The following is a 55399-nucleotide window of genomic DNA, read 5'->3' as shown; positions in this document are numbered from 1 at the left end:
GATTCAGAGCTACGTCCATACAGATTCAGATATACATGCATACAGATTCAGAGATACATCCATACAGATTCAGAGATACATGCATACAGATTCAGAGTTACAAGAAATTGTCCACATGACTGTATGAAAAAAAGTGATAACATCAAACCCCTAATAGTAAAATTGGAACTTGTGCCATGTTCACATGTTCATTCCCACTACATGTTAGTGATTGTGATGTACAAATAGTTTTTAAAGAAGGAAAATCATAGTTATCTGTCCATAAACAACGAAACTACACATACCATATCACCATTTATTTTCATATAATAATAAAATATAAAACAGATAAAATAACAGTTCACACATTATCATCATCATAATCGGAGAAATAGAACCATGATATGGTTATAATAAACATCCTGTGATGCAGAATACCATTAATACAAGGACATCTTTGCCCTTTGCTGATGTGCACACAAATTATCCATCATGTCCCCCGTCCTTGACCCTTGTCAACTACAACCCTGTCATCTGTCATGATAATTCAGTCCTTAGAGAACATTTTGACACAGATAAATACCTTATAATAATAATAATAATAAATAAATAAATAAATAAATAAATAAATAAATAAATAAATAAATAAATAAATAAATAAATAAATAAATAAATAAATAAATACTACTAATAATAATAAAGATTAATAATAATAATTATAATTCAGACTCTGGTTTCTTGATCTACCAGAGTAAAGGGTTTTTGATGTACAGATATACTTTTCAAACAACGACTGCCACTAACAGTCAAGCACGTTTTGATTATTGGTAAATTGAAGACATACATGTACACAAAGAATGTAAGAAATGCTGAGGGTATATTCTGTTATATGTGTATCTGATTGACCTCAACAGCAAGGGTAAATACTACCAATGTCAAAAGACTTGCTCCAGATTTCATAAAAAATGTTATTGCACAAATGACTGACTTCAGCAATACTTCAGCACACTACAGCAAGGTAGATACATCTTGAATCACTGAAAACTTCATCTCTCAGTGTAGGATGTAGACAATGTAAATGGCACACTTCTTGCATACATCATATTGGCAAGAAAATAGTGGCAGTATGTACATTCATATACCACACAGAAGTAACAGGTAAAATTACCATTCAATAATAAATTACTTTCATGTCAAAGACAAATAGTGTAATATACAGAGTAAAAAAGAAATACTAGAATATATGATATAGAGAAAAGTTAAAACACTGAATACTTATAATACAAATACATGTACAAATACAAAAACAGAAAATAATTTAGAAAGAAAATATTAGGGCTATTTGCCTGTAATACAAATGCAACATATACATATTTACTATATATTCACTGATAAAATAGAATGATTTGAAGTAATGTTAATATGTCACCTGGTTAACAAAGTATAGTAGTAGTAGTAATAGTAGTAGTAGTTGTAGTAGTAGTTGTAGTAGTAGTAGTAGTGGTGGCGGTGGTAGTGGTAGTAGTAGTAGTCGTCATGGTAGTAGTAGTAGTAGTAGTTGAAGTGGTGGTGGTGGTGGTAGTAACAGTAGTAGTAGTAGTTGTGGTAGTCGTAGTAGTAGAAGTAGTAGTAGTAGTAGTAGTAGTAGTAGTTGAAGTGGTGGTGGTAGTAAGAGTAGTAGTAGTAGTAGTCGTCATGGTAGTAGTAGTAGTAGTAGTTGAAGTGGTAGTAGTAGTAGTAGTAGTAGTAGTAGTAGTAGTTGAAGTGGTGGTGGTGGTAGTAACAGTAGTAGTAGTAGTCGTGGTAGTAGTAGTAGTAGTAGTAGCAGTCATCATGGTAGTAGTAGTAGTAGTAGTTGAAGTGGTGGTGGTGGTAGTAACGGTAGTAGTAGTCACGGTAGTAGTAGTATAAGTAGTAGTAGTAGTAGTTGAAGTGGTGGTGGTAGTAACAGTAGAAGTAGTAGTTGAAGTGGTGTTGGTAGTAACAGTAGTAGTAGTAGTAGTCGTGGTAGTAGTAGTAGTAGTAGTCGTCATGGTAGTAGTAGTAGTAGTAGTTGAAGTGGTGGTCAGGGTAGTAACAGTAGTAGTAGTAGTAGTAGTTGTCGTGGTAGTAGTAGTAGTAGTAGAAGCAGTAGTAGTAGTAGTAGTAGTAGTAGTTGAAGTGGTGGTGGTAGTAACAGTAGTAGTAGTAGTTGAAGTGGTGGTAGTAGTAAAAGAAGTAGTAGTAGTAGTAGTCATGGTAGTAGTAGTAGGAGTAGTTGAAGTAGTAGTACCCACACTATCACATAAAACATTAAACAAATTCAGGTCACCATTTCGTCACACGTGAGACCATCAACAGATTATATATACCTCCCCAGGTGGAGATAAGAAATACATGCCTCAATCATCAAGACATCCACAAAGCAAGAAAACCATCAAACTGTTTCATTAAGTCTTGATGACAAGAAAACTTTCCAACAAACTGTTTGAACTAGATAATGTGGTCAGCACAACATCACTGTAACCTGAAGCCTGACCTGTAGTAGTTTGAAGTGACCTCTATCAACTACATGTGATTATCTGTTTGATAAAGATTCTTCCACCGCTTAGGAAGAACTTATTTCCCCATTTCTATCATAGAGCAACCAACAGAAAAAATATTTCATTGGAATTCACTGAAAACTGACACTAAAATACAATTAAAACATATTTTAAAAACAAATGTTGAAATGTTAATTTGTTATGAATAAATTTATAATAAATTATTACAAAGACTCTGTCAAATAGTAACAGTGCCCACATTTTCAATACTATGTAATACGAAACTATCCCTATGTATAAAATTGAAAAAGTGAATCTGTATTGTGTATATCTTTACACTACAAGCATTGCAAGAACAGCTCTACACAAAGAAACAAACTTTGATCATGTCAGATGTTATAAGGACATCACTAGATCACTACAATACTAAAACAATACTGTTGACAGTTACAGGATTTCTCAATGAAAACATTAATACTTTACCACAGTAAAAATACAGGTGGTCTTGAAATAATACACTTTAAAAAAAACTATTTCTAAAACAATTGGTTCTGTATATTTAGAAAATATAACAAAAGTGATTTGCTCTTGTAACCAAGAAATGAAGTATGAAATAATATAGAATGACTCTAGGATTGCATGAAAATTCTACATTGTCAGCAGATGTGTCTTTAGAAATTCTGATAAATAATTGCTATGATTAATTTACCACTGCAGTCATATGGGTGAATGTCGACACAATAAATATTCTAAATAGTCTATCCGAGACGTTGCCTCAAATTGTCGTATCAAATTGATATAACATATACCAGGCACACAGTCCATTTTAACCAAAACATACAAACATAAAGTCGATCCTTAAAAAAATGGTTTTCAGACCATTCGCCGATATATTTATTTTCCCCACACAACCTGATTTATGTATGGAACATTGAAGAATTATCAATGCTTTCGGCTAAGACAATTCACATGGTAATCTTAATCTCTGCATATAAAAAAATTCCAAGCAGAACAGGAAATACAATTTAACCGGTATATCATCATGTCTAGTGATGTTTTATCTAAAATTTCAAATGTGTATTGACCAAGTTTAATAGTTATGATCTGTTCATTTCCCTGAATTTGCTGAAGGGATACGATGTAATTTCTTTCTGCGGAAGACAGACACGTTTTTATGGCAAATGTATGTGCGGGTGACGTGCTTCATTCTGATTCGCTTTACAGATGGGGTGTATACATTAGCATCGATTTTGAAGTCTTGTACAGAGGGGTCGCCTTATACGTGGGATTAGCTTTACAGAGGGTCATATGCGGTATACTATAAAATTTGCAGAAATCAGGCTGTTGAGTATGTAGAATTTTGATGCAAAACATTCTGGGACTATGTTCCTTACAACTAGTAAAGGAGGTAATACTTCTTCATCTACTTCAACATGGTCAGATAATAAATTATTCATATGAGGTTATTAAGGCCAGACATCTTTTTGTTTGTTCAAAGATTGATACTGAAAAATTTGGACGGTAGGTCGAAAATAAATAAATAAATAAAATTCATGATTTTTTTAATCATCTTAAAGTTTAATTTTGATTGGAAGGTGAAAAAAACAATAAAAATTCTTGGCCTGGTTTGGGTCCTTATTAAAATAAAAAATAAAAAATATGATAGCAGCATTTCATTGTAAGTTTTATCATCAAAGCAATCCTTACTGTAAGCAGCACAAAACTAAACCCTTGTCACTCTTTTATATTTTGTACCAACTTTTGCTTTTAATGGTTGGTGGATCCGTAAACAAAAAAATAAAATATAAGGTTTCAGTTAAATATTGTTACATATTTTGAAGATTCTTTTCTAGGTTATCACAGAATAAGAAAAAACTTACTTGTTCCGTTTCTTTTGATAGTTAGCATAAACTGTTAAAACCATAAGTCATATATAACATTCATGACTAAAATATATACACACTACAAATAAACATACTGAATGGAAGATCAATGATGTTGATACCTAAAAATACTGGAGCATAATACGAGCAAATATTAAAAATACTATTTTCTGTTACTCAGGAAACATTCAACAGTATTCCTTAAGATAAAATTCTTCCTGAAAAGGATTTTAAAATTCAGAATGACCTTCTGTATATGGCACATGTGTAATGAGCATCATCATCACTTATAATTCACCATGACAACCACCGAGAGGTGATGAAATCATTGACAGGTAAATACACCTCTCTTTTTAACATCAAACAAATCATACAAAAATATTAACAATGATATCTTGATATCATCTTGTGACCAAACAACTTCTTACAAACAAAGTGTGTTTTAAGTATGAAATCTTAATAATATGACCTGAAGTTTCAAATGTAAATAAATCAGGTTTAATCACCTTAACTTTTATGTACATAGCTGTCACATTTAGGCATACACTACAGTTAAGACAACACCAAATAAGAAAAGTGGAGAAAAATAATAATCTGAAAATTTGCATTATTTCTGACAAATGCAAAAACCTATATATTGGTCTTTATATATAGTCTTTGGATAAATACTTGAAAAAAAAGAAAAAACATCTGTTATTAACTTTCATGAAACTCATTTACCGCCCCACCCCCCTCCCGAACCGCATTTTCCACTATCCCATGAAGAAAAACACATAGTTTTACCATGCTTACAGTACAATTTATGTGTATTTTTCTTTCGAACCAACATTACTACAGTGACAACTTGCATTTGAAGAAAGGGATCTGTTAACACATCATCTTACCAAAAATATTGACTGTAAACCCTAAGCTGGTCCAATAATGCATAGGAAATTTTATTTTCTCAGGATACTAACTTTCTATCGTCAAAAGTGATACATCTAGTTACTTAAGTTGGAACCATTCCCTGTAACGTAAATGTCTAATATGTTGTAATTAAATGACAAGCAAGTTACCTTTGCCAGAAGCCTGTCTCTTGGCAAAGTAAAAACATGTGCGTAACATAACGAGAAAAATATTTCTCATAAAATAACATGCAAGATACTTTTGCTGGAAGCTTATGTCTTGGCAATGTGAGAATGTGAGAACAAGGAGCTTGCCATGATGAGAAATATTCTCATAAAAAATACATGCAAGTTGCCATTCTGGAAGCCTGAGTTTGCATCTTGAGCAATATAGTGTAGACATCATCAACTCATCCATCAACAATACTCAACAGGAATGTCACGGACTGATCCTGAGATATCACATTCATAATCCGACACAACCACAGTTGCATTTCTCATATCAATATTACAATATCATATGTTTCAATTTTTTAGGGTGGCATCGAGCAATCATAAGATTATTGTAAATTTCATCAGTTTCCAAAGGAATGTACTATTTATCTTGAGATGACATATTTTCACCAGCTGCATGATCTTCACACACAGTCCATCGTTACTGGTTTCAAGGAGATCCTAGCAGAGCAGCAAAATTCATTTACCATGGCATACTTCCTTTAACTTCATCTGCATCCTGACTCATAGAACCATCAACATCATTTTGATTTTCATGAAACCTTAATCTATATTCTTAGTCATTCGTGAAACCACCCTTACCCTTAGATTCTCATGAAACATTCATGTCTAGATCTTTTGTTATTTGTAAAACCACCCTTACCCTTAGATTCTCATGAAACATTCATCTGTCTAGATCTTTAGTTATTTGTAAAACCACCCTTACCCTTAGATTCTCATGAAACATTCATCTGTCTAGATCTTTAGTTATTTGTAAAACCACCCTTACCCTTAGATTCTCATGAAATATTCATCTGTCTAGATCTTGAGTCATTCGTGAAACCACCCTTACCCTTAGATTCTCATGAAATCATACATACCCTTAGATTCTCATGAAACATTCATCTGTCTAGATCTTTATTTATTTGTAAAACCACCCATTCCCTTAGATTTTCATGAAAGATTCATCTGTCCAGATCTTTAGATATTTGTAAAACCACCCACTCCCTTAGATTCTCATGAAAGATTCATCTGTCTAGATCTTTAGATTCTCATGAAACCAAACATACTCTAAGATTCTCATGAAACCAAACATACTCTTAGATTCTCATGAAACCAAACATACTCTAAGATTCTCATGAAACTTTCATCTGTATCTTTATATAATCATGAAACCTTCCAAATCCTTAGATTAGCATTAAACCCTCATCCATGTGTTCAGATACTCATTGAAGTCTCGCCCTTGTAAATGGGAATTAGAAGAGAAGATTCTGGTTCCTCTCACAAAGATGTCATGTGTGGAGCTAGGGTCATGCTCGGGACACAGATGATCGTTCATCCAACTTGATATGATGATACACTACATGGATGGTCTTGACAAATTCTGTATATTCTGAGATCACACAGTCACGTCCATTGTCTTTGAAATATACACAATGTTGGCAGTATCAGGAAAACATGGCACGACAAATGAATGAACCGTAGCATCAGTATTCAGTGCAATGCTGCAGCAACGAGGGGCGCACAGGATAAATAAACAGAGCCATCTACACAAAGTCAGCATTCACTTCTTGAGCAGTCCACATGACAGTGACTATCAAACTGCTCCAAGGAACAATGGGCCTTGCATAAACACCATACACGCCGATTCTCCTGCAACAGCCACCCGATCCTGATCTTATTCCAGAAGGATGATACACAGAGGATCAGTCAGAGAAGTAGCTCAGTGATGACGAGTTCATACAAAGTTCTCGTCGCTATGGGAACACATCAGGAAGGAGTCCATGAGCCTGGGCTGGATGAGCTGCTGATGGTCCTGAGCTGACATCCGGTGATCTTCGACAGTCGTGCAGATCTTACGTAGTGAGGCCTGCAATGACGATCATGTATATCAGTATTAGCTGGGTTAGATGATAAACTGCTGCCCTAGATTCAAGCCTTTATCATGATGAGTGAGTGAGTGAATGTTGCCTAACATAAATGTCAGCATTATCAAGCCAAGTCACAGATCCTTGCCAAGCACACACTTAATCAACTCTTAAGACAAGCATATGTTATGGGGTATCTATTCTTACCCTGGTCCACAAGTGGCCAACAAAGACTTTGCACCCAGGTGAGAATAGGTCTGCAGCAACCCATGCTTGTCGCAAGAGGCATCTATGCCTGTCATAAGAGGCGACTAAAGGGATCAAATGGTCAGGCTCACTGACTTGGTTGATGAATGTCATTGTATCCCAATTGCGGGGATCAATGCTCATGACATCAATCACCGCACTGTGGTCCTGACTCGACTATTTACAGACCATTGTCATATAGATGGAAAATTGCTGAGTGTGGCTTAAAAAACAAACAAACCAAGACTTGATCTAGGAATGAGGATTCTGGGGGGACCTATTCTAACCAAGGTCCACAAGGAGCCTACAAAGACTTGGCCAAGGAAGTGGATTCAGGGGGACCTCTTCTAACCAAGGTCCACAAGGAGCCTACAAAGACTTGGCCAAGGAAGTGGATTCAGGGGGACCTCTTCTAACCAAGGTCCACAAGGAGCCTTCAAAGACTTGGCCAAGGAAGTGGATTCAGGGGGACCTATTCTAACCAAGGTCCACAAGGAGCCTACAAAAACTTGGCCAAGGAAGTGGATTCAGGGGGACCTATTCAAACCAAGGTCCACAAGGAGCCTACAAAAACTTGGCCAAGGGATGTGGATTTAGGAGGCCATAATCTTCCAAAGGCAAGGGAGTAAACTCACTATAACAGTCCAATTTCAACTCTTGCAAAACTAGGCTGGATTTATGGAGTTATATTTTGGCTGGACTAACAAGTCCATGCAAAGTCCAATCAAAATCACAATGAAAATCTTTTCATCTTTTTAATCAACGTGCTCACGTGATTTGATGCACTTCGCTAAGTAAGACCTGTTTTATCACAAAATAGATCTTGATTATCTATCAGATCATCTTCACTGGGCACTCCCATTTTGTATGAAACAAAAACAAGTGATATCAGAGGTGGCATAAAATTGGTCAGTAGAAGGAACATAGAAGGGACATAACTTTTTCTGAACAGAACTTGATCATGCGAATGCACTTGTGACAATATGAATGAAGCCAGTATACCACTTATTCAGTTATTATGCTGTATGTGAGTGAGTGAGTGAGCTTGATTTTACGCCGCTTTTAGCATTATTCCAGCAATATCACGGCAGGGGACACCAGAAATGGGCTTCACACATTGTACCCATGTCGGGAATCGAACCCGGGTCTTCGGCGTGACGAGCGAACGCTTTAACCACTAGGCTACCCGACCGCCCCTTATACTGTATGTAGGAACCATTCTGTCAGGGATAAAGTGTGTATATGTCTCTGATATTTTCATATTGTTAGACATGGAAGACTTCCATGAAATGAATCTACTCACAAGGCAGGCCACAAGTACAGCATCACTGTTGTTTCTCTCCTTGACAAAGCGACACAGCTGAACTAGTCGAGGGACACCTGGATACATAAAACATGTTCACTAATAAAAGCAGATTCACAAAATGCACACCCAATCTTCCCCAAAAGCTGTATCCATGCTTCACACTGTGAGGGAGTGAATTTGATTTTAGTGACGGATCTAGGGGTGGTCACAACTCCCCTTTTTAGCATCTGATGACATTTTTTATACGCATTTCCTACATGTTGATTTGATTGTTTAAGTAAAAATATTATATAAAACTCAGCTAACAGACATCCATTAAACTGCCCAAGTGGAGCCCATCCCACTTCTTAAAATCCTGGGCCCTGTTCCACAAAGCGATCTTAGTGCTATGTTGATCGTAAGCCAATGGTAAAGTATGGGAGTTACGACCAACTTAGCACTAAGATCGCTTTGTGGAACAGGGTCCTGGATCCGCCCCTGGATTTAATACCCCTTTGACCAGTACTTCAATATCATATGTCATGGTGGTGCAGCTTATGTGGGAGGGATGAACAAACAGATGCAGGTACTAGACATGCTGCATTCAAAATTCACGCCAGTCTGCTAGCCCAAGACTACTAAATTGTGCTGTGGACAAGAATACCAATGATGGTAGTCCTCATAGACCAGCGGTATTTAAGGGCTATAATTTTGAAGCAGTTCGCAATGCTTCAGGCTGTAAGAAGTCTTTATAAGTAACCCCTACAAAGACCAAAAATTTAGGACAGTCCATATTTTTTCTTGTGTATATTACAGTTTTTAGTGAAAACAGCCACGGAGAGGAGCTATGCAATTGCCTTGTGCATATTATCAAATATGTTTTAGTTTCATTGATTTGAATTGAGTTTGTTCACTATCCCTCGAATTCTGAAAACAAAATAATTCATTCTGGGCGGGTTTAAGACGCATCCATCTTTATTCATTTTCTAAATATGGGTTCTTATAACGACAAATACGGTACATCGGTTACCATGCCTCACCATTCAGCTTGACAATACTGCGAGCATATCTCTCCTCTCTACACAGTCGAGTCAGGGCGATGGCAGCTTTCTGTTGGACACGCTCGCACGCGGCGACCTCCGCTGTGTTTCTGTACGATGATGGTCTCTCATGAAGAAACTGAACCAGAAGTTCTATCCCGGAATTCTCTGCAATCCCTGACTGACAAGTGTTGACAGCAGCCATATTGGCTAACACTGTGGCAATCTGGAAAGATAATCACCATTACAACATTTGTACACACTTCATACATAAATACATATAACGCATGACAGACAGTGGGTTGGACAGACAGCACATACTTCTTTAATCATAAAAAACATTATATGACCACAGTTGGAAGTTTTGTTGATGATTAGGTATATGAGTGTGAACATATTACACCACTATAACCAATCCACTTGGTGACATGTTTTTAACATAATAACCAGATTATTTGCATTTATCTAGTACTTGTATCACTAAATGCACCCCAAAGGCTGCATCCAAGCTTGTGTGATACAATCAAACTATCACTGAAAGGTGGTGTGATTAACTGATAAGTCTTAAACAGGTTATGACATGAGTATCAGAAGTTAACAAGTATGTTACACAGTTACACCATGGAACACTCTTCAATCAAGTGATCTCTAAACTATAAAACTATAGTAGAACACGGATACAACAAACACAGATATAGAGAACAAACGGATACAACGAACACAGATATAGAGAATAAACGGATACAACGAACACAGATATAGAGAACAAACGGATACAACGAACACAGATATAGCGAACAAACGGATACAACGAACACAGATATAGCGAACAAACGGATACAACGAACACGGATATAGCGAACAAACGGATACAACGAACTGTTAAAAAATCCCTGATTTATCTCCAAAAATATCATATAAAATTTACATACTTAACTCTCTACAGCGAACTAACGGATACAGTGAACTGATATCTGATCATCGACAAGCCCATCAACCACTAATTAGTGACGTGTATAGCGAAATGAGAAATCTCACTCAGTGTCAAGTGTCACTGTGAATTAGCTGTACGCGATCAGTGGTGAATCAACACAATCGTGGCAAATCAATACAATCAGTGGTGACGGATCAACAATGACAGAGATATCCTTGTTGCAGAACATCCGAGTGATGACAACATTGTCCAGTCGATTGTTGAAAAGCAAGATGGCATTAGTCGAGCGGATGCCATCGATGGAGACATGCAAGATGGGATCACAGCTAATACAAGTCAATGCTGCAATTACGTGTATTGTGTTTTGTATTATCCAAGATGGCAGACGTTTGCAAGAGAAAATGTGTATCATGAACAATGGATATAACAAACTGCTATCTCTGGTCCCTTGTAGTTTGTTATATCAATGTTCTACTGTACATGGTGTTAAGGAAGAGAACTTATGGATGTCAACTTCTTTATTATGAGGAAACACAACATATCGGAGTATATGCTTACTCCTTCAACATGTGAATGAATGCTGTGAGGGAGAGACCATATATATGTATATGTAAGGACAACAAAAATAATAAGATGGTGTTACACTTAAGTCGAAACAGCCTGACCTGATCCTTGGCAAACAGGGACGAAGCCTTGGACATGGAGCAGTGTCTGATAAGGTGGCGCGGAGCCTGCTTCTGATGGAGGATCTCACATGCCAGAGTGTCAATGAATGTCACGTTAGCCACGGCGGCGGTCGCCAGCAGGAAAACCTCATGGGAGCTTGTCTTCTGACACAGAACTGGAAATCAGGGCAGTTTTCATGTATCATGATTGTCAATGTTACACAGGTGTTTAGGACTTAAGAGATAAGCCAGGTGTTATTATACGCAGGCTGTTTCATTGGCTCTTGTCACAATTCTTTTGATAGGATAACATCAAACTTTAAAAAGCACTCTTCTGCCATGTCAATGAGTGAGTGAGTGAGTTTGGTTTAACGCCGCTTTTAACAGTATTACAGTTATATAGCGGTGTGTCAGCTTAATGTGGGAGGAAAGCCTGAAGTGATGCAGGTCTCTGACGTTTACCACTTCGGTGAAACCAACAAGCACGGGTATGGTGCTGACAAACCTAGAAACATAATCGGGGCGAACCGGGATTCGAACCCATAATCATAGGTTTCTAGCATGCCCAAGGGACGCAATTCTGAACAGCGAATCACGGCGCCTAAGACGACTGGACCACCCGTGCCCCCTTACTGCCAGGTCAACAAAATAATCAACAAAATGTGGTTAAAACAGGAATGTATAACAATTCATAAACATGAGCTTTCATTTATCCATGGATGACGTAGTCAGGCAGAGTAAAATGACTCCAAGCCGACCAGTCCTTGTTTTATCCCCTTGATGCTGAATGTCAGGGAACCACAAGTATCATGGTTTAACATCTTTTGGATTGAACAATCGACCATCCGCTCTCTGGGTAGAGACTCTATCAACTACATCACGATTTGTTGGTTTGTTGTTTAAAGCTTCACTCAGCAATATTCCAGCTATATGATGGTGGTCTGTAAATAATCAAGTCTTGACCAGACAATCCTGTGATTGATATCATGAGCATCGATCCACACAATTTGGATACGATGACATGCATCAACCAAGTCAGCAAGTCTGACCACCCAATCCTGTTAGTCGCATCTTACAACAAGCATAGTCGCCCTTTATGGCAAGCATGGGTTGCAGAAGACCTATTATACCCCGGATCTTCAAAGGTCCTACATCACAGAGGCGGTTGGTGTGTGAATGAAGGAATGGACATTACCAATGGCCAAGGTATCACAGAAAGAGCTGGTAATATCCTTACCAAGCAGGGCCTTTAACAAGTCTTGTAGATTGTTGTCAACAAAGCCACTGAGATGTTGGTTGTGTTCTAAACTCGGTGAAGTAATCTGCGCAACCACACCCGCTGCCTCGCCCTGCACACCCTCAGATGTCTTCACATCACACAGGACCTCTGTCAGCAGCTCGAGACCACTCTCCTGCACGGGTACAAAACAGTCATTATGGAAACAGACAATAGCCATTGCATCTCTGTGTATATTTCATAACATATGACACACTACAAGAGTGAGTGAGTGAGTTGGGTTTAACGCCACTTTTAACAGTATTCCAGTTATATCAAGGCGTGTCAGCTTAATGTGGGAGGAAAGCCCGAAGTGATGCAGGTCTCAGACGTTTACCACTCAGACGAAACCCACAAGCAGGGTAGGTTGCTGACAAATCTAGAAACATAATCGGGGCAAACCGGGATTCAAACCCACGATCATAGGTTTCTGGCATGTTCAAAGGACGCGACACTGCACAGCAAATCGCGGCGCCTTAAACGACTGGGCCACGCGTGCCCCACAGACTACAAGAAATGTTGCTGGCAGGAAAATGTTTCTGTTCTATGAGATAGGCACTCCTTGAGTAAAACTGCCTGTGCTAAAAACATTTGAGTCTACAAACCAGGGCCCACTTGCACAAAGTGATCAAAGTTGTAGCGCTAAGATCACTTTGTTGAACAGGGACGTGACAGTGAAAGTCCTGTCCTATATGGGTACTGTTTAGGGTCTCATTCCACAAAGCTATCTTAGCGCTAAGATGATCGTAACTCCCATACTTTAACATCGGCTGATAACTGTCGTAGCACTAAGATCGTTTTGTGCAAGTGGGCCCGGATCTTGTTTCTGCATCACTTTGGGTAAAAATACAGTATTGATACATGGGCTTTTATTAGTTGTTTTTGTGATCAAAGTGTGATCTTACATTGACTTGAAGCATTTCACTAGACTCTGGCTAATCTAAACCGGAGTCCCTGCAGGGAGACTATGACACTGATGCATGATTATATCATTTATACTCATAAGCATCATAAGTACAGGTCTGTGAAGTGTTTCACAGCTGTTCATCACTACTGTGGAAACTCATCAGACCCTGTTCGTCCCATCTTCCCGAGGCAAGAGAGTCAGCTAACTATAAAAGTCCAGTTTCCACCCTTGCCAACCAAGGCAGGAATTCCTGGCCTTGATCGTAGCGCCACCAGTGGTTATCATGAGGTATGTCCCTTCTAAGCCTCTCCTATGGACCATTCCGAATCCATCACTTGAATTTGTTTCAAACAAAATGGCGGCGCCCAGGCAAGACGATCTGATCGATAATAAAGATCTACATTGTGATAAAATGGGTCTTACATCCCGAAGTGCATCAAATCACGCGACCACCTCGATTAAAAACATGAAAATGTTTGGAAAATATCTGTTGACAGTGAGTTGGCGGGGCACATGCTTTGCAAATCCTGCAATCGACTGAAATCTGCACGACAGTTTATGAACCGGATTGCGATTTTGATTTTGACTGGACTATGCATAGACTCGTTAGTCCAGCCAAAATGTAACTCCATAATACCAGCCTAGTTCGGAAAGGGTGGAAACTGGACTTCTACAGTCAGTTGACTCCCTTGCCTCAGGAAGATGTGTTGTCCAAGCCATGGCTCAACTTGAAACCTCACAATAAATATATTTATGGCCTTTGAAAGAAAGGAAGAGTTAAACCTGGAATATTCTTGAGAACAATCCAAGCACACTTCTCCCAGTACAAGAAATACCTTCTCTAGCTCCATGATACTCTCAGGCACACAACAGACAGTGGCCAGAGCACGCAGAGCCTGGGCGTGGGCAAACTCCAGCGAGTCAGTCCGACATATATCCAGCAATGCTCGAACACCTCCTTCCTGGAACAAACGTTTGCAATGAGTGAGCGAGAAAGTGTCTGTCTGTCTGTCTGTCTGTCTGTCTGTCTGTCTGTTTAACGTCCCACTCAGCAATATTCCAGCTATATGACGGCGGTCTGTAAATAAACGAGTCTGGAACAAACAATCCAGTTGCTGATATCCTGAGCATCAATCCATGCAATTGGGATACGAGATGTATCAACCAAGTCAACAAGTCTTACCACCTGATCCCGTTAGTCGCCTCTCACGACAAACATAGTCGCCTTTGACGACAAGCATGGGTTGCTGAAAACCTATTCTATCCCGCGTCTTCACAGGTTGAGTGAGAAAGTGAAAGGGTTACAGTCTTAATGAAAATTCTAAGGATGGAAATTTCCAAAAGGGTGTCCATATTAAAATATGGCAGAAGACATTGCAAAACATCCCTTATTATCCAGTGTCTTATATGTCCATCTTTTTACGCTAAACACCCTGGATCGATAAACAACTGTAACTGATACTTAAGCAGACATATTGAGCTGGGAATCATGCCCTGTTAATCACAGTAGGAATAGGGCCACTGTCACCTTTAACTATTGACCTACAACATACAGTAAACTATGTTTATAACGAACACGCTTATAACGAACTGACAGGTATAATGAACTGTTTTATGGTCCTGTTCATTAGCTGTATATATGCTGTAAAATGTGCTTATAACGAACTGACCGGTATAATGAACTGTTTTATGGTCCTGTTCATTAGCTGTATATATGCTGTAAAATGTGCTTATAATGAACTGACGGGTATAATGAACTGTTTTATGGTCCTGTTCATTAGCTGTATATATGCTGTAAAATGTGCTTATAACGAACTGACGGGTATAATGAACTGTTTTATGGTCCTGTTCATTAGCTGTATATATGCTGTAAAATGTGCTTATAACGAACTGACCGGTATAATGAACTGTTTTATGGTCCTGTTCATTAGCTGTATATATGCTGTAAAATGTGCTTATAATGAACTGACGGGTATAATGAACTGTTTTATGGTCCTGTTCATTAGCTGTATATATGCTGTAAAATGTGCTTATAACGAACTGACCGGTATAATGAACTGTTTTATGGTCCTGTTCATTAGCTGTATATATGCTGTAAAATGTGCTTATAATGAACTGACGGGTATAATGAACTGTTTTATGGTCCTGTTCATTAGCTGTATATATGCTGTAAAATGTGCTTATAACGAACTGACGGGTATAATGAACTGTTTTATGGTCCTGTTCATTAGCTGTATATATGCTGTAAAATGTGCTTATAACGAACTGACGGGTATAATGAACTGTTTTATGGTCCTGTTCATTAGCTGTATATATGCTGTAAAATGTGCTTATAATGAACTGACGGGTATAATGAACTGTTTTATGGTCCTGTTCATTAGCTGTATATATGCTGTAAAATGTGCTTATAACGAACTGACGGGTATAATGAACTGTTTTATGGTCCTGTTCATTAGCTGTATATATGCTGTAAAATGTGCTTATAACGAACTGACGGGTATAATGAACTGTTTTATGGTCCTGTTCATTAGCTGTATATATGCTGTAAAATGTGCTTATAACGAACTGACCGGTATAATGAACTGTTTTATGGTCCTGTTCATTAGCTGTATATATGCTGTAAAATGTGCTTATAACGAACTGACGGGTATAATGAACTGTTTTATGGTCCTGTTCATTAGCTGTATATATGCTGTAAAATGTGCTTATAATGAACTGACGGGTATAATGAACTGTTTTATGGTCCTGTTCATTAGCTGTATATATGCTGTAAAATGTGCTTATAACGAACTGACGGGTATAATGACCTGTTTTATGGTCCTGTTCATTAGCTGTATATATGCTGTAAAATGTGCTTATAATGAACTGACGGGTATAATGAACTGTTTTATGGTCCTGTTCATTAGCTGTATATATGCTGTAAAATGTGCTTATAACGAACTGACCGGTATAATGAACTGTTTTATGGTCCTGTTCATTAGCTGTATATATGCTGTAAAATGTGCTTATAACGAACTGACCGGTATAATGAACTGTTTTATGGTCCTGTTCATTAGCTGTATATATGCTGTAAAATGTGCTTATAACGAACTGACGGGTATAATGAACTGTTTTATGGTCCTGTTCATTAGCTGTATATATGCTGTAAATGTGCTTATAACGAACTACGGTTTTAATGAACTCAATTTTGAGGCCCCTTTGAGTTCGTTATAACCATAGTTTACTGTACTTTCAGTGAAAGTGAGTGTTTGTTCTTTTATGCTGACAGCTACACCACTGTGGTTTGTAAATATACGAGTCTGTACCGGCCAAACCAGAGACTGCAAGAACAGGCAATAATCTACATGATGAAGCTGAGGGCACAATGAGAACCAATCAGCCTGGCCACAATGTAGCCACCCGTTCCTCATCAGTCAAAATGGAATCTCTTATTGATGAGGTAGGTCTCTTACCCTGGCAAGAACATAGCACATGTGCTCGCCCTCCAGTCCAAGACTGATGACATTGCTGATGGCGCTGTTGACAGCCGAGGGCACCGATGCCTCATCCAGAGTGTCCACCAGGCGCTGGAATGAAGTCATAATCAAATTAATAAGGATCTCATAAGGATTTACAAATGCATCTGAAACCTATATATTTTCCTTTGAATATGTGAAAAAAGTGTGTCTTGAATGTTGTCTTGAAGCCACCAATATTACGGCTGTACATTCAAGTTATAAATAATCAGGCAAACCTGTCACGACCAACAAACCTGACTCTCTGGGTATGGTGACACACACAATGAGCCAGGTCACACATTGTTTGTTTGTTGTTTAATACTGCACTGAGCAATATTCCAGTACATTACGGCAGCCTGTATATAATCAATCCTGGACCAGATAATTCAGTAATTGACATTGGGAGCAACAATCCAGGCCGTTGGGGTACGATGACATGCAATCAACCAAATTCAATGAGCCTGACCACCCGATTCATTTAGTCTCCTCTAAAGCATGTTCAGACCTGCATAGGTTGTTGAGAACCTGGGCCCACATGCACAAAGCGATCTTAGCGCTAAGACTATCGTAAGCCTATGTTAAAGTAGTGGAGTTACAATTATCTTAGCGCTAAGATCGTTTTGTGCAAGTGGGCCCAGGAATCCCGACAGGGGAGGTGAAGATTGTAACCAGGGCATCTTCATTGGTTTACTAGCAGTGCCTAGTATGCACTGAGGGTATCACACTTACCTGCACGAGGTAACCAATTATTGAATCAACCAGTCGGCTGAAAGTCTGTCCCAAGAATGTGAGCTGATTGGTCAGAGGTACCTTGGCAGGTAATGTCCCTCCCCGCGTAAAACTGCAACATACATCAAGATTGGCACTTCAGGAACATATATCAAGATTGGCACTTCGGGCACATATATCAAGATTGGCTCTACATTGCAATAGAAACATACATCAAGATTGGCACTTCAGGAACATATATCAAGATTGGCACTTCAGGAACATATATCAAGATTGGCTCTACATTGCAATAGAAACATACATCAAGATTGGCACTTCAGGAACATATATCAAGATTGGCACTTCAGGAACATAACTCAAGATTGACACTTCAGGAACATATATCAAGATTGGCACTACATTGCAATAGAAACATAAATCAAGATTGGCTCTACATTGCAATAGAAACATACATCAAGATTGGCACTTCAGGAACATGCATCAAGATTTGCTCTACATTGCAATAGAAACATATATCAAGATTTGCTCTACATTGCAATAGAAACATATATCAAGATTGGCTCTACATTGCAATAGAAACATACATCAAGATTGGCACTACATTGCAATAGAAATATACATCAAGATTGGCTCTACATCAAAACAGATTATGTTGGAAGAATCGAGTGTGAAAGAAAGTAATGTTTGTTGATCCGATAGATTTGTATTTTTTTCGTGTGTTTTGCAACCTCCACGAATGAATGCTAAAAATTTCATGACTCTCTATGAAATGTCAAATGGTCAAGAAGGCACATGACATTAACCCAAGTACCAGATACAACAATCTTGGACCTATTCTATCAATTAATAAAAGGGTGTTTTTACTTCAATCTCCAGTATAATAAAACATATACTTTCAGACTATTTGGAAGTATTGAAACTAGATAACTGAGGCCATTCCTGTCCAAACATAAGCATCTGGATGTTCAGACATGACATGCTCCCTGCATCTCGTATACTACATGTCATATTTCTAGTCCTCCATGTGACTCAACTCACCTGTCTACCTGCTGTGCTAGTTTAGCACACTCCCCCATCACTGTGTCCTGTTGCTGCAACGTAAAATGATAATTATCACATAACTGATCAAAACACAGATTGCACCTGATCTACAGAAGTGTACATGCTGTATGAACATACAATCATGTTATAATCATCAAAAAAAGGCCTCCACAAGATACATTGCTTAGTGAGATCTCCTAGGAGTTAGTGAGTTTGGTTTTACGCCGCTTTTAGCAATATTCCAGCAATATCACGACGGGGAACACCAAATATAGGCTTCACATATTGTACCCGTGTCGGGAATCGAACCTGTGTCTTCGGTGCGATGAGCGAATGCTTTAACCACTAGGCTACCTAACCTCCCCGCTCTCTTAGGAAATATTGGCTGCAATGAAATTGCATCACAATGCTTTGTAGGCCATTGTGACATCATTGGTTAAAATGATCGAAATGACACTGCTTACTACTGTTTACAAACTGAAAAAAGTTGGAACAATGTTGGATGCTTAATAGAAACTCATCCTAATATCTTTTGATATCAAATATATCAACACTCATAAATATAAGTTTAAACTCCATGGTATTTTCTTTTAAAGGCTCAGATATTAAACTTCTATCTATTCATGTTGACATATTTGATATCAAAATACACTCAGGTGAGATTCTCAATTTTCGGCCAATCGGAACTCACCTCCAGAATGTAGACAGGCGGTTCCGGCACACACTGGTTGCACACCTGGATGAGGGACCGGATGTGACAGGTGACCTGAATACCATGGCGACCAAGATGCCGCCACTCACCAGCTTCCACACTCCTGTGAAGGAAATTAGACAACCACTTAATGCCACTCTTGCCCAACTTTGGCCCATCACAACTATTGCAAATTTACAAAACCCTGTTCCAAAAGAAACATCCCATTTTGTTCTCCCATTAGCAATTAGGATTCACTACATACGTGGAAAGAAAATAGCAATTAGGATTCACCACATACATGGATAGAAATTAGCAATTAGGATTCACCACATATGTGGATAGAAATTAGCAATTAGGATTCACCACATACATGGACAGAAATTAGCAATTAGGATTCACCACATACATGGACAGAAATTAGCAATTAGGATTCACCACATACATGGACAGAAATTAGCAATTAGGATTCACCACATACATGGATAGAAATTAGCAACAGTCTGCTATCCCGAGACAATTTCTCCATTGTTAAAGGGCTGGTTGATCTTGGAACACTTTGAGGTGTTCCTATAAGTTGTCATTATTCGGACTAGTAGACTTTCCAGGTTAATTTCTATCACTCAGATATGTATCATACCATACAAAATATAATACCATTAACTGTTATAACTACAGATATCCTTGCATTCCTGCCACCCAATCCACTTTTTAATAGACTAGCGACATCAGTATTGGCTGACAGATGCAAGTATACATTTTTCACCAGAGTGAACCCACGATCCTAGGTTCCTGTCATGCCTAAGGGACGCAACTCTGCACAGGGACTTGCCCCTATTTCCTGTCAGTATTACACTTACTTGAAGAGTCGATCAAAGTCTTGACTGATGGCGTTCGACTCATTCTTGATGGAATCAATTCCCTCTGAAAACAGGCACAACATTTTGATGTGACAAATGGATACGTTTCTTGTTGCAAGTGAACAATTATGACATGTCTTCAACATATTTTGTGAAACACGAAAGGAACGGCAACTCCAATATTGTATGTATTTCTTTGTGGTACACATTACACTAGGGGTGACTATTGGTCTGGAAATCACTATTGCAATAACTATAGATATTGTAAGAAACTATTGCGATAACTATTGATATTGTAAGAAACTATAGCGATAACTATTGATATTGCAAGAAACTATTGCGATAACTATTGATATTGCAAGAAACTATAGCGATAACTATTGATATTGCAAGAAACTATTGCGATAACTATTGATTTTGCAAGAAACTATTGCGATAACTATTGATGTTGCAATAAACCAAGGGTCCGGAAACCGTCATATGCGCCGGACATGTCCGATTGGGAATCTCAAATGTCTGTTTTAAAATATTGCTTACCGGACATTTTAAAAAGTATTGTCCGGACATTCTTAAATTTTGACCGGACATGATCAACAGTTAGGACTGAGCAGTTTCTGTCTGCAGTTGCAACACAATGAAGATTAACTACACAGACAAGCTTTGTTTGTTTTGATTGCTGTAAATACATCGTACCTACATGATAGTCCAATCGGTCATCACTGTAATAGGCAATAAACTGAGTTGACACTGATTAATCGAGGATTAATTACTGAGAACATCTTGTTAATTTGAGTGAAAGGTGTTTACAACTGTACATTAATACCTTGCATCATCGATGTACCTCATTATCCTCACAATGCTACGATACGAAACCTCAGACAAGAACGAAAGCGTGATGACAGCCAGTCGACCGATGCAGATCAGTCGAGCGAACTGCCAAACCCTCAAAGTCTGGACGATCATTTTGTAAGTCGTGGCTAACGACTTTCACTTGGTTGACATACAATGAGGATTTGCAGATTTTATTGTTTTCAGTAGCTAGTCGTATATTGAATCTTGATTGACCGCCATTTTGCTTTCTGTGACGATCGATATCCAATTTTTTTATGGTCAATAATTAAGTACAGATGAAAAAAGTATTCAAATAACTATTGCTATCAACGATATTTTAGTATTTGTGATTAAATTATCTGTCTTGTTTTTAAAAAAATCTTTAGTTTAAAAAAATCTTTTCCCGTGAGGTCACGTGATAACCAAATAGGGGATAATAGTCTCGATCCAAACGTTACAACGTGTACACTTGAGCAGACTCATGAATATAACTCATGAATATTAATTAGACCGTTCACTACGTTAACAGATCGTTATTATAACAGAAACAAACATATGTTTTCCATGTAAATCTAAAATGATAGTATTTGTTATTAATTGTCCGGTGAATTAAACAATTGGTTAAATTGAAACAATTCATAATTCATCATATTATGAATACGTAAACTTGTAATGTGTGTGAAAATTCGTACTAAAATACGCTATTTGAAGGGGGCGTGGCCTAAATGCAAATGTCCGATTGGGATTTTAAATTTTCCGGACCCCTGCAAGAAACTATTGCGATAACTATTGATATTGCAAGAAACTATTGCGATAACTAATGATATTGCAAGAAACTATTGCGATAACTATTGATACTGCAAGTAACTATTGCGATAACTATTGATATTGCAAGAAACTATTGCGATAACTATTGATATTGCAAGAATAAACTATTGCGATAACTATTGATATTCGATTGATCATGACACCCGTACATTACACCATGCTTATCATCATACCCCATGTAAAAAGGTTTCGAGGATGCATGATAAGAAATCACATTCCTACTGTCACTTTCATGATTTGGTAAGCGACGCTCTGATTGGTCGAAAGAAAGGTCGTTCTGACATGACCCCTAATGGGTCCTCAGATCTTTGTTTAACAGCAGCGAGAACTACGACCTTATTTTTATGAGATTGCTACATTTCGGGTCAGACAGAAAATTCCAAGATTCTTGTAATGGCTTCTTGTACACTGACGGCAGTGATAATCATGATATCAGAATTGTTAAGCACTGTGAGGAGCTTGCAGGTCTATATCAGAAGGGACATAACTCTGGGGCAACAGTTTTTCTCCAAGACATAAATGTCTGTGACATTTCATTATGTTTACTGCCAACCTTCTTATCTGGACTCATAGGTTTTTATCATACTCAAGGTGAATCATATAGTTTGCTTATTAGTGTGATGAACCCACCTTTAACATTGTGTACAAGTTTAGTGGAGTGGTCTGCATCTTGACTGGCACCGAGTGACTTGCCCTGGAGAACACTCATACATTCTGTCTCGGTCATCTCACGAAGCTCGATCAGCCAGTCCTGGACAGGCTCGTCTAGCTGAGACCTTCAACACACATAAGTCAACAGGGGTAGATTTAACAACAAATTCATATTCATAAGCCTGCTGCTTTCAAAAGTTACTGGCCCTTCTGCAAACTAACTGGCCCTTCTCCAAACTAACTGGCCCTTCTGCAAACTAACTGGCCCTTCTCCAAACTAACTGGCCCTTCTGCAAACTAACTAGCCCTTCTCCAAACTAACTGGCCCAAGACTAAATGTTGGAGGCCACGACTTAGTTACCCAGTGGGCTCTTTCCTGTCCTCTGAGATTATATCTTGGCTTCCATTTGCATCATTTAGTGGCGATTTTATGAGCAAATAAAGATGTTGTTGTGTCACTCTATCAAGATGATCTTTGAGTTAACCATTCACACGACATCATCCCCCCTAATTATTTTTTCATCGAAATTACATGATTCACGAGCAGGATTCAATTTTAAAAAATTAAACATACACAGAGAAGGGGTGAAATTTTGACTAGCCACATGGGCCATCTACTTTTATAGGTTTCAGCAAGCCTTTTGTAATTTTACCTGGCCACGGGCCAATGGGCCAGCAGCTAAATCGACCCGTGTCAACATGTAGCTTCAAGCAACATCAGAAATTGGCATTAGTCCTGTAGTCCTTGCCAAACTAATAGTTTAGGTTTCATAAAGACTTGTAGAAATTTGCCTTTATAAAGGGTTTGCTATATGTTATCATTATAAGGACTAGTGGACTAAAAACGTTAGTTTCTACTGCTGTTCAAGAGTGTTCCACACTAAACATGCTAAAGGGTTCCTGGTGTCCATGTGGGTTGCTCTGATAGTATTTGAATCTACATGATCCAAGAGCCCTTAAATGTTTTAACTTTACGATCATAACAAAGACGATTTTACTTTCATGACTTGACTTTTGACCTTTCACACACTGTTCAATGTTTTCTTTTTATTAATTAGCAAACTGAACATTCAAAAGCTGAAACAGTTTCAAAACAAAACTGTGAAAACAAAGGTGGCAAATTGGAAAATAGGTATAATAATCTACATCAGGCTTCATGTTCATCATGTTCTTCATACTTTTAGTGGTAAAACATTAAAGCATGACATCTTATGTGTTTTAAAGACCAAAATACCATGGGGAGAAAATAGGGTCACTTTAACTCTATATATACTATTTTATCATCCAAAACTGACTCCCACAGGATATATGGCAAGCATGTGGCAAGGGTGAGATCAACCAATATCTACATTGTAGTTATTGCTGCAATGAATTTGCATCACAATACTTTTCAGACCACAATGACGTCACAATCAAATGACCACTGATGGCTCTGCTACTGAAGCTGTGAACAGTACTTTTTACACTTAAGACACTGCTTATTAGTGTCTACAAACTGATAAGTTGGAAGAATGATGCTCGATGATAATAAAATCTCACCCTTGTGACTTTTGATATCAAATATAGCAACACCTGTTGATAAAATTGGAAAAAGCGGCAAGCCTCGGAATTTTTCCACTTTAATCAACTCTTGTTGATATATTTGACATCAAAAGACACTTGGGTGAGATGCTCTCTATATATACTATACTCACAAAACAGTTAAAATTTGGTAGTGACAAGGCTACTTCATGGAAATCAAGGATGCAAAGAAATGATATGATCTGATAAATGGTGAGGTGAAATGGGGTTTAATGTCCCGTTCAATATTATTGCACTTACGGTATATAGCAACATGCGTATGTGCGTGCAGGTATGAGTGACAGGCAGCTTGTACTAGTCCAGACTATTGTCGGTTTTATACTGCTAGCCCACTGAGATACCTCACCTCAGTTTAACATGGATACCCCACAGCATACTGACACTCAGTCAACCAGTCCTTGTTTTAGTCCCTTAATGCTGAGCACCAGGCAGGGCACCAACAAGTACCATCTTTTAACCTCTTTGGTTTGACGCAGTTGTGGATCAAATTATCAAACTTCCACTATTTCGGCAGATGCTCTATCCACCAGATGTTTATGAATGAGTGAGTGTAGTTTGGTCAGGGGACACCAGAAATGGGCATCACACATTGTACACATGGTGGGTCTTTGATGAGCAAATTATTTGTTTCACCAGTTGGCAACCACACCATCGAAAACAAATATTTATTTTTTTTTTTATTTTTTTTGTTTAACGCCGCACTCAGCAATATTACAGCTATATGACGGCGGTCTGTAAAATAATCGAGTCTGGACCAGATAATCCAGTGATTGACATCATGAGCATCTATCTACTCAATTGGGATCAATGACATGTATCAACCAAGTCAGCGAGCCTGACCACCCGATCCCGTTAGTCGCCTTTTACGACAAGCATAGTCGCCTTTTACGGCAAGTATGGGTTGCTGAAGACCTATTCTATTCTACTCGAAAACAAATAAGTACAGGCATAATATACATATCATATAAATACATGCTTACATATAGATCTGTTTCTTTTTCTGCCTTTCCATGTTTATACTGTTATCAATGCTGCTGATCTGAATCTCTCTGTATCTGCTGAATCTGTTGGAAAATAAAATAAAAGGGATTAATTTTAAAGTTTTGTCTTTAATAATTGACAATTCATGTTTGTAATTTAGTAAAGGTGTAACTTACCAAGGTACATGATTCGATATATTTCGTAAACATCATGATCCCTGCATTGTGATATGATCCATGTCTCATAGTATAACGAACACACAGGTGCACTGTTGACTAGTAATTCCCATTTTGCTGTCTTTGGTTACCCAGAAGTTTTAAAAGAATCTGTGAATCTGATACATGCCATATATTTATCAAAAGGTTAGGCTACCTGTACAGATTGAATTAAATGCTTTCATGAGCAAATTTAATCTATCAGTTTCAAAAGTTAACGAAAAATACTACATGTTTGTTGAAACATGGCCCAGAAAGTTGTCACTGATGAAGTTACAACACACCATAGTGAAACGTATCATGTTCTCATTACCCAGTGTCCGATACAACTGCCTGTCCACCTGACCTTGGCTGGGAACTTTTCTGTTGCACTGCATGAAACTTTCCTCCACCTGCATATTAGGTCTTGTTATAACTCCTGAATTCCCAATTTTACGATATCAATAATGTCTGAAAACAGGCAGGTAACTGTGACTACCTCCGATAAATTTAATATATAAGTAGCTAATAAATATATACAACAATGCTGAGCATTCATAGACTTCCCAGGAACTGAGTATGTTCCTATTTAAGGCAAGAACAAGTCTTTACTATATGTCAGCATACAGTGGTTGTTGTGTTGGTACCCGGTTGGCACCAATCCGAACCATAGCTAAGCTAAGGGTAACATCTACATAACAAAAATAATAGTTATCCATAATAGTTTAATTGTTCACAACAATACATTAAATAACCTGTTGCAATTATTGAAAAACAAATAATAAAAGCACACTATAACTATAAGGAAAGTAATAATTGGAGGAAATTTCATTTTGCGGGTTTGGCAAGTTAATCTCCGCTCACTTTCCGGCTCATGAAATACGAGTCGTTTGGGACTAAATCTACCCCAAATGCGACCCAACTTTTTTATTAGCGAAGTCTACTGCAAATTCACGCATGCTTCTTCGTGTTTGAAAAGTCTGCATAGAATCATTCCTAAAGTTCCTGTCAAAAAACTTACCATGTCAGAAAATGGCTACATAATAAAAATATTGACACTTTCGCAAAGTTGAACCCAAACCGGATGTTTACATTGATACCGTAAGCGACTTCTCAAACCGGAAGTCGCATGCATCCACGAAACTCATTACTAAACTGGTAAGCGTTGTCTGCTGCGCTAAAAGTATAGCCGATTCTGGAAACCACTATTTCTTCTGCGACAAGTTTTGTGTTCTGACAGAAAGTCCAAACCTACACGATTGCATTGGTATTCTGATAATAATTTGTATTTATTAGGTCAATAATCACGTCATAAAGGCTCAGAATGGATGAACCAATACTGACGGAATATAGCATATATAAGAGGTAATATGCCCACTCTGGTACCGGCCAAGAGATTCGTGAAGTTTCGGGGTGGAATAGGTTTTCAGCAACCCATGCTTGCCGTAAAAGGCAACTATGCTTGTCGTGAGAGACGACTAACGGTATCGCGTGGTCAGGCTCGCTGACTTGGTTTATGCATGTCATCTTATCCCAATTGCGTGGATCGATGCTCATGATGTCAATCACTGGAGTGTCTGTTCCCAGACTCGATTATTTACAGACCACCGTCATATAGCTGTAATATTGCTGAGTGCGGCGTTAAACAACAAACCGACCAAATCCTACCTTGGCGGGTACTTTCACGGGTTCTGTCACGGATATGTCACAAAGGCTGCAACGTGAAACGGCAAATAATATGTTTTTCCTCGTGCCTTCTTTCCATGTCCAATGTATAATTTGTATTGACTTAATATATATGTTACTTCGGTATTTTTTATTACCTTGCCGAATAATGGTTGGAGAATAATGTGTGGCATCCACCCCAACACCTAGTCCATAGAGATATATTGATGTCTCATAAAGAGAGATGATATATGACAATAAAAAATCGTAATGATAATTTCCGAAAGAAAATCCTACAAAAATTTATCACTTTAGAATTTTGATTGCGTTGACGCACTTTCACCGACACAGGTGGAAGTTATGGAATACACAGGCAGATATGTGGGGATTTTACGTGCGCATTAGAGGTGTTTTTGATCCATGTAACTAGAGTGAGTGAGCGAGTTGGGGGTCAACGCCGCTTTTAACAGTATTCCAGTTATATCGCGGCGTGTCAGCTTAATGTGGGGGGAACGCCCGAAGTGATGCAGGTCTCAGACGTTTACCACTTTGGTGAAACCCTCTAGCATGGGTATGGTGCTGACAAACCTAGAAACATGATCGAGGCGAACTGGGACTCGAACAACAAATTAAGGGACGCAACTGTACACAGCGGCCGCCCATTCCACCCATGTAACTAAATGGTGAAATTACTAGACAACACAAGAGACCATATATATGTGTACAACACCCCCTTTCTTGCCCCATATAGCGGCGTTAGGAACATGTAAATCAGAATATATCGGAATGGTAACGTTGCGATGAAATTCGAGGTTTGTGTATCTATCGTCTGCACTCTCGGTACGCCTGGCATGGAATTATTGCTTTTTGGTTTGGGGGAGGCGGGTGGCATGTGGGAGGAAAGCCCGAAGTGATGCAGGTCTCAGACGTTTACCACTTCAGTGAAACCCACGAGCACGGGTATGGTGCTGACAAACCTAGAAACATAACCGGGATTCGAACCCACAATCATAGGTTTCTGGCGTGCCCAAGGGACGCAACTCTGCATAGCGAAAAGCGGCGCCTTAGACGACTGGGCCACCCGTGCCCCCTAAAACCGTATGAGTACATACGTTTTATTCGTGTATATGTATGTGTCGAACATATGTTACCTCGAAAGTTATGGTAGGTGTCACACAATGAGATAAATTGGTAAGGATCGGTTATTCTCTTATCTTAAAAAGCGTCTTTGCTTGTCATAAGAGACGACTAACGTGATCGGGTGGTCAGGCTCGCTGACTTGGATGATACATGTCATGGTCTCTAAATTGCATAGATGGATGCTCGTGATGTCAGTCACTGGATTGTCTGGTCCAGTTTCGATTATTTACAGACCGCCGTCATATAGCTGGAATATTGCCGAGTGCGGTAAAACAACAAAGAAACAAACAATAGAATGCTAGCTTTCAATGAGAGTCACGTGGTCCAGTGAAAACATTCGCCCGAACGCAGACATTCCAGTACCAGTACAGTCAGGTTTTGATATGCGTGTACATACCGCTGTCTCTCCTGCTATGGCTGGAAAGAAGTTTACTTGTATTGCAGTTTCCGTTATGTTTGCCATGATTGATATATTTATATCACGAAAAGTCATACGGATACATCTGTAAGTAAGTTGATGTGTTGTTCATGTTTTCTTTAATAGGGTAACGTGCATTTAGCATCCGTAACTTGCTTCCACAAGAGATATCGCTGGCGTGAGATCAAGCTATTTCGCTGCAAAGAAATTGCATCACAATGCTTTGCAGACCATTGTGAAGAGATCGGTTTCCATGATGTCACAACCAAATGACATCACAAATCTCTCTGCTACTGAAACTGGTTGGCAGTACCTTTAACTAAGACACTGCTTATTTATCAAGTATTGACCATTCATGAGGACATTGCCATGGTCGAAACCATTCGTCACCACTTGCCCCTTTCCGTAACCTGCAAGGAGACTGACTGACTGAAATAGAAGATTTAACGTGCGCTTTCCGACTGTAGCGTATTTCGCACACGGGCCTGGCCAGACCATTTAGTGTATTCCGAAAAGGGTGAAAGTGGTGTGTGCAACCCAAGAGGGGCCCCGAGACTCGTCCCCCTATCATTAAATGATGTGTGCGAAAATACGACACACCAATCAGAATGCGCGTATGATTTCAAGTTCCTCGTCAAAGAATCCCTCAGAAATAATTTTTGATTTTACATGTCTCGCATCTCAAAATATACCCAAGACACAGTTACATGTGTTCAATATGCTGTATAATTCCGAATGTCCAGATGTGCATTAAATTGCATCTGAAATATATATATATATATGAGGAAATACATGTGAACCATTACGCAACGAGTTGACAATTATTTTAGGTATGCCCGTTTGCGCTAAGACGGAACCCGGTCGCAAAAATGGCCACGAGAGGGGCACGAGTCGCTGTTCGGCTTGTCCCGGAATAACACGAGTTGGTCACGAATGGGTCGAAACAATATCAGTTTCTTCAGTTTCAATCTGATATTTCCCGATTTGGGGTCAATAATTGTTTTATTTCATAATGTAAAAAAACAGGATATTTAATTTGTGGTCTTTTTTGATTATTATAAAATTCAACAATAATTGAAAGAAGTTGCACTTGACGTTGATTCACAACACACTTTGCATTACGCCCTCGCTGATTGAATGAAACTATTTCTCTGCTTTGATTCCATTGGGTAATACAATTTTAAAGGTCACATGTGGCCCTTTCTCAACCAATGAAAATACAGATACAATTTGTGAATGTACTAATATAATTTACCAGCTGAAACAGTTGGAAGAATGGTGTATGATGATTAGAATCTCGCCCTCGTGTCTTTTAATTTAGGATATATCACTTTTCAACTCGATGAGGCAAGCCTCAGAATTTGGACCTTTTATCGACTCGTATTGCTATATTTCGTATCAAAAGACACAAGGGTGATATTCTGTAAGTATTTAAGACGGGGTTCCGGGGTAAAAGTTGTCGTCAGTAAACTATGCTTGTCGAGTCGACCTAATTTGATCAGATGGTCAGGTTCTGTGACTTGGCCTTACACAGCGTGGGGGGGGGGGGGGGGGGGGGTTGTTCATGTTTTCATTCACTGGTTTATTTGACCGCCGTAATAGAGTTTGGTTATTGCTGACTGCGGCGTAAATCAACATTCGATCACTCACTTATTTTTGGTGCCCCCCGCCGTGATATGGCTGGAATGCAAGACTTGCCTTTACACATAGATGTACCAGCCATATAGGGAATCAAAGTCGACGCTTTAATAACTTAGGCCACCTATTTGATTCACATATTTAAATTATAAGCAGGCTTAGCAATTATAACTCGCCAATAAATATTAGATTTTATTTGTCATATTGATGTTAAAACCCACACCATCACTGAAACACACTTGCTTCAGTTTAACGTTTTCCACATACTCGCTGTTTTAAATTAGTTTACGTAGTTGATGCAACTGAAAAACTTTACAATTTTATTTCTCTGTATACCCGAAAATATATTTTTTTAATAAAATCTAAGAAAACCAATTTTTTTAATATTTAGTTGAACAAATTATATTTTTCAAATATCCCAGTCCCAGAATATCATGTGGTAACCTGTTTCAATAAATTGAAATAAATACTCATATATATAATATATATAATCTTAACTAAACTCTATCACCAAATTGGCCTAAACACATTGGCCAACGACAAAATAGTAGTGACAACTTCAAAATGCCACTCAAACATCCTAATGATGTTGAAACTGTGAGCACATAAAATGTAAAGATTGATTTGTTTGTTGTTCTTGACTCCGACATCAATCCCATTAAATATTAACATGACTTTTAATATTTCGAATTTTTGCTAATGTTCATGTGTTGAATTATTAACTTGAACTCAAGTGGAATTTCCAGTAAATAAGTACTGGGACAGGTTGATTACATATGTTCCCAATTCTGTTACCTGAACATACCCTCTGAACAGAGCTTAATATCATAGGGGGACTGAGTATGTTTTGTTTGACGTCGCTTTGGAAATATTTCATTTGCATCACGGCGTGTCAGCCTGGGCGGGGATTTTATCATATGGCGAAATCTACGAGTACAGGCATTGAGCTGACAAATGTAGAAACAACGAAAACCTGGGATTCGAACCCACGACCGTAGGTTTCTGGTACGCCAAATGGACGCGACTCGGTATATGTCCTACAGTGGAGGGACTGCTTGCTAAAACATGTGGGATCCACAGTCGCGTCACCTCAACACACTGTCAATAGGGACAGACTCATCATGTGTTCAGGTTGTTGAAGTTATTGAGTATTTGGTGCCCGGGATTTTATTTAGATCTGACGACGTCAGTTTTCATACGCAGTGAATAGCGTTGACCATTTCCGGGTTTCATATCCCATGGCCACTAGCCATTGTTTTTCAACCAATTAGAATGTAGCACACACTCGCTTTCATTTACGAATTAATATGTTTGTTTGTTGTTTAACGCCGCACTCAGAAATATTCCAGCTGTATGGCGGCGGTCTGTACATAATCAAGTCTCGACCAGACAAGCCAGTGATTGACATCATGAGCATCGATCCACGCAATTGGAGTACGATGACATGCATAAACCAAGTCAGCAAGCTTGAAAACCCGAGCCCGTTAGTCGCCTCTTATGACAAGCATAGAGTGCGGCATTAAACAACAAACCAACCAACCAACCAACTACATCTGATAGTAGTAGTAGATGTTCTATTCATTGGTTAACTACTAAATTCACGCAAGCCTGCATGGTAGGACTGTCTTAATAGGTACAACTGACACTGAGTGACGTATTCATCATAAACGTAGGCAACAGGACTGGTTGCATATCATGCCTTTATTTGAAAACACCATGTACATCTGATCGATATTCTATTTATTAATAACACCCTATGTTTAAAGTGAGTGAGTATGGTTTCACACCTCTTTTAGCAATATTCCAGACATGTTACGTTGGGGGGCTTCAGAAATGTTCCCATGTTGGGAATCGAACCCGGACCTTCGGCGTGACGAGCGAACGCTTCAACCAAGGTGCTATCATTAAAAGAATATTCCAAGGTAAAAACATATTTGAGTTCTTCTGACCTATTTTTTCCTAATTGCGACGCTGCAAACTGTTGTTACGTCAGTGAGTGATTGAGCTGGGTTCTAATGCTGCTTGAAACAGTAGTCCAGTCCTATCACGGCGTGTGAGTTTATCGTGGAAGGAAAGCCCGAAGTGATGCAGGTCTTAGGCGCTTACCACTTTGGTAGAACCCCCTAGGACGGTATGGTGCTGACAAACCTAGAAACATGATCGGGACGAACCGGTATTGGAACCCACAACCATATGTTTCTGGCGTGCACAAGCGACGCAACTCTACACAGCGAACAGCGGTGCATATGACGACTGGGACACCCGTACCACCGACGTTACGTCAGAGAGTTCACGTATAATATCAATTAGCACATATTAATGTATTCAGCTGATGACAATGGTTTCTATGTAAATGTTTGTGAAAAATGTCAGCACGACCTCATTGATTACTCTTTGCAGGTCTAATTCCAGGGAGCAACAAGATATCAACTATACAAGACCATGCTTGCAGTTGGCAACAACACATGGAAGAGACGCCGCAGGATCTGAACAAATGGTATCAACCTTAATACCAAGGCAATATCCAAAACTGTATCTGACAGAGAGAGAACTGCTCAGTGACGGTTCATTCCTGCACAGTAAGAACATGGCGGATGGTTTGTTTTCAACAGTAAGTATCATTGGTGACCGATCATTATTTTCCCTTGGCGAAAGCATCAAAGTACAAATTGACTTACTCAAGGGAAATAATGACCGAAAACATATTGGCGGTGATTATCTCAGATTGTGGATGGAAGATCAAAACAATGGCGCCTTTGTTTCCGGTAACGTCATTGACCACAGGAACGGAAGTTACACTGGTGTTTTGAAGGCATTGTGGGTAGGACAGGCGATCATCCGGGTGTTTCTTGCTGGGACAAGGGAAGAGATCCTCCTGTATTATAAACTGTACAAGCTCTACTCCAGCATGTGGACCATCAACGCAGGATTTGAAGCTGGGAACATCTCAGAAAGGACACAGTGTTCCACTGTGGCATTTGACGGAAACATGTGTAATATGACATCACAGAACGGTGGTTTATCCTGGTTCTGTAAGAAACCATTAAATATACACCTGGCATGTGAAACCTGGAGGACAACATCTTCTAAGGTGAAAGCAGATTTCTATCTGGATCCTAACGAAAAGGACATTTATGAAATGTGAGTAGTCCCATATACACAAACTCCTCTTTGCAGCCATTATACTTTAATCATTCGTACATACGGGCTTTGTCGATCCAGTATAAGGCGCCATAATGCGCTGCAAGGAGTTGCGTCTCCAACGTTTTTCAAACAGATTGTCTCTGGTCGTAAGTGTGCAGAAAATGCAGAAAATGTCCATTCGTGAATTATATTTTGAGAGGGCTTACTTTACAGCTATGAATGTTTTCCAGGGGACGGAATCCTGGTCCCTATCACCTGCGAGGCTCAGCACAGATATACACCATTGGGGGTAAGTGTTGAGCGCGGGTCAAGATAGGTGTCCAGCAATTATAATCTATGTTCACTATATTAGTTATATGATCGGGTGGTCAGGCTCAGTGACTAAGTTGCCCCTGTGCCATCGAGGAAGATCCTCATAATATCAACCACTGGGTTTTCTGGTTCAGACTCCTTTAAATTCTTTACAGGCATATAGCTGGAATATTGCTTGGCGCTCGTGCATCCAGAAACATGTTCCAGAAAACAGAACTTCAGGACGGCCCACACAGATTAATAGAGACTACAGACTTTTCTGGTTTTTGTTTCAAATATTTGACACAAAGGAAACGTGAAAGAACATGGAACATGAGTATCAGAACTAGTTATTTATATACAATACACAATACAATGGATACAATTATATGTCTCTAGGAATACAGTAGATTGTACACAGATCAGAGGTCAACGCTCTGTTTCTCCGTTAGTTCGTTGTGTTGACATAATACTAGATAAGATTGCTTGTACGTTAAGCTATGCAGAGCTATAATATTCAGCCTTGGACAAAGGCATTCAAAGAAGGTGAGGTGAAATGGGGCTCCAAGATTATTTCACTTATATAGCGACGTGCATGTACTAGTCAGGACTGATGCCGATTTATAGTGCTAGCTTACTGAGATACCATGCCGCAGTTTAACATGAAAACCCACTCAGACACAGTACACTGACTCCGAGCCGACCAGTCCTTGTTTTAGCCCCTTAATGCCGAGCGCCAGACAGGGTAACAACAAGTACCATCTTTTAACGTCTTTTGGTATGACGCGGCCGGGGATCGAACCCCGGACCTTCCGCTCTTCGGGCGGACGCTCTACCACGGAGGCAGTCCATTCAAAGAAGCGTTATATGTGTTTACCTTTTGATGTCGTTATTTTTTATATAAGATATCAAAACTCTGCACAGCCTCTTTAAGGATGTTAATACATTGTACAAACTTTATTGAAATATTTTCTCGTATACAAATAATGATGACTCCCTGAACACATCAAGTTGCGAGGGCATGTTCGAATCTCCAGAAATGACGTGATAATAGTAAAATGATTTGATTGTTCTTTGCGATTTATCACGTAGCTATCTTAGATAAGGTGATGACCTGAGAACTACGATGCCACACTATCTGACAGCCATAGTGTTATTCAGGCAAACTGAAAGTAGTTGCGGCAGAAAATGTCAGTTCACTTGCGTGATCTGATATTTACGCATATGAAAATCGCCAAGAAGATTAACTTAAGCTTCTAGTATATACAAGATCTGATATCTTCCAATCACCATCAAATAGCCAATTCCCTTCCACTGATTTACCCACCTGAACTTGAAATAAAGGAGACCTGTGAGACCGTCTCATCTGTTTCATATTTAGATCTATTCATACAGATTCAGAATGAGAAAAAAACATAGTCCACAAGACTATGACAACTTCCCCATTATGTCGAGCAATATTCCAGCAGCTCCAGTCCTTGGTGTGTTCATTTCACAAATTTCGAGGTACAATCGAACAGGTTCTTTCCAGCAAGACTTGAAACAGTGTCATACAACACTTGCTAAGAAGTCGTTTGATCAAGGTTACAACATTCAAGGCCTCAGTAAATCTTACAAAAAAAGTATGGAACGCATGTGAGGACATTACCAAATTTGACGCATATTTCCGAAGCAATTCCGTTTTTTTGACTTGTACCATATGGGAACAATTGACTTGTTTTGCATGTGTTTGTGACAGGTGCCACCGGTGGGACAGGATACGCTTACCTTTTGCGAACATCTGGTTTCATCACTATTTGATAATGATTCATAAACTTATGCTCATGATGTCGGAATCGTACAATGGACTCTTCTTTTGGCAGAGATTTCAATGAATATGGAATAGGTTTCGTGGCTTTAATGTACGGAATAAATACAGAATTGCACCACGAAATATATAATAAAATTCGCTCTCCTTCTGTTGTAGGTGGGACCAGATTACCAGCTCCATCCGTGCCATGCAACAGACTCTCAGCGGGAATGACATGGAGTCGTATTTCACCAGCAGGTTTCTTCTACAAAGCTGCATGGCAGTCCACACTATGCAATGACACTCTGCCCCGCACCCCTACTGCATACAGAGCTTGCCTCAAACGCAAAACCCTCTGGCTACCAGGGGATTCGACGAGTGTTCAATTTTGGAAATTCCTTCAGCAATACTTGAATATGTCTTACACAGGAGACACAAGCGAAAATCATGGGCCAAGAATTATCACTGACAAGGAATCAAACTTCAGTGTCATATGGCACGCCCATGAGCTCCCCTTTTACCATGGGAGGCCCGTTCACAACAGGACAGTAAACCTGGCCGAGCATGTGATACTTGACAATCTCCCAAACGCAACACAAGACGTCATTGTTTTGTATCTCTATGTGCATTTTACGTTGGTACATCCGGATGTGTTTCGCCGACATGTTCAGAAACTTGTTCAATCTGCAAAGGATCTGTTTGCACGTGCCCCAAACGTAACACTGGCAGTACGTGGACCTCATGCATTTTATAAATCTGTGGCTGTAAAGCGAGGATTGACCTCCTATTGGGGACTCGTTTATGAAGATATTCTACATGAGAATTTTTCAACGTTACGAAACAAAATAGTTTACTTAGATTTCTGGGATATGACTGTAGCCATGGAATCCTATAATATTCACCCCAATACACACGTTATCAAGAATATGGTGCACAATATGATGTCTTTCTTGTGCTATAGAAATCTTGAGAGTTAACTCTAGAAAGAAAGGAATATGTCGAAATAGTTCGATAGTTCTTCGTTCATTTTGAATTATAAAGAATAGAATTGTAATGTAATTTACAAGTAATTTAGACCGATGATATGCATCAACCAAGTCAGCGAGCCTGACCACCCGATCCCGTTAGTCGCCTTTTACAACAAGTAAAGGCGCCTTTCACGGCAAACATGGGTTGCTGAAGACTTATTCTCCCCCGGATCTTCACGCCCCGTAAGAAATTGAATCTGTAACATTAGTTTCACAATCTTAGTCCAAACAATCCTGCACTGTCAAGATAAACTGCTCTAACTGTACCCATGAACTCTATCTATTTATATAATATTATCTGAAAATCTGATCAGCCATTAAGTCTGCACTGTGCAGCCTTTGTGTTCTCCATTTTTATCGCCACAATAAGTCGCCTTGACCTTGCACTGGGTCCTGTCCTGAAATGAGATTACTGTTGATACTCGTTAACGATACACTTTAACCTTATTTCCTTCAGTGCGACTGTAATCTTGTCAATGTAGTCATAGTCAGCGCCCCGTTACGACGAATAACGACAGGGTACATGTATACTTTGTAATTGAAAGTCTGCGTGTGGCTTTGTCTTTAAGTGATAGCTCGTCACACCAACATATATATTCTTTGTGGGAAAGAGTTTTTTCCTCGATACTTTGGTTTTCAATTTATAAAAAATACAAAGTCCTCCCTCCCTTTTCCCCTTTGAGGTAAATGTGCCCGAAAAACCTCTTTTATGCAGCCTTTTAGTTTTTTGGTTTTTTTGTTATGTTTTTTAAAGTTTTTTATTGTTCCCAGAGTTGGAGATTAATACAGTACTCCGTCAAAAACATATTTCGGATAGCATAGCATGGCACAATACACTCATTAAAAAATTAAAGGGTTGGAAACAAACATTGTCCTATTTCAAACCTAAAACGGTTGCAACACACAATCAGACTCAAACATGGCATGTATCAACAGAGAGCTAAGAATCAAATACTGAGAATGAAGGTGACCATTTTTAGTTAAAGTTATTTTTGTCATCCTTTTTTTATAGCAATAAATTTCTCGATTGAGTACATGTTTTTAAATAGTTTTAAAAGTATGTCTAATTTCGGTTTGGTTCCTTTAATTCCACTTACATGAACATGCCTTTTCCCCAATAAAACTATATGATTGATTAAAGTATTTTAGTTACCTGACCTGATTACATCCAGAAACACGGTTATATCGAGGTGTCCTTCAATCAACATGGCGACGTCGACAATTTATGATTCATGGTTGTTTCTGCATTGATATACAGCTCAGAAAGGCGAAATATGTCGGGTTATCAGCTGTTCGAGATAAGAGGAGTGTTCATATTTGACCCCTATACCGTACATAATTTCTTTAGCATACTTGGTGGACATCATGTATAAAGATGTTAAATATTTACAGGTCTGGTTTCCGTGGGGTAATTTGGGGGATATTACAAACTTTATGCTCATGTTCAAACAGATCAGAATATCGTTGAAAACTATTACTGCACAACTGAATGAGATCGCAGACCATAAGAATATTGAATCACTGTTAAATATGGAATATCATGTGCATGAAACAATATATGGAAAATATCTAAGCTTGCTAAGGCTTCAGGGATTACTCTTGCAAACAGTCGTCTTCGTTTCAAAATGTGTGACTCTGGAAGAGAGAGTTATCATGTTCATGCTTCAAAGCACGATATTGTCACATGGAAGACATGTGGCAAATGACATCAGAACTATGAGATATCGATGTCTGTTCTAGCACTGTCATCGGCTCTTAAACACAAATCTGATCGGGTTCTTCGTTCCAATGAATATTCTGTACAAGACTTCGATGTCTTCGTGCCCAGGCTCTAGGGATACCTCGAAGTTCTGGATTAGCTGAAAGAACACAGGAACTCAGAATATACATCAAGACCGGCCCTCAATTGTGTATCAGAAGCGGTGAAGATGGGTGAAATGGGGTTTAACGTCGCGTCCAAGATTATTGCACTTATATAGCGACGTGCATGCACGTGTGTGTGTGTGTGGCTGCTTGTACTAGTCCGGACTGATGCCGATTTATAGTGCTAGCACACTTAGATACCATGCCGCAGTTTAACATGAATACCCCACTCAGACACAGTATACTGACTCCGAGCCGACCAGTCCTTGTTTTAGCCCCTTAATGCCGAGTGCCGGACAGGGTAACAACAAGTACCATCTTTTAACGTCTTTTGGTATGACGCGGCCGGGGATCGAACCCCGGACCTTCCGCTCTCCGGGAGGACGCTCTACTACTAGACCACGGAGGCGGTCGTATCAGAAGCGAACGTACAGAGTGAGTGTGTATGCTTTACGTTTACGGCGCTTTTAGCAATACTCCAGCAATATCAAGGCTGGAGACACCGCAATTTACCCACGATTGGAAACGAACCCGAGGCCGTCGGCGTGACGAGCGAACGCGTAAACCACAAGGCTACCCACCCTCCTCCACTTTCAACTGGTTCCACACATCATACGTAGGTCCAGCCAAATAAACAGAACACGTGTGTTTGTTATTCCGATAAGTTTTTTAAATGTCTTTTGCTTTCCAGACCCGTGAAGATCCGGGGTAGAATAGGTCTTCAGCAACCCATGCTTGCCGTAAAAGGCGACTATGCTTGTCGTAAGAGGCGACTAACGGGATCGGGTGGTCAGGCTCGCTGACTTGGTTCAAGCATGTCATCGATCCCGAAGATAATGTTTGAATGTACGACTGAAGAAGCGAACCTCAAACCAGCAGATAGCGACACTGCACAAGAAATTTCGGTGCTTTGCCTCCGGACGCAGCTGTACTGTTGAACATCCACCAGCATTAAAATTGGTATGGTTGTCACCACCCACACCACAACATGAATAGTTTCTCAGGCATCTTACCCGACATTGCCTGGAGTGAGTGAGTGAGTGAGTATGGTTTTACGCCGCTTATAGCAAGAGTGAGAGAGTGAGTATGGTTTTACGCCGCTTATAGCAATATTCCAGCAATATCACGGCGGGGGACACCAGAAATGGGCTTCACACATTGTACCCATGTCGGGAATCGAACCCGGGTCTTCGGCGTGATGAGCGAACGCTTTAACCACTAGGCTACCCGACCGCCCCACATTGCCTGGAAGCACGTGTGTCAACAGTGATTATTCAGTAAATTGTATCTCTATTCTGTGAGGAAAAATACCTAAGACCAATCCGGTACCCTATCTTCGTTTTTAATCACACCCGTGGTGATTCCAAGTAAGAAATCAATATAGGTCCCAGACAACCAACGCTTACGTTTGAGGCAATATATACTCGGGTAGTCAGACTAGGAGACTTGGTTGATTGCATGTCGATGCTAATGATATCAATCAGTGGATTGTCTGGGCCAGACTTGAATATTTACAGACAGCCGTCATAAAGCTGGAATATTGCTGGCTGGGTGTGTTGAACAACAAACAAGCACACTTGTTTTGAACGGTATTAATTGCTCTTCTATGTACCTTGGAAACAGCAAGGTATATTTCCTGCTCCGCGAATCTTTTTCCAAGGCACTGCCTTGGTCCAAATCCAAACGGGAGTAATGCAGCTGAAGGAATGTCAACAGATCGCTTCCCATCCTTGTCCCTCAGCCAACGTTCTGGGCGGAATTCCTCCGGGTTGGGGAAGTACTTCTTGTTCTTCACGGTCCTCTGATTCATTAGTGCAACAGAAGTCTGGATATAGAATTGTTTAAAATGACGTTATCGATATGTCCAAATGACGCAAGAGATAAATAAAGCAACAAGGATATAAACCAATGTATGTGAAATGATCATAATACCGTTAATGGAGATATTACACCTTCATATACCTTCCTTACACCTTCATAAACCTTCACATACCTTCCTTACACCTTCATATACCTTCATTACACCTTCATTACACCTTCATATACCTTCATATACCTTCATTGTACCTTCATTACACCTTCATATACCTTCATTATACCTTCATATACCTTCATCACACCTTCATATACCTTCATTATACCTTCATATACCTTCATTACACCTTCATATACCTTCATTATACCTTCATATACCTTCATTGACCTTCACATACCTTCATTAACCTTCACATACCTTCACTAACCTTCACATACCTTCATCAACCTTCATATACCTTAACTACACGTTCATATACCTTCATTACACCTTCATATAACTTCCTTACACCTTCAAATACCTTCCTTACACCTTCAAATACCTTCATTACACCTTCATATACCTTCATTAACCTTCACATACCTTCATTACACCTTCATATACCTTCATTACACCTTCATATAACTTCCTTACACCTTCAAATACCTTCCTTACACCTTCAAATACCTTCATTACACCTTCATATACCTTCATTAACCTTCACATACCTTCATTACACCTTCAAATACCTTCATTACACCTTCATATACCTTCATTACACCTTCATATACCTTCATTACACCTTCATATACCTTCATTACACCTTCATATACCTTCATTACACCTTCATATACCTTCATTACACCTTCATATACCTTCATTAACCTTCACATACCTTCATTACACCTTCAAATACCTTCATTACACCTTCATATACCTTCATTACACCTTCATATACCTTCATTAACCTTCACATACCTTCATTACACCTTCAAATACCTTCATTACACCTTCATATACCTTCATTACACCTTCATATACCTTCATTACACCTTCATATACCTTCATTACACCTTCATATACCTTCATTACACCTTCATATACCTTCATTACACCTTCAAATACCTTCATTACACCTTCAAATACCTTCATTACACCTTCAAATACCTTCATTACACCTTCACATACCTTCATTAACCTTCACATACCTTCATTAACCTTCACATACCTTCATCAACCTTCATATACCTTAACTACACGTTCATATACCTTCATTACACCTTCATATAACTTCCTTACACCTTCAAATACCTTCCTTACACCTTCAAATACCTTCATTACACCTTCATATACCTTCATTAACCTTCACATACCTTCATTACACCTTCATATACCTTCATTACACCTTCAAATACCTTCATTACACCTTCATATACCTTCATTAACCTTCACATACCTTCATTACACCTTCATATACCTTCATTACACCTTCAAATACCTTCATTACACCTTCAAATACCTTCATTACACCTTCATATACCTTCATTAACCTTCATATACCTTCATTACACCTTCATATACCTTCATTACACCTTCATATACCTTCCTTACACCTTCATATACCTTCATTACACCTTCAAATACCTTCCTTACACCTTCAAATACCTTCATTACACCTTCAAATACCTTCATTACACCTTCAAATACCTTCATTACACCTTCATATACCTTCATTAACCTTCACATACCTTCATTAACCTTCATATAACTTCCTTACACCTTCATATACCTTCCTTACACCTTCATATACCTTCATTACACCTTCAAATACCTTCCTTACACCTTCAAATACCTTCATTACACCTTCAAATACCTTCATTACACCTTCAAATACCTTCATTACACCTTCACATACCTTCATTAACCTTCACATACCTTCATTAACCTTCATATAACTTCCTTACACCTTCATATACCTTCATTACACCTTCATATACCTTCATTACACCTTCATATACCTTCATTACACCTTCATATACCTTCATTACACCTTCATATATCTTCCTTACACCTTCACATACCTTCATTAACCTTCACATACCTTCATTAACCTTCATATACCTTCCTTAAACCTTCAAATACCTTCATTACACCTTCATATACCTTCATTATACCTTCAAATACCTTCATATACCTTCATTACACCTTCAAATACCTTCCTTACACCTTCATTACACCTTCAAATACCTTCCTTACACCTTCAAATACCTTCACATACCTTCATTAACCTTCATTGTACCTTCAAATACCTTCATTACACCTTCATATACCTTCATTACACCTTCAAATACCTTCATTGTACCTTCATATACCTTCATTACACCTTCACATACCTTCATTACACCTTCATATACCTTCATTAACCTTCATATACCTTCAAATACCTTCAAATACCTTCATTACACCTTCATATACCTTCATTACACCTTCAAATACCTTCATTGTACCTTCATATACCTTCATTGTACCTTCATTACACCTTCATATAACTTCCTTACACCTTCAAATACCTTCCTTACACCTTCAAATACCTTCATTGTACCTTCATATACCTTCATTGTACCTTCATATACCTTCATTGTACCTTCATTACACCTTCATTGTACCTTCATTACACCTTCAAATACCTTCATTGTACCTTCATTACACCTTCATATACCTTCATTGTACCTTCATTACACCTTCATATAACTTCCTTACACCTTCAAATACCTTCCTTACACCTTCATTGTACCTTCATTACACCTTCAAATACCTTCATTGTACCTTCATTACACCTTCATATACCTTCATTGTACCTTCATTACACCTTCATATAACTTCCTTACACCTTCAAATACCTTCCTTACACCTTCAAATACCTTCATTGTACCTTCATATACCTTCATTGTACCTTCATATACCTTCATTGTACCTTCATTACACCTTCATATACCTTCCTTACACCTTCAAATACCTTCATTGTACCTTCATATACCTTCATTGTACCTTCATATACCTTCATTGTACCTTCATTACACCTTCATATAACTTCCTTACACCTTCAAATACCTTCCTTACACCTTCAAATACCTTCATTACACCTTCATATACCTTCATTACACCTTCATTACACCTTCATATACCTTCATTGTACCTTCATTACACCTTCATTTTCCTTCCTTACACCTTCAAATACCTTCATTATACCTTAATATACCTTCATTACACCTTCAAATACCTTCATTACACCTTCATATACCTTCATTACACCTTCATATACCTTCATTATACCTTCATATACCTTCATTACACCTTCATATACCTTCATTGTACCTTCATTACACCTTCATTTTCCTTCCTTACACCTTCAAATACCTTCATTATACCTTAATATACCTTCATTACACCTTCAAATACCTTCATTACACCTTCATATACCTTCATTACACCTTCATATACCTTCATTATACCTTCATATACCTTCATTACACCTTCATATACCTTCATTGTACCTTCATTACACCTTCATATAACTTCCTTACACCTTCAAATACCTTCCTTACACCTTCAAATACCTTCATTACACCTTCATATACCTTCATTATACCTTCATATACCTTCATTACACCTTCAAATACCTTCATTATACCTTAATATACCTTCATTACACCTTCAAATACCTTCCTTACACCTTCAAATACCTTCATTACACCTTCATATACCTTCATTATACCTTCAAATACCTTCATTATACCTTCATATACCTTCATTACACCTTCATATACCTTCATTACACCTTCAAATACCTTCATTGTACCTTCATTACACCTTCATTTTCCTTCCTTACACCTTCAAATACCTTCATTATACCTTAATATACCTTCATTACACCTTCAAATACCTTCCTTACACCTTCAAATACCTTCATTACACCTTCATATACCTTCATTACACCTTCATATACCTTCATTACACCTTCAAATACCTTCATTGTACCTTCATTACACCTTCATATACCTTCCTTACACCTTCATATACCTTCATTGTACCTTCATTAACCTTCACATACCTTCATTAACCTTCACATACCTTCTTTACATCTTCATATACCTTCATACACCTTCATATACCTTCATCACACCTTCATATACCGTCATATACCGTCATATACCTTCATCACACCTTCATATACCGTCATATACCTTCATACACCTTCATCACACCTTCATATACCGTCATAACCTTCATCACACCTTCATATACCGTCATATACCTTCATACACCTTCATATACCTTCATCACACCTTATATACCTTTATCACACCTTCATATACCTTCATCACACCTTCATATACCTCCATCACACCTTCATATACCTTTATCACACCTTCATATACCTCCATCACACCTACATATACTTTCATTACACCTTCAAACACCCTGGGCTTTTAGAAGAGAAGGTGCGGATTCACTGAATTTGTTTTTGCACATATTTTGCACATTTCCTCAAAATTGAAATGGTTGCCTAGGTTACAGAGATGCCCAGCATAAGGAAGCACCATACGTGAACTAAAACAGGGGAATTGCCGAGAAATGTGCAAATTTAAATTTAGAGAAACAGGGATACAATGAGGTACCTACCCCAGCAGGTATCCGGTATCCTTGGAGAACTATTTCGGTGGGCATAAAACGCTGTGTTCCACTGGGTGTTGGAAACTGTATTCTGGAATAATAATACTGGTCACATAAGAGAAATAGATAATATATTTTTTCTTCTTTCGGGACCTAGGCGGGGCCACATACCCTTTCCCCACCTCCAGACATTCCATATGGCCAGCCCCCTACATGTTTGAAAGATTTACTACTTTAAGGGAAGAGGGACGGGTTACGATTTAAAGGAAACGCATTTGTTGAGTGTCACAAGGAATGGTTAACATTTCGGAAGGGTGATTTATTTCAATACATCATTTCAAACCATCTGTAATAAATGGGGGGCACGGGTGACCCAGTCGTCTAAGGCGCCGCGATTCGCTATGCAGAGTTGCGTCCCTTGGGCACGCCAGAAACCTATGATTGTGGGTTCGAATCCCGGTTCGCCCCGATTATGTTTCTAGGTTTGTCAGCACCATACCCGTGCTCGTGAGTTTCACCGAAGTGGTAAACGTCTGAGACCTGCATCACCTCGGGCTATCCTCCCACATTAAGCTGACACGCCGCGATATAACTGGAATACTGTTAAAAGCGGCGTTAAACCCAATCTCATTCAAATCAGATCTTAGTTCTCGCTACCGCCAAACAAAGATCTGAGGACATCCCATTACGGGTCACGTCAGCACGACCTTTCATCCAACCAATCAGAGCGTCGCTTACAAGATCCTGAAAGTGACAGTCGAAATGTGTTTTCTAATAATGCATCCTCGAAATATTTAACAGAGGGTATTCCGAACGACAGTTAGGGGTTTTATTATTATACCCATGCAACTTAGGCAATTTATTAGTCATTCCAGAATGTTGTTTTGGTCAGTTGTTTTTTTAAATCGAGAATAGGTCAAAATATGTTTCGAAGCGTAGTCGCCAGTTTGAAACTAGTGCCGTAAACCTCGAGATAGCTTCCTTCTGATTGGCAAATGTCGATTTCTTGTCAGTCATTTCATTGGTCGGTCAATGTTCGCGAAAGGTCGTTCTGATGTGACCCGTAATGGGATGTCCTCAGATCTTTGGTTAGCGGTAGCGAAAACTAAGATCTGATTTCAATGAGATTGCGTTAAACCCAACTCACTCACTCACTGTGATATAAATGACCGGTCCCTTAGACCTCACCTGAACGACTCTCTAAGAGAAGCAAGGAGATAAGGCATATTCGCCAACGATTTTATGGTCATTGGTCCTGATGGCCCCATGACATTCATAACTTCTTCATACAACTTCTGTTGCTTGTCTGGGTTCCGAGCCAAGATGTAAAGCATCATCTGGAGGTTCCTCGCAGTCTAGAATGGAATCAAAATGTATGTTCTAAAAAGGTGCTGGTGTGCATTACAGTTTTCTTTGTTTGTTGTTTAACGCCGCACACAGCAATATTCCAGCTATATGACGAAGGTCTGTAAAAAATCAAGTCTGGACAACACAATCCAGTGATTGATATCATGAGCATCGATCTACGCTTTGGGATACGATGAAATGCATCACCAAGTCAGCGAGTCTGACACCCGATCCCATTAGTCGCCTCCAACGACAAGCATGGGTTACTGAGGACCGATTCTAACCCGAATCTTCACGGGTAAAGTAGTTACATGCGTTTACACCCAGGTTCGATTCTCCACACGGGCCAAATTTGAGAAGCCCATTTTGTAAAATGATGGCATATTGTTTACAGCGTAGCAGACGTCAGGCACTCTTTGTCCGACTTCCAAATGACAGTTCTACATTGTTACCGAAAGACAATGGGTACTAGAGAATGACGTCAATAGTCAACATACTGAATCCGTGCCTGCACCAAACAAATCCAGAGCAATGGCGCCCATCTGCCCCACTGTCATCTTGTCAGTGGTCATCAAGGACAACATGAAGTTATTCTCTTCTAGGTCAAGTGTTCCCTCTGCTTGTCTTTTCTTTATGTCATCCATTGTAGCTTCATAATATTCCTGGGTTTGACTAAAGAAACAAGTAGCAAGTTTGTCACACAACACAATTATAAGAATTAGGGATGAAACATTGATCTGTGTCTCGATGCTAAGCATTAATGTACTGTACAATGGCAATACATCGATGACACTCTACAGTATCATCAGCTGACTTGTTGATCGTTAGTCTCTACATGTGTATGTAACTAAGCAGGAATCTCTGGGTTATAATTTGACTAGCCTAACGAGTCTATGCATAGTCGAATAAAAATATCGAGAAACAAAATCGACATCCGGTTTGTACACAACATGGCAACTTCCCTGCACAAGGTTGATTGCAGGATTTGCAAAACGTGTCGTCGACAGATATTTTTTTAATATTTTCATGTTTAATAAAATTGGTCAAGTGATTTGATGCACTTCGCGAGGCCAATCCCCTTTTATTACAAAACACATCTTGATTATTAATCAGATTGCTTTGACTGAGTGATGCTATTTTGATTTAAGCAAAATGCAAGTGATATGAGAAGTGGGGAGCGATTGGTCAATAGGGGGGACATAGAAGGGACAAGACTCGTAATAACCACTGGTGGCGCTGCAATCGAGACACAAAATTCCAGCATAGTTCGGCAATGGTGGAAACTGGACTTTCATAAGATGCTATATATGTAACGAACACAAACACTTACTTAAGCCTTTAATTTTACCAATGTGCAGAAATGGAGTACCCTTTCAGAAGTCCTTCATCTATGCACACAAAAAAGTTAAGCACACCCCTATTTCTGAAACATGACAAATGGCAAAAATCATGGCATGGGATGACTGATCACAGGAGCTGGGCGATACCAATGTCATCAGATAGAACAAACATTTGACAACAAATGAAGAAGATATTGGTGAGTTGTGATTGAAATTTACTTTCAACCGGTTCCTGACGGTTCTGGTACTGAAACGACGATTGGGCAACCACAGCTGTTTCAGACGAGTACTTGTTAAAAAGGGTTCTCGGCGTATGAGACGACGAAGGTCGCTGTCTTCGCGATATGTCGTCACGGGAGGTCTTCCAGATCTGGGACGGTCCTGTACATCACTTCTTCACTACGGAATGGGCTTGGCGAGTCTGGCGAAGCGTTACTTCCGGTATTTCATATCCGGTGAGACGCAATACACATTTCGAAATAGCTAGATGGTGCCAAATATACTACCACTTTTAGCTGTCACAGCTGTTGACAATACTGCGACTACATTAACTCAACTGTTTTAAAAGCCTCAAGACGGGTTTACAATAGCTTGCACCGAGTATGTTTTACGTACTAATGTTATCGCCATTGCCGGGAAATATTGTTTGTCAACGGAGGTACTGAAATACCGTACGATCTCGCGTAGTCTTGTGACCTGCCTACGACCTACTATTACGACAATAAGGCTTTCGAGGCATTACGAATCTGCCTAAAATAGAGTACATCGCGATTGCAGAAACCACATCCCCCGAAATAATCTCCCACATATTCCAGCAAGTTTGGGGTTGTTAGGAACGTACTTACGTCACGGTGCGAGCGGTGGCTTCCCCGTATTGCCTTTTTATCCTCAAAGGAAAGTTCTTCAGGATAAACGGGGGTATAGCTGAAGAAGCATTGAGCAACTCAAACAAAGTCTGTATGTCCTTCAGAGCCTGTACTTTGTCAGGGTACTGGTCCACATCAGTACTGAGGTATCCGAGTCGTTTATTGAAGGCAACCACAGTGATACCTGCAAAAAAAAACAATTGTTTGACAGTAGATTTGACATTGGAAAATGTTCGACAATGGATACTTTGACAGTGGATTGTTTGACAATAGAGGTTTTGACAGTGGCTTGTTTGACAATAGATTGACGATGGATTGTTCAATAGTGGATTGTTTGACAATGAATTGTTTGACAGTAGATGGTTTGATAATGGATTGTTTGACAGTAGAGCATGTTTGACAATGGATAGTATGACAGTGGATTGTTTGACAATAGAGGTTTTGACTGTGGCTTGTTTGACAATAGATTGACGATGGATTGTTCAATAGTGGATTGTTTGACAATGCATTGTTTGACAGTAGATTGTTTGATAATGGATTGTTTGACAGTAGATTGTTTTGACACTTAAAGTCGACAGTGAACAAGAGAGTGAAATTGGTTTTCAGTTACATCACGACGTGTCAGCTTCATGTGGGAGGACAATCTGGGTACAAATGGGATAATTCATTGTCCTTGTGTGGGCATTGTTAACTGCTTGCCACAAATCGGAAATAGATTCAAATATTGTTATTGCCAGAGATTCTTACTTTCGCAAGCGTACTTGAAGAATAGGTCCAGTATGTTGTCTTGCTTGAATTCGCCGTTTTTTATTAGTGAGACCAATTCATCGGCGACCTCGTTCTGAGCCGACAGATAGTACTGCGCAGACTTCGTGCGCATCATCCGGGGATTAACGGGACTTCTTAGCTTCTGCCATTCAATACCATCCCTGTGAATAGTTTAACCTCATTAGAGAACAGTGCTAAAGTAGACGAAAGAGCTACTTGGATTTAACGCCGCTTTAAACAGTATGATAGTCATGGTTTCCCCCGCCGTGATTTTGCTGGAATATTTCTAAAAGAGGCGTTAAACCCAACTCACTCACTCACTCACTATGATAGTCATGTGACCAATGCTTTTCACACGAGGCGACTATGGGCATCGGAATTATTAGATGCATGTCATCATATCCAAGCTGCGTAGATTGATGCTCATGCTGTCAATCACTGGACTGTCTGGTCCAGACTCGATTGTTTATAGATGGCCGTCATACAGCTGAAATACTGTTGATTTCGGTGTTAAAAACGAACAAACAAAATTCATGTGGAAGAAAGCAACAGTTACCATGGTCGTAGATGTTCACAGCTTTGGTGGAATCGACGAACATGGAATCAGCATCATAAAGCTTAAACAATGTTCAACCCGTGAAGATCCGGGGTAGAATAGATCTTCAGCAACCCATGCTTGCCGTAAAAGCGACTATGCTTGTCGTAAAAGGCGACTAACGGGATCGGGTGGTCAGGCTCGCTGACTTGCTTGATGCATGTCATCGATCCCAATTTCGTGGATCGATGTTCATGACATTAATCACTAGATTGTCTGGTCCAGACTCGATTATTTACAGACCGCCGTCATATAGCTGGAATATTGCTGAGTGCGGCGTTTAACAACAAACCAACCAACCAATTAAACAATGTTCAAAGCGGCGGAAAACACAACGTACACGATACGGGGGAAGGAGTTGCAGTCATATACGTACATGACGAACAAACAAGCAGACAAACATACACCGTATGGGTAAGATGAAACTGATATCCCCCGAAAGCGAACAGTAACAATACTGCACTTCTCGGAGACCCAACACAATACTGATGGTTAATAAATGTTTTGGAAATAATTGTTTACACACAGCGTATTGCGATAATAATATGAGGACCAAGGTTATCACACCGTTATTAATAAACGTATGCAAAATCAGCGACTTATGACGTATAGTGATGAGATCCGTATAAAGGAATTCTGTCCATTACAAATGATACAACGTATTTTGGTAATTTGTGATTAAAATTCTACTTCAATCCGGGGTAGAATAGGTCTTCAGCAACCGATGCTTGTCGTAAGAGGCGACTAACGGGATCGGGTGGTCAGGCTCGCTGACTTGGTGGATACATGCCATTGATCCAATTGCGTGGATCGATGCTCATGATGTAAATCACTGGATTGTCTGGTCCAGACTCGATTCCAACAAACAAACAGTTGTGATACAGTATGAAGCCATTTTTGTGGGGAATTTCGCAAACATCTTTTATGTGTCATGAACGATGGGGATTGGGTGGTGAGGCTTTGTGACGCGATCGTACCCCGATGACGTGGGATGTTGACGATACAGTGGTTTGTCATGCCAAGACTCTGATATGTTCCTGCCGCCGTGATACAACTTGAATATTGGTGACTGGGCGTAAAACAACATTCATTCATTCATTCATTCATTATGACTTACAGGAGACCGCCTCCGTGGTCTAGTGTTAGAGCGTCCGCCCGGAGAGCGGAAGGTCCGGGGTTCGATTCCCGGCCGCGTCATACCAAAAGAAGTTAAAAGATGGTACTTGTTGCTACCCTGTCAGGCGCTCGGTATTAAGGGGCTAAAACAAGGACTGGTCGGCTCGGAGTCAGTATACTGTGTTTGAGTGGGCTATTCATGTTAAACTGCGGCATGGTATCTCATTGAGCTAGCACTATAAATCGACATCAGTCCGGACTAGTACAAGCAGCCACACACACACACACACACACACACACACACACACACACACACTTGCATGCACGTCGTTATATAAGTGCAATAATCATGGACGCGACGTTAAACCCCATTTCTCCTCACCTCACCTCACCTCACCTCACCTCACCTCACCTCACCTATATGACTTACAGGTGGGCTAAGCCTTTTTGGAAACCTGTTTTCTCGCAGAATATCTTATGAAGCGGCGGAACGTAGCGATCCGGATATTTGCCCTCGTTTTTCATGACAACCTCAATGTCAGCCACGTCCTCCACCAACACCATCCAACCTCCAAGCTGGACTCGAACCAAGGACCCGTACTTGTCCAGCAGCTCGTTAAACAAGTTGTGAGTTGTTTCGACTGTGTGGTTGGCTGTGGAATTAAGGGAATATGAAAGTTGTAACAGGTATGCAAAGATTGTGTGTGTGCATATGTGCGCTTGCGAATGTATGTGTGTGTGTGTGTGTGGGGGGGGGGGGGGGGGGTTACTACTAGCGCTTAAACCTTCGTACCGTTAGGCGTAGGGGACACGGGGGGGGGGGGGGGGGGGGGGGGCAATTCGCTGTGCAGCGTTGCGTGTCCTATGATCAAGGGTTCGAATCCCTGATCGCCCTGATTGTGTTTCTCAGTTTCTCAGATTCCCAGAGTTCGTGTGTTTTTATATATTGGGAACAATTACCTCCGATATACAATTCCAGTTTCCAGCTGAATTTAAAAATAGGCAGACCCTTTATATAATACTCCATAATTTGTAAATAATTTCTGGGTCAGCAGCATCGAGAATTGTCAATCATCAATGAATCCATTTATGAAATACATACTTATGTACTTTTAACAATAATATCGCAAAACAAAAAGATTTCGCTACTCTGTGCAAGTCATGCAGTGTCAGTCATGAAACACAATAGCCCAATGAGCCAGACCCCTGACTTTTAAGTTTGACTACCAAATGGAGGGACAAATTTCCATTGTGGTTTTCAGATAGCCTGATGCCCATACCACATGAAATCACGTGATGGACATCCCACATGTCCAGCTAAATGTCATTTTGGCCGCCATTTTCAAGATGGCCGCCATTTTTTTCGGATTTGCTCCAAATGTCAGAAATAAGCATGAAAAACAGAGTTTATAATTCCTAGACAAACTTTTGTGAAATGAAATGTGTCAGGCACTAAATTCCACACATTTTGATATACAATTTGTAGGGTTTTGTGTAATAAATATTTCTCTGTTATCAAATTATATTGAAAAATCTATTGGTTTTTTTATATTTTTCATTATTCAAAGACATTAAGAAATTTTAACTTCAATGTTATGACTTCACATAGTATTCAACGTTGATTGAAGTAAGAGCAATGGAACTTACTGAACGGTTTGAAATGTAGCATGGTTCCAATTATCGGCAAACTGTATATGCCCTTGGGTCCGGGTATTTCTTCGAACGGTTTTGCATCTCTTATATCAGCATCGCTCCAGGCTGCAGCCCTTAATGTACGTTGTGGGGCTGCGGGATTCCCAATCTGTCGTCTGAGAAGCCCCATCACAGGCTGGTTGAGAAGCTTCATCATTTTTCAGTGAGTGTGACAACCTGTAAATAGACGGCCTAACATGCTCACAACACTCCGACAACAGCTTGAAGAATCTTAGGGGCAGAGTATACTGACTCTGTCAGACAAATGAACATTCGAACGGAAACACAGTGTTGAAAGGTAAATCACTATTAAATCTACTCAGCATGCAAATATATATACAGTATATGTCCATTGTATTATGGGCCGGTGACCTGAAGTCCCGAATAAATTTGTCTGTCTGTCTGTATGCTGACTCAGAGCCGACCCGTCCTTGTGTTAGCCCCTTGGGAGAAAATTGTTAGTCTAGCCCATGCCTACCAAGCGGAGGGGTGACTGAAATATGAGCCTGATAGAGATCTCTACTTCGGCCATGTGGCCGCGTAGGCGTATGCCATATGTCATCATATGGCACTTCTAATGTAAATTTAGTTGAGTGTAGAAATGATGACATTTTCCTAAGGCAGTGAACCATATTTTAACGTCATTTGGTATGACGCAGCCGGGGATCGAACCCCGACCTTCCGCTCTATTTGATCTACACTATCAGGAGGGGCGGTCGGGTAGCCTAGTGGTTAAAGCGTTCGCTCGTCACGCCGAAGATCTGGTTTCGATTCTCGACATGGGTACAATGTGTGAAACCCATCTCTGTTGTCCCCCGCCGTGATATTGCTGGAATATTGCTAAAAACGCGTAAAAAGATACTCACTCACTCACTCACTGAAGAGTCATAAAAGGAGTTGATAGCAGCAGCCGGGCACACGTAAACCAGTACAACAGGAACCGACTCTTTATCAGATGCTTAACACCTGAGTGGCGAGGATGTCATAAACTAGCCATTTATTAAGGAGACAAACATTATGTGTTTACGAATTTGTGGGTTCATTGAGTATTTGATGCCCGGGGATTCCATTCGGACTTGACGACTGCGTTTGCAAGAGGTTTCACGTGAGAAAAGTTAATTCCGTATGGTACAACCCACTCACTCACAGAAAACTTCATCTTCAAATACCCTGCCCTGTTACAAGATAGCCCCTTGACGACAGGAGACAAACGGTCTGAAATAGGATGACATTATACGCGGGATGTTTCATGTACGTCGGAGGTTATCATTTTGAATTTAATGAGTTTTTTTCACCTTCATGTTTTGTTCACTGTCCTTTCAAAAAGCATTTGATTTTGTTCTATCTGAATTACTAAAATATGAATAAATTAGTACAAAACAGACACTGTGAACACGTGGATCTCATCGTAACATACTGAAGATAATAGTCGCGATTCAAATTATGGGGGCTGCTAAGGAAAGCAACCCTGTGTTCTTCTGTTCAGTTAAGGCAGCTTGCGAGATACTAGTAACTGTGCCACATGAACCATCGCATGTACATCAACCCTGCTTTTGTTGTGGCTGGCATTACAGCTATAAATATATTCGATCGTCATCGCTGTGTTTTTGCTGTTTCTGGCTGTGATCAGCAACTCCCATCAGAGAGATAGGGGCAATGGTCTTAACAACGATCTGTCAAAACACCCTGTTAAACTGGTTTGGGAATGTAGACCGATCAATTTAGAATAATTTCGACCCTGACCTTCAATGAAGACACATCACAGGGGCTCACTGCTGACCTAGTTTCTAAACTGTGTAATAAACACACTTACCTCTCTTCTTGGTGGTGCAGGCACTTGTCAGGGGTGTAGTCTGGGACACCTAAATTAAGTGGACCCTTGGAAAATACCAGATAAGTAGCGATTGATTCATCAAACGCGGTGTTGTGAGGCCGACCCTGTTGCTGGTAGCCTCGGGGCTCGTCAAAGCTGGCGCGGGTGAAAGGTTGCGCTAGACTGAGCCGCTGCTCGTATGTCGTGCACATAGCGCTGAGTCACTGCTATGACACTATAGTTACTGTGGTTGGTGTTAGTGTGTGTGTGTGTGTCTGTTTGTGTTTGTGTGTGTTAGTGTGTGTGTTGGTGTTAGTGTGTGTGCTAGTGTGTGTTAATGTTAGTGTGTGTGTTAGTGTATGGGCTGGTGTTCGTGTGTGTGTTAGTGTTAGTGTTAGTGTGTGTGTGTCTGTGTTTGTGTGTGTTGGTGTTAGTGTGTGTTAATGTTAGCGTGTGTGTTGGTGTTCGTGTTAGTGTGTATGTTAATGTTAGTGTGTGTGTTAATGTTAGTGTATGTGCTAGTGTGTGTTAATGTTAGTGTGTGTGTTAGTGTATGGGTTGGTGTGTGTGTGTTGGTGTTCGTGTGTGTGTTGGTGTTAGTGTGTGTTAATGTTAGCGTGTGTGTTGGTGTTCGTGTGTGTGTGCTAGTGTTCGTGTGTGTGTTAGTGTGTATGTTAATGTTAGTGTGTGTGTGTTAATGTTAGTGTGTGTGCTAGTGTGTGTTAATGTTAATGTATGGGTTGGTGTGCGTGTGTGTTTGTTGGTGTTTGTAAGTGTGTGTGTGTCTGTTTGTGTTTGTGTGTGTTGGTGTTAGTGTGTGTTAATGTTAGC

General features: G+C 39.6%; 3 protein-coding genes across 4 annotated transcripts; 1 reads left to right on the top strand and 2 right to left on the bottom strand.

Moving 5' to 3' along the window:
- Positions 1 to 6749: 6749 nt before the first annotated feature.
- On the bottom strand, positions 6750 to 26678 carry LOC139474690 (protein inscuteable homolog). 2 transcript variants are annotated; one of them, XM_071257785.1, is made up of 14 exons: positions 26608 to 26678; positions 25392 to 25475; positions 22810 to 22955; positions 20521 to 20584; positions 19661 to 19784; positions 18967 to 19019; positions 17929 to 18040; positions 17155 to 17268; positions 14539 to 14664; positions 12757 to 12931; positions 11520 to 11695; positions 9921 to 10146; positions 8899 to 8975; positions 6750 to 7351 (listed from the first exon to the last, which is right to left on the bottom strand). In XM_071257785.1, the coding sequence occupies exons 2-14, from the start codon at positions 25421 to 25423 to the stop codon at positions 7220 to 7222; spliced, it is 1557 nt and encodes a 518-aa protein (XP_071113886.1). In that variant the 5' UTR covers positions 25424 to 25475; positions 26608 to 26678; the 3' UTR covers positions 6750 to 7219. The 2 variants fall into 2 exon arrangements, with proteins under 2 accessions (XP_071113886.1, XP_071113887.1); XM_071257786.1 differs by lacking the exon at positions 26608 to 26678 and adding an exon at positions 25921 to 25955.
- A 7296-nt stretch (positions 26679 to 33974) lies between these two features.
- LOC139473916 (probable cytochrome P450 12a5, mitochondrial) lies at positions 33975 to 54734 on the bottom strand. The gene is made up of 10 exons (XM_071256724.1): positions 54569 to 54734; positions 52711 to 52932; positions 51494 to 51716; positions 49332 to 49513; positions 48564 to 48768; positions 46876 to 47050; positions 46220 to 46386; positions 45041 to 45122; positions 40175 to 40387; positions 33975 to 38558 (listed from the first exon to the last, which is right to left on the bottom strand). The coding sequence occupies exons 2-10, from the start codon at positions 52910 to 52912 to the stop codon at positions 38445 to 38447; spliced, it is 1563 nt and encodes a 520-aa protein (XP_071112825.1). The 5' UTR covers positions 52913 to 52932; positions 54569 to 54734; the 3' UTR covers positions 33975 to 38444.
- On the top strand, positions 35902 to 36648 carry LOC139473917 (NXPE family member 1-like). Its single transcript, XM_071256725.1, has one exon. The coding sequence runs from the start codon at positions 35902 to 35904 to the stop codon at positions 36646 to 36648; it is 747 nt and encodes a 248-aa protein (XP_071112826.1).
- Positions 54735 to 55399: the final 665 nt, after the last annotated feature.

The sequence above is a fragment of the Haliotis cracherodii genome, unplaced genomic scaffold (assembly GCF_022045235.1).
Source record: "Haliotis cracherodii isolate W230 unplaced genomic scaffold, xgHalCrac1.p SCAF_3, whole genome shotgun sequence".
NCBI classification, from domain to species: Eukaryota; Metazoa; Mollusca; class Gastropoda; order Lepetellida; family Haliotidae; genus Haliotis; species Haliotis cracherodii.
The sequence above is the reverse complement of the archived record's forward strand: the minus strand, read 5'-3'. Positions and strand labels throughout refer to the sequence as shown.

Bases quoted from the DNA above. Each gene is read 5' to 3' on its own strand.
- LOC139474690 (XM_071257785.1), bottom strand. From the start codon at position 25,423: ATGGAAAGGCAGAAAAAGAAACAGATCTATAT. The intron at 14,665-17,154 runs GTAAGAGACCTA...CGTTTGTTCCAG, and splicing joins TGTGCTATGTTCTTGCCAGG to GAAGGAGGTGTTCGAGCATT. The intron at 10,147-11,519 runs GTCAGGCTGTTT...TTATCTTTCCAG, and splicing joins CCCTGTTTGCCAAGGATCAG to ATTGCCACAGTGTTAGCCAA.
- LOC139473916 (XM_071256724.1), bottom strand. From the start codon at position 52,912: ATGATGAAGCTTCTCAACCAGCCTGTGATGGGGCTTCTCAGACGACAG. The intron at 51,717-52,710 runs GTAAGTTCCATT...TTAATTCCACAG, and splicing joins GCTACATTTCAAACCGTTCA to CCAACCACACAGTCGAAACA. The intron at 49,514-51,493 runs GTAAGTCATATA...AACTATTCACAG, and splicing joins CAAAAAGGCTTAGCCCACCT to GGATGGTATTGAATGGCAGA.
- LOC139473917 (XM_071256725.1), top strand. From the start codon at position 35,902: ATGACATGGAGTCGTATTTCACCAGCAGGTTTCTTCTACAAAGCTGCA.